Genomic DNA, 69,740 nt, shown 5'->3' with positions numbered 1-69,740 from the left:
TCAGAGCCGTAGTGGTAACTCCAACCAATAATTCACTGGTAGGCAGTAACTGTGCCTCCAGCCAGACCCACCCGTGGTGGGCACGGTGCTTCCCCTTGCCCTGCTGCGCCCCCCTTTCTCCCTGCCAGCATCACCCACCCTGGCAGCACAGATTTTGGATCCCACCAAGGCTGGGAAAGAGCCAAGGGCCAGGCCCAGAGCCCTGCAGGAGAAGGATGCTGCCCAGCCCCAACGATGAGAGAAGAAACAAATTTGTTACCTGGAGACATTCAAAACACTAGAAAGGCCTTGGTTCATCAATGATCGCAGCCCAAGTCTTCCTCTCAGCTCCTGCACCCTTTGAGAGAACCCAAACCGCCCGTGAGAAGCCCCAGCTCTCCCTGTGGGGCTTAAAAGCCCTGCTGAGAGACACCTGTATGACCCCCGCCCCAGCCCCGTCAGCACAGCTGAGCCCCCCGCCTCTGCCGGGGTACCGGGGGTTCACGGCTGACGTGCCCACCAGTACCCTCTTCCCCCACCCCAGCGAGCATCCCTCATCCCCACGACACCCTGCCCCTCCAGCCCACGACCCGCACACCCCTTGATGACCTCCTGCAGCATCATTTAGCTGCACAAATGCCTCGGTCACAGCCTCGCAACCTCGTATTTGCCCACTCATTTCCCCCTAATGCAGCGTGAATCAGTTCCCCCCCATTAACACCAGATCCAGCTTGGGAGGGCTGGCCCCCCCAGCTCACCCCTCTACCTTCTTGTGGGGCTTCACGAAGCGTGGAGCAAAGCTGGATTGGAGCACTTTGGACTCCCAAGCAGCCCCTGGCTCTGCCCACTCCTGCTGGGCCACACCGGCACCGCGGCACCCGCATCCCAAAACGGGACTCCCACAGCAATGGGGACAAGGGACAGTTGCAGAGAGAAAATCCCAAGGGAGAAAATCCCACTGCAGGGCACGCAGAAAAGCCAAGACCATGGCACCCAGCTACAGGGCTGGGGGGACGCAGGATACAGTTTTCGGCGTCGCTGAATGGGACAGCAAAGAGCAAGAGGTGTCGCTGAAGGCGGGAGAGACCCAGCGAGAAGTCCCATGTGGCTGCGTTGCTCACAGAAACCCGGCAGGAGGATGTACCTTGGGGCACCCCAAAGCACTGGAGGGCGCCCCATTGCCTTCAAAGAAAAGCCCGGCCTCCTCCCACATCCCGAGGGAGAAGCGTCTTCTCCGCAAACCTCCCTGGGGCAGCCCCCCTCCTCCCCAAAGCCCCCTGACCCAAATCAATGACACGGACAAGTCTTTCATTATTTTCTTTTTTAGCAAATGTTTATTTATATCAAAATACAAAACATTTCTGAAGCAGGGTAATGTTACATGAGGAGCAAGTTAATCGATTCCAAAACCCATCATTCTCCTACAGCATGGCTAGTTGTACGTAACATTGCAACACTGCCAGAATTTCTTATAGTGGGTACATGAAAATAAAAAAAAAAACCAAAAAGTCAATCTATGAACATGCAATGTTACTGGCGATAAATTGTTAAGTACTCAGCAGGCCTTAAAATCCCAACAGGTAGAGACCGAGGGACCAGCTACTCCCAGTAAGGCAGGGCTTCAAACTCTCATTTCTTCCAATTTTTGTTGGCTTATTAGCATTTAACTCACTAACTGACAACAGTCCAAGAGCCAAAGGGACCCAACTTTCTTGGCAGAGTGGGATTATTGCTTAGAGCTATCAAAGCAGACCCAGCTCCCAGCCCTCCCCAGGGAGGACGGGGAAGGGCAGGGACGGCGCTCACAGGGCGAGAGCCAGGAGAGATCTGCCTTGGCCAAGCGCTGCGTAGGTCGGGCTGAGCTGGAAGATGTAAAACCCCCTGGCTGAGGGGGCTCGGTGGGTTGTTATCCCCTTAGAGACAAGCTCTGAGTTCGCCCGGCCGCTGCCTGCAGTAGGGGGGCCGGGAGGAGCGGGCAGCGCTCCCGGCGAGGTCTCGGTTACCTGCCGAGGGCAGGCTAGCACCCAGTCGGAAGGAGAGTTTGGGGTGAGGGACCCCCACTTGTGCCCCTCATCGCACACCTGGGGAGAGATGCTGAAATTTGGCTTCCCCTCCCCGCAGGCCCGGACCAGCTCCGGGCAGGAGCCCAGCGGTTCCCGGGGATGCCGATGCCGAGCACGCTGCCGCCGGTCCCTCCTGCTGGCATTTTACCGGCCTTCGTGAGCACGGAGGCCAAGAGCAACAATACAGATACAGAGAGATTATAGAGAGCGCGGAATAAGTTTCGTATAAGGCTTTGGTACAGCACCATCATGTCAGATTTATTTGTAAATCGTTTACAGAAAAAAAAAGCTTACTGAAAAAATAGTGTTTTGTTTCTCTTTTTTTTATCTTTTTTTTTTTTTTTTTAATTTATTTTCTTCTTTTGAGGAACATACCTGAAGTTCAAAAATTAACCCTCTAGTTGCCGTCTGGGCTCCCATCAAATGCTATTTTTGCTGTGTGCAATTTAAAAAACGAAGCGACTCGAACCCAACTCCCACTAACCTGTTACACAGCCCGCCCGGCTTGCAGCAGCCGCCCTCGCCGCCCCGGCAGGCAGCGGCCGACGGTTCGCAGTGCACAAGTCAGTCAGATCAACACCACAGAGATTTGGCAGCTGATCGCTACTTACTTTTTAGTAGAAATTAAAAGAAAAAACCCAACCAAACAAGAAAAAAAAAACCAAACACCCCCAAAAAACACAATAGAGAAAAAAATGAAAGTCACGACGACAAACATTATGGAACCAGCGGCACTAAAGTTTCCTTTATTGTTATTGTTATTAAAAAAAGTCAGTTCCACTGGTTACCATTGAAACAGCACCAAAGAGCACCCTAACGTGTGTTATACATTGTAATACTCGACATTCAAGAAATGGAAACGAGGTTGGATGGTCTAGTCTTTATATCCATAGGCAAGAAATTCTTCTGGAAAAGAGGAAAAAGTTGTCCCACACAACCAGAGACCTGTTGGGTCCGGAAGAAAATCCTGCCTTAGGGGAAAACACTATGGAGTTAGGAGGGAATTAAAATCAAGAGCTACCTATGGAGGTCTACGAGGGTTCAGAGACTCTACGAACCTATCAAAGGGGATTAATAAGACTGGGCTCCCTAGGAGAGCCAGGGGGCCTCCCCTGGGAGAGCCGGAGATGCTCCCCAGGGGATCCAGGGATGCTCCCGCAGGAGCTGGCACGCAGATGCGGATCTCCGAATGCCCAAAGGATGGCTCGAAGAACTTAGGGCAACGTAGGTGTTTCGGGGAGGATTTCTGCAGGGCTTTCCCACGAGGGAAACGCCAAGGGACCGGAGCCCGCACAGCCGCACAGAAGGTTCTACATCCCCCCGGGGCCGCAGAAGCATCCCCCGCCTGCTCTCTGCCAGCCCCCCACAGAGGGGCAGGGGGGGAAAAAAAAAAAAAAAAAAAAAAAGATAAGTTTGGCCTTAAAGTGCATCTGGGAGGGCAGGGAGTGGGTGCCAGCATCCCCCACCGAGCCAAAACCTCCCCAAGCAGAGACGGGCACTTTCCCACACAGCTCTTCCCACCGCTCCCAACAGCCGAGCGGGAAAAGCCTGGGAGCGGGCAGGAAGCAAATACCACCCCCACCCCGAAAAGCAAGCTCCCGCCAGATGCGCATGGCGGATGGAGGAAGCAGGGTTGGCGTGTACAAAATAAAGTAAATATCAAATAAAACCAAGGGAAGCAGGACGATGCTGTCGGCGCGGCCGCCCCTTTGTCCCGTGGCATCAGGGGAGGGGCGGCTCTTGATGTGTCTGTTTGGCATCCAGAGGGTTAACGGTACTGTGGAAAGTGTGCTTTGTAAACATTTACATACTTCTTTTTTTTTTCCTGTTTTTTTTCTGTAAGTGATTCCAGGGGAGATGGGGAAAGGAGAAAGCTGCCCGCCCCCCAGCCCACCCCCAGCAATACCCCAAAGCCCCGCTGGCCAGGAGGCAACGCAGCCCCCCAGCCTGGACACCAACCAGCGAGAAATCTCATCCCTTCTCTTTCTCCTCACATCCTTTGTCCTTTTTTTTTTTTTTTCAACATACAAAATACTCACTTATGTATTTACCGCTAATAAATGCAAGTTAGTCCCATCAAACATGCTTTGCTTCGATATCAAGAATTGGTGCTGAACAAATCTTGGCTTGATATTAGAAACATCCCCACCCACCCCCCCCCCCCCCACCCTCCCCCACCCCGACGAAGAAGACAGAAAGATCATGGAAAATACAGGTGACACCTACGGAGGCCACGGTGCCGCTGCAAGGGGCCAGCTCCCAGGCATTACATTCCTGCCTCATCCCGTGACAACGGCAAGGGACCTCTGCCCGGCCCCAGAGGGATGAGAGCACCCAGGGTCTGCGCTGCCGTCCCCTACCTCGCTGCAAGGACATCTGAGCCCGAAAAACCCAGCATCTGGGTCTCCGCACTGGGCCAAGGACTGTGGGATCCAGCCCGAAGGGAGCAGAAGCTCCCCCTCGCTGCCTCAACCCCCAAATCCTGCCCCAAGGAAGGCAGAGGGGATGGCTGGCCGCTACCAGGCATCACTCAGCCCCGAAACTGGCACTTCTCCCCCCTCGCTGCCTGCATGGACGCAGGAAAGGGGACAGAGGGGCCCGGCGGGTCCATACTGCTTGGCAGGAGAAGCCCCGAGCGCCCCCAGCACCCTCCCCACCGTGCCTGCTGCCCACCGAGCCGGGGCTCGATGCCCTTTCACCCACCGGGACAGCGAGAGCCCTGCATCCCGCCCCGGCGCCCAGCCGGGTACCGGCAGCCTCCACCACACCAGTAAAAACCCTGATGGTGGGAGATCTTTTGTTGGTTGTAGAGGTATCGATATGCCTACGGAGAAGGTGCCCTGCTGACGCCGGGTGCGGGGACCTGGGGGGACCCCCACCCGCGGCCACCCCGGCGGCTCTGCGGGGCTCCGTAAGCCATAGGAGGGTTTCATAAACCCTAAGGATTTATGACGGTGGGAAGGACGGGCAGCCGACAGCACCCGGCGAGGTAGCGGCATGGGGACCTTGTCCCCGCAGTGTCCCCCCATCCTGTGCCACCCCCGCCGGCTTGCAACCGGCGTCAGCCTTCCTGCTGAAAATAGCACCCTTGGAGCTGAAATTTGCCTTATTTCTCTGGGGAAAAAAAAAAAACAAAACAACAAACCAAAACAACAAAACAACAAAAAACAACCAAGCAAGACACAGCCCTCGGTGGAATCACCACCACCTCGCCGTGGCACTGGTCAAGCCGGCAGCAAATGGGGTGCCTGGGCTCCCCCCGTCCCCAAGCTTTTTCCCTTTTCAATTTTTTTTTTCCCTGTTGAAACAGCAAAGCGACAGCAAACAGCGGCGACGCCGAGCCGGCAGCGGGACGGCAGTCAGAGCCAGCAGACCCCCCTCGGAGCCCCGTGAGCCCCCCAGCCTTGCCCAGCCCTCTTCTCTCCCTCGCCACTGTATTGCTCAAACAGCACTAGGCATGGATACAAAAATAAAACAGCTATGTGACTTAGATATATATAATTTTTATATATATATATTTGTATATATTTTTTTTTGTCTATTTATAGGTGGATGGAGAAGCAGCGAAGCTGAAGCGCAATATAATGTAAAAATACTCGCTCTGCTCCCGCTGTTGAGACTCTCCCCACCTCTGACAGCCTCTCTCATGCTGCACAGAAGTTTCTGACACCTATTACTAAGGAATTATTTTAAATATTTGTTCTCCCTCCCTTCTAAAATAGAAAGTAAATATATATTTGTTTAATTTTATATACAACGCAGTTTCAATACACCAATATCCTTCTTTAGCTAGAGATACTGGGGCTCATTTCTCAAGTTTGTTTGTTTTTGTTTTTTTTTTAATCTAAGTGCTGGGGGGGGAGTGGGTGGAAATGAGAGGAGCTTTCAGACCACAGGACTGCCTTCGCCCGGGAAGATGGGCACCCCCCCTTTGCAGCCCTCTTGGTCCCCTGTAACCTCAGGAGAACAAGAATAAAAGCCCCCCTGCCTGGGAGAGAAATTGTCATTTCGATAGTAAAGCAAAAATCTGGGCAAACTCTCCTCCTCAGGGAATGCCAGCCCCTCCATCCTGCGTGTCCCGCCCCACTGCAACCAGTGTAAAACCCCTTAGCTACTGCTACAGCGCATGCTTTCGACATCCGAACCCCCTTGGCCTGGACCAGCCCGTCTGCCCCCCATTTCTCTTGCCCACCCCCTCCCTAGGTACGGTCCTTCGTCCATCCAGGCACGTATCACAAGCCAGCCAGAGCCCTGGGGACGCTCGTCGGCACATGTCCCGAGGTCACCCAGCACCGCTGGGCAAGACACCCACCGCCACGCGAACGAGAAGGAACAGACAGCTTGGACGGCGCCAACCTGCCAGGCCAAAACGCGTACGAACGGGGGAAACGGGGCAACACGGCACCCGGGGAGGGGAACAGGCTCCCACCTCCAGCCCCTTCCCAGGAGCCAGCGGCTCTGCACTGCTCCTCACCACATGGGGATGTACAGACTGAGGGAAACAAAGTTCAACGCTACGTTTCTTCTTTGGCTGGCACAGGCGTTGCCAAATCAGAGGTGCCCCCGCCGCTTCCCCAGCCTCCGGTACTTGGCTCGTGGGCTTCCCCGGCAGATTGCGAACTGGAACAACTTGCGCTTCCCAGACTCTCCTCCCCAGCACGCGCAGGCAGAGAGGAGGAGAGATACTCAGCAAAAACAACCCCAACAAACCAAAGCTAAGCTGAAGGGGGGGGAATGGAGGTAAACATCCTGTTTTCTTTAAGGGTTACCCCGTGTCCAGACACCACGGGGATGGGCTCCCGGAAAACGGTGAGCACCCAGCCTCAATTCAGCCGCCCCTGTGCCCAGCACCAGTATGCTTTGCCAGTACCGGCTGCAGCACCATTAGTGAATGAATCCCCTCTGTGCTTCAGACCCTAAAAGTCCTGCTAATGAGGCTTAAAAAAAAAAGAAAAAGACGCTCCGAAGAACATCTTGTCCCACCGAGGAGCCACCGCTGGGACCGGCTGGCATGGCTGGCGCCGTGTTTCTCAGCCCAAGGGACAAATTTAGCCGTATCCCTCTCATCCCTTCTGACTCATGCTTCTCTGGGAAGAACAGATGCAAAGCAAAATGCTTTCACATGAGTAACCGGAGAGCAGCATCTAGAGGGATTTCAGAGAAGGGTTTCTGCGCAGCGGTGCTTTTTCTTTAAACGACTGCACCAGAGATGAGGCAACGTGACGTCTCCTTCCCATGTCATGCCCCACGTGCGTCGGACACGCAGAGGAGAGGACCCGTCACTCCTGCTTCTCAGTATCACGGCCCAGGGGTGAGTCACATCCGACGAACAAAGCAAAAAAACCAACGGGGGGAACAGTGAAAATAAAAGCGATGCGGTTGCGTGCAGCAGGGATGCAGCGCAGGTCACGCCGGCCACGGGGCAGCTGTGCCTGTCCATTCCCAAACCCCCGCCGGGCTCCGGCTGCTCCCAGCCCCTGCCCAGCTTTGCCCATCCCAATCCCCACCCCCCCCTCCACCACGGCTCTAAACACTCTCCCCTAGAGACAAACATACCCCCGACATGCAAATCTACTGGACTTCTGCATACCTATCTATCTTTGTCCTACGCTTCTCTATGTATTTATATCTCATATATACATTGCATTTTACTCTGGTTCCTTGGAAAGATATCCTTCCACAGAAAGCATCGATTCTGCCAGCTTGGGACACGTGGAAATCCCTGAAGGCAGCCGGTCCAGCCTCGCTGAAAAACACCCCCAGCCAAGAACTACAGCTGAAACCAACCCAAAACTCAGAGAACTCCCAAGTCTACATCACTGCCTGAAGCAGGAGGAGAAACCAAAATGCCAGGCAGATTTTGTCCTAATATGGACTGAAAGATATGAGCAGCAACGCATCTCAAATGCTTGTGTCATGCCCGGATGCCCTGAGACATGACTAAGCCCTGCCAGGACTGTGCCCGGGCTGCCGAGCACAAGCCCTGAGCCCTCAACACCCCTGGAGGTAGGTACAGCAAAGTGGATACTCCCTTTATATTCCCTCTACGTTTATACAGTCAAACACCGTCACCTCCAGCCTTTCCCCCAAAGCGGGTGGCACTGAACCAGCTGACAAGGAGACGAACATCAGACCACCAACCTGGAGCCCACCAGAGACCGAAACCAGCCTCCAAGTCACGAGTGACCGAGGCGCCGCAGCAGCAGCAGCGAGCATCCTACGCTGGGAAAACCATCGCCTGCTTGCCCAGATGCTCCCCACCACCCTGGCAGCCCACGGGGTCCACTCTGCTCGGGGGGCACCTACGCACGGACTCGGCGAGACTGCAAACCAGGCCAGTGCCTCCCGCCGAGGGCTCCAGCCCAGGTTCGTGCTACAGGTCTGTGGCAGCGCTGGGAAGAGACCCTGGGACCCTCCAGCTCCCCCCATCCTACAAACCCGTCGCTCCAAGTGCCCGTGGATGCAGTTAACGGCAGGCACAGAAACAGGGCCCCTCAGGCGAGCCCTAAACGCTCCCTCTTTCCCCACTTACACCAACCTGCATTTTTCTTTCACGTTAACATTGCAACACTGAAACATCAGTGGGTTTGCACAGCAAAGTCACCTCACAAATACGTGGTCGATCGGCTCAGCAGCTCCCGCTGGAAAAGCAGGGAAAGCTGCCCCACCGCCTGCCTGCAACGGCACAGCACAGGTTTGATGGAAAGGACGCAAGGGACGGCACTCCACGACCACCCCTCTTTCCCGAGGGATCTCAGCGACGCCCTCGTACCTACCTCTCCACGTTACCTCCCCTGGCTCGGGGCAGCTGAATCCTGCAACCCCCACGGCGGCACGAAAACGGCGCTGGAGCATCCCCACCGCAGCCACCTCGCAGGCGGAGCCACCAGGAAGGACCACCCGAACCTGGGCTGATGCCCACTACGCTCATGCCTCGGCGGAGGCCAGGGACAAATATTCTTGCGATTTAGAGGCATTTTTTCACTGTGGCCCAGGATTTTTCCAAGGGACCTAATGAAACACATCACGTTCGCAACGTGCAAGGAGGAATCGTACGCTTACTGATAAAGCAAGAGCCGTCTACCTCAGACAAGCTTACAAAATAAGAGAGTTTGGCCCAGGAAGATAAAAATCAAGATATATTTTGCAGCATGAAAGAAAAGAAAAAGAAAATGAAGCAGCAGCAACTGTGTTTGCAAACCACCAAAGCGAAACGGAGTTCAAACAGGGATGAAATGGGGAAGCGTTTGGCATCGTCTGACACAGCTTCGATGTCCCAGGTCCGCGGGAGGAGAGAGGAGCGACCCCCTGAAGGGCATGGAAACCAGAGGGCTGGGAGAAGCGAGGAGGTTGCCAAAGCAAGAGGCGAGCCCGTCTGCCAAAGCACGGCCCGAGTCTATCGGAAGGTAACTCGGTCTAGCGGGGAAAGGAGTTAAGGATGGTTTTAGGGAAGAGCCGCTTCCACGAGGCGCCCGGGCGGGATTTCCCACTCCAGCGGCGTGGCAGGTACACGGCTGAAAGAGAGAGGGCTGCAGCTCCAGCCTCTAAAGGTCGAAGACCATGAAAAGCAGGGGGCCCAGCGGCTCAAAACACCTGCAAAAGGAAAACAACTCTCAAAAGACTGACCCAGCAAGCCGGCGCGCTCCGTCAACCTTCCCTGCACTCCGAGTCCTCTAGAGCTCCTTAAGACAGGATGGGGGCACGGTCCCGAGGTAGCGACCTCAAGAGCCTGAAGACACCGCCTCGCCCGTGCAAACGGGCGCCGTAATAGTTTGGAAAGCACTCAAATGGAAAAACAACCTTCTGCTAGAGAGGTTGAGGCAACGAGAGCGAAAGGAAGAGCAAGTCAGCCGCGGCGCGGCCAGCACAAAGCCTCCACGCCTCCCCCCCAGCGGGGGCATCCCCCAGCCCCGATTGTCACCTGTCCGTCGGGAGCAGCCCGGCTCGCCGCACCGCGCCGGCTCGCCGCGCTGCTGAAGTTACCGGCGAGCTGAAGGTAGCCAGGCAGAGATTTCCCCCCGCTGCCGAGCGGGCAAATGGCATTAAATCAATTCAGATCCGAGTGGATTCTAGGGAAATCCCTAAAACACACTCAAATAAAAGAAATCCGCAGTCATACTGTTAGCGAAGTTGAATTCTCGCTCTGATAGTTGAGGGTGTTACATCAGGTCACTCGTCACGTACTCAATAAAAAGCCCTGGTGCAGGCTGGAAAGAGAGGAGCATTTCTACAAGACCCTCCCTCCTTCCCAAGACAAACCTGCTCACGGTTTGAAGACCACCTACACGAGTTGTTAAAGCTTGGAAGTATCTCGTTATCGATTCAGAGGATTCATTGTCAAAGTGGTTCAAACCTAAGTCAGGGCTTTAAGATTGGAAAAGACGCGGTGCTCTGCTTTTTGTGGTTGCAGGTTTCCGAGCATCCTAGTGGAAGAGGAAGCACAACCTCTAAAACTAGGTATTTCTAGGCAGAGCGATAAACAAGCTCCGACCTAAAAGCTCCTGGGGAGCGTGGCGTGGTCAGAGTGCTGTGTGCCGACCGCCCGGCTGAGAGCTCACATCTTTCTCCAAACATCTAAGCCCTTCGAGGTTCAACCAGCAGCAAGAGCAATAACCAAGGCAAAGCAGAATTAAAGGCGAGATTGCAGAGAATCTCTTGGCAATTCTACCTGGGAATAAACAAAAGTTTCATATGCAAATGGAGAGCCTGGGGCAAAAAACATGCCTACAGGCTCTTCGATTCTCCTGACGTTTCTTCTACAGCTTGAATCCACTCAAAGCAAGAATATCCACGTGAAACACTCGGTATTTTATTCCCAGGCAGGCTGGAGGGTTTAGCACTTTACCGCAGAGGAAGAAGTGTGCAAACCTGGATGCAGCGGTTGATTTTACCACTTCAAAAACAAAAGACCTCTAAATATTTTAAAGGTAGGGATCACTTGGTATTAGCACTCAGCATTTACGTGGCACTTGCAGTCTGTAGGCGACCAAGTGCTTGTCCAAAGTGCTCAAATATGACTTATCCCCATTTTACAGATGGGAGAACTGAGGCACAGAGAGGTTGAGTGACTTGCCCAAGGCCACGCAGTCAGAGAGTGGAGGCAGAGCAAGAAAGCGAGCCCAGCTGTTCCCGGAGTGGGCTACACCTTTCCTGCTTTAAAAAATAAAATAAAATAAAATAACAAAAGGCCTATGCAATCCAGAAAACCACCGGCCGCCAAACCTACCCTAAGTATTTTGAAGAGGAAATACATTCTGGTGAAGAGTTAGAACAGCATTACCAAGAGGGGAACAGCGGGTCTCCTTGGATGGGGCAAAGGGAGGGACACAACCCCGGAGGGCGTCACAGCCTACACTGCCGGGCTGGAGCAGGAGAAAGAAAGGGAAAACAGTGAAACCAGCAGCAACGCGTTTTGAGCCGACGCGAAACGCTGGGCCTTAGCTTTGCGCAGTCGCTCCGAGGAGCCCTCCGTCCGCATCCCGCAGAGCTGGGGATTTTCCAGCCGCTCTCGCCTGGGCTCAGCATCTGCCGACGGAGGCTTTTGGGACCACGCCGCCAAACCCCCTCCGCTCGCACGCCTGCGGCGGCCTCTCCCCGTTTTGCAGCGATGAACGAAGATTACAAACGTTACCGCAGTGAGAAATCACATTACCACACAGCGCTGAAGAACATTTGCCAGCGATATACGGAGTGTCGGGAGGAATTAATCAAAACCACCCTCATCAATGCTGACACACACCGTACTTGGGGGGGGGGGGAAACACCCTTGGATGAAAACAGTCCCATACCTGCGTGCTCGCACAGCGTTGAGTACGCGTTAACAAGGTTCAAATGCATTTGCACAGACAAGTGGTGATTTCTCACGTCTCAGACCGATCGAAGGCTCAGGGTCTTTCTGGTTTTCCCTTTCAGAAATAGGTAAGGAAAGATGTCACGGATGGTTTTGTTGCTGTTATCTTCACGTAAAAAGGAGGCTGGGAAGGGGGAGGCAGGGAGATTTTCACAATTACAGCTTTCCTGGGATTATTGGGTTGTGTTTTTATCATAATCAGATTCATGGGATTACCAGTTCCTGTCTGGGTTGTTAGTTTCTTGTCAATTAATTACACCCTGTGTCATTTAATTTCTTCCGGCGATTGAGGGCCTGCTGCTCAATTCCACACTTCCTCCCTAAACGCGCGCTGCAGAAGCAGATGTCAAAAGCTCCATCTATGCCTTTTAAGCCTAGAGATCTTTTCCAAAACCGAGGTGCAACGCCCCCCCCTTCCCACCCCACCGCAGCCATCCGGGGTGGGGGGAGAAGCGGATCCGAGGAGCGCCCAGCTCCAGGCATCCTCCTCGTCCCCCCAGCCTGCCCCAGGGTTCCCCCCAGCTCGTCCCCACCACGAGCCGCCAAACCTCCCCGCGCAGAGGTGGCAACGTAGGGGTGTGTGTCCCCCCCTTCTCCCATCACCTCCAGCCCCCCGGCAGCGCGGTATCGGCTCCCTCCACCCCCCTCCTGTTTAACCTTCTCGGGCCGGCGCTAGGCTAAAGCAACGTGGCGTGCCCGCCGGTGTCGTCGTGGTCCACGCTGTTGAGAATGGCCGTCTGGTCTTCGGGGAGCTGCCGGTGGCAGAGGTCGTCCTTCAGCGCCGAGAGGCGGGCGAAGGGGTCCTGACGAGGGTGTCTCTTCTTCTTGCGGAGGCAGACAGCTTCGTCAGGCCACAGTACCTGAGAGCTGGGAAGGTGCTGAACCTGGGAGGCAGAGCCGTCTGGGGAGGGGGGAGAGAAGGCAGATGGAACCAGAGCCGGCAACTATCGGCAGCGCTGGCAGCAGGCAGAGCGCTTTGCGTGCCACGAAAGGGAGGTTACGGCAAGCCTGGCTCCAAACCCGGCAAGAAGGAAGCGTGATGGGCAGCAGGGAAAATTCAATAAACACTCAAAAGCAAAATCCAAAACAAATCACTGGAGATGGGAGATGCATGGAAGGGGAACTCGGTTTTGGGGGCAGGGCAGGAGCAGAGGAGGGACAGCCTGCAGGTGAGCAGCCTGGGGAGCCATCCCTTCAGGGGCAGGGGGTGAGGGCAGCATCCAGGCAGGGGCTCGGAGACCCTCACAGCGCTGGAGCTGGCAGGGACCTGCCTGAGCTCTGCCTACGGTGGGACAGAGGGGTTGCTGTTGGGGACCGTGGGGTCCTCGCACTCACTGGATTGTTTTCTGGATTTTGAGGAGCCCTTGGATGACTTTTTGGGCTTCTTTATCCGCTGGTATTTCAGAGCTTCGAGCCTCTCAGGTGCAGCAGCGTCCCCGGACGGAGATGGACGTTTTCTAGGAAGGAAAAGCAGACAAGCGCCGTCAGCGGCTCTTGGCCACTCTCGGGCCTCCGGACGTCCCCGGCGGGGGATCGGTCGACCCCAGCCAGCTCTGCCATGGAAAAGGAAAAGGTGAGAAACCCGTGGCTGAGGGAGCGGGGCCAGCCAGGTATGCTGCAGCGCGGGGCAGGAGGAAACAAGGCGCCAGCACGCGCTGCTCCGCGGGGTCCCCGCCGTCCCCCTGCGTCTCCTGCACACTGCCCAGTGGCGCCGCGAGCCTGGCCGGTCCCGTGGGCGACATCCAGCGCCGGCCCCGCAAGATAACTGCCGGCACCCCAAGCTCACCTGCCTGCCATGCCAGCACCGCTAAACAAAAAAGGACGGGGCAGATCCTATGTCCGATAAGGCATTTCTGGGAAGTGGTGGGAAACCCCTTGGGATGGAGAGAGAGGAAGAGACAGGCAGAAGCGGCACGGCAGCATCGAGACGGGCACCACGAGCCACCCGGAGCGGACAACACCGGCGCCACAAACAGCGGGGACGCAGGATCCTGCCTGGCCCCGCTCCCACGGCCAAAAAAAACAGAGGCCACACGACAGACAGGGACACGAAGGGCACACGCCGACACAGCCGGGAGCGGCACCTCGTTCCCAGGTCCCTGCTAGAAGCGACAACAGGAACTCGACAGCACAGGAGCATCTACTCCTTACGACACCGAGAGGCTGGGAGCTGGGTTTTCTTGCCCTGTGGGACAGGACATGGAAAACAAAACACTGACAAGGTTTTATTGCGAGGGACGAGGAGGGGATTTGCAAAGGGGTGCTTCCTGCAGGAGAGCCAGCAGTTTTAAGTGATACTTTTCCAGCCTTAGCCCCTGAGTAACTTCTACAGGAACCAGCTCAACATTAAGCGATCTCCCCTTTGCAAAGGGTTTTTTTTTGCTCTTTCTTCACCATACCTGTTTTTCCATCCAAGGATCGGACAGTATGACTGCTGTGGAGAGCAGGGAAGTAGAGGAAAACCTTCTCCTTAGGAGAGCGGTCAGTCCAGCTCTCATCTAGAACTCATCACAGCATCCCCCCCTCTTGCTGCTTTCCCATTTCCTTCCCCCTCTACATTTTACTTTCACGTCCCTCCAAGTTGCACCAACACCTAATGCCACAGGAGGAGAAGTGTGAGTCAAGACAGCAGAGGCCACAGGTAACGACCTGGGATCAACCTGAGTCACCACAGAGCAACCTGCAGACAAGGCGCCCAGAGATGACAGGGGGAGCATCCACAAAGTACCTTTCATCGCAGTAAAGCCCACACTCGAAGCCAGGCTCCACAGAAAAAAGCCTGGAGATTTAAAGCATCGTGCCTCTTAACAAGCCTGTCCTATCCTTCAAAGCAGGCGATGACACTCTTCTGCCCTCACAACTCAGTCACCGGAGGTCAGCGACCAAACCCTTTCAGAACAGCCACGCAGAGGACAGCGCTGACGGCAGCTCCTGCCTCTTCAGGTGTCTTGTGACAGGGGCAGGGATCAGCAAACCCCGCAAGGCACAGGCTCTTCACAAGGCAGCAGGGTGGGCAGGCAGAAGAGCCACCTCGACTGACTGCAAGGAGGCAGCATCGGTGCATTCCGACTCCTGCTTTGTCTCCAAAAAGTCACGGCCAAGTTCATCCACGTCATTCCTGGCCTGCCAGTAAGGTGTGATCCCTCTGGTGTTGCAAAAACGCTGCTGCTGTCGGCGGGAGACGCAGGGAACGGGCGAGCACACTGGCTCAGGTGTGCAGCCCCAGCACAACCAGGCTTCGGTACAAGAGCACGCCCACCTACAGTGAGTTTGGAACCTCTCGTGTCATTTGGGTTTCGGGTGGAGCCTCTCCAGCCCTTAAGACACCCCGCAGGCTTCCCTCTGAGAGTCCCTGTGCATGCCACCGCTGCGGAGAGCACGGCGTGATAGCAACGCTTTATGTCTGAGATCCCGAATGACTGCTGGAGCGGTGATACTTCAGCTGGAGCGGCACAGGCAAAGAGCTCCCAAGGGATTTTTCCCCGTGGGGAGCAGACGGGGTTGTTTTTGAAGATGCGTGGGATTGCAAAGCTTCTCAGTTCTGCTGTCGGCATTGGAGAGCACCAAGAAAAGCGTAGCATAAGCTGATAAAGCAGCTGGGACACAGCAGATGCAACAGAAACCCAAAGACTGGGGTATAGGAAAAGCCCCTTTTCATGTTTCCCATTGCAACAGAGACATCGAGGCGTGGATGCTCCTGGAGAGCCTCTGTTCCAGCTCCCAGCAGAGCACACATCAGCTGAAGATGAAGCAACTCATTAGACAAGCTGGTAGTCCTGCTGGCTGGATCTAAGCGAGAGCTTCTCCTTGCAGGAAAGACAACCTTTTCAAGCCTGTCCAGTTGCAGTGCTTAAATGCCTCCTTCCCAAATGCAAGCAGCCTCTCGTGAGACACGCTGCTAGCGGCGTCTCTGAGCTCTGTTGGGGCGCTGTGTGCTGAGCTGCACCAACAGCCGCCGGGCTGCACCCCAAGCACGACCACAATGACCCAAAGGGCCAACAGCAACGGCATTTCTCTGCAGTAACTCCTGCTTGAATGGTCAATAGCAGGCTTTTCCCATTTACATCCACCAGTCGGGGATTCTATGATTTGCCCAATAGCTAGATTCACGCAGGTACTTGGCTAACGGTGACCTCAACTGCTCCAGCCCCAGTCCATCTCCCATGGACCTCACGTGTGCCAAGCCCTGGACGCCAGCAAGCTCGGTGATCTGCCTTCCGCCGCCTATTCCCACCACCCAGACAACTTAGCTATATTATTAAAGCTCAACTTGTAAAAGGCTCTTGCTCTTTCCATTCTTTTTTCCTTCTAAGAAGATGCTACTGTGGCATGTTGACAAAATTAGACAGATTTACGCAAGGGATTACGAGGAAATTGCCTGAAGCTCATTTCCACTAGTTCTCCGTAATTGGACTTGTATTTATACACACAAATATAAACAGCGAGCGCACTCAACCCATGTGTCACTATAAATACTGCCTGACCTCTGGCAAGGAAGAGATACAGAGGAGGACAAAATACAGCTACTCACCAGCCAAATTTTATCTGCTCTACCCACCCTTTATTTCTTCAAAGGACTCCGATTCTTTCAAATTAATTTTCATTTTAAGCTCAGCCAAAAGCCTCTTCCTGCCCCCAGACTTTGCATTTTGGGCAGCTGCCCGTGCACAAGAGAGATCTTGAACGCCAACAGACGAGAGGTTCAGAAAGGCAGGCAAACTTCTTCTAGAGACATCGGTGCAGAGCCAAGCAAAGGAGCTTCAAGAAGCACACGCGAATTCCTGACGCCAGCCACGAACATCTGGGGCAGCAGTTTTTCTCAAGTCTTCAAAGGACAACCCTTCTGAACAAGCCAGGGTCTGAACTGCACGGACAGAGAGGTACTGGAGGGGCTGCAAAGGTACGGAGGGACCTCAGAGAGCCCCAGGACAGGCAGAGGTAGCTAGGGAAGAAGAGTTGTCCAACCAACACAAATCTCAGCTGCTCTTCTTCAAATATCTTTCCACATACGAAGCAAAGACGTAAGGGAGAAGGCCCACGAAATCGTCACTAACCTTTCTGCACCCAAAAGGGGGAAACCATATAAAGGAAGGGTCCAGGAGATTCAAGGGCACCATACATGTATTTCACCTCGTGGAGCTCTTGACGCACACTCCCTGCCTCCTTGTCTCCTTGAGTCAAGACACTGGCATCCAGGAATAGTTTGGATATGTTAGAGCATCCACTTGGACCAGTCAGAGCGTCCACTTGGACCAGATCCCACCATGTCCCAGCCACCGTGCCCTTCAACCCTTCATCCTCCTCAGCCGAAGAGCTCAATTCGCCTACACAAGGCTCCGTCTCAAGCTCACGTCCTCTGCAATCCCACGAGACGTCCTGCAAGTCGGAATTCCCCCTCTGCACTGAGGCAGCGCTGGCTGCTGCCTCCATCCCGGCATGCCATCACGCATCACTTGAGAGCCTTCAGCGCGAGAGGTGACAGAGAAACACAGCGGTGACGGCCCCTTGCCCCAGAGCTGCTGCTGCCAAGGCACCGCCATGAGGGAAGGGGGGGCAGGGGCTGGGCACAGCAGGGAGCACACCGGAGAAGGGCGTCCCTTCTACAGGTCTGCAGACATCACAACTCACCTACACCACGGACTGCACCATGCTGACGGGAGAGGAGCGGGGAGGAGAGAGGGCGAGGGAAAAGGGGCCGGACTGCAGAGTAAGAGGGGGATACAGTCACGGGGGAGGAAGGGAAGAGAGGAAGATAAATGAAAAACAGGAGTGAGAAAATATATAAGTAAATTAAAGAGACTGAAAAGAAAAAAAAAAAAAATAAATAATTAAGAAAGAAAAGATAAACGCACTCAGACAAGCAGACTCACAACTTCTCCAAGCGGGAGGAGGCATGAAACACATGCAGAGGATCAGCACATGGACAGTCTTTAAAGGGGAACCTGTTTTCTTTCAAGCGGGGAGGCGAGGGGTGCTCCTCCTCCCGCACGCCTGGCGCCGACGTCCCTTCGTCACTCAACGCTACGCTGCGGCCAAGCCCCCCAACTCCCGGCGGCGGCAGCGCTGCCCCAGCAAGGGGGGGGGAGGGCCGGGAGGGCCACCCAGGGCAGGCTGTGGTGCCGAGGGGCATGGGAGCTTGGTGCCTTGTCTGTGGTTTTTGGGTTTCCCTCTGCAGGGAGACGACAGCCCCCTCTTCCCCGTTAGGAGATGCATCTCACCGCGCGCTGCATCCAAAGAGAAGATGGGAAAACCGCTCGTGCCGACTCAGTAACGGCATTATTTACCCCTACCCGTTGGTACAAACTACCTGACCCTCACCCAGCAAAAGCCACCGTGCTGCAGCCGCCACCGACTCCGCAAACTGCCTCTTGCTCTCCTCCTCTCTGCTTTTATTACTGCAGTACGCAAGCCTGGCTGGGCTGGTATGAAATCCCTGTGCTCCGCATGCACTGACAATTTTATGACCCCAAATCATCAAGAAATTACTTGGCTGGGCTCTTTACGGGATTCCTCGCTTATTAAAGTGAGATTTATTCTCCTGGCTTCCCCTTTTTGGGGATAACGACTCTGGAGTCGCTTCTGCGACTCCAACCCCCAGCAGCATGTCGGAGTAGGACACACGGCTGCTCCTCAGCAAGTGTCCTGGCTGGGGAACGTGACCCTGCTTCTGAAACCCCCTCAGCCCACAGCACCCAGCACTGGAGACAGGAGCCAGCCAGGATCTGTGCAAGAGCGACACCGAACTCGGACATGAGCCTGGACTCACCTCTGCTGTGCTAAAGCCATGTTCACTCGTGTCCCTAACACTTCCGGAGCAGGGAAGCACCACAGAAAAAGAAAAAAGAAAAGAAACCAGCTACATCCTTGCCAAGGGCTTCCCCATTTCTCAGAAAGTCTGGCGCAGCCCAGATGTCACCAAGGCTTCACGCTACCTTTGCTCTTCGTGGGACACCTTGCTCTGGGATCAGCAGGGGAAAACAGAAGGAGGAGGCGGCCAAGTGCTCAAGAGCTTTGGAAGTTGCAAGGCTCAAACTGGAGGGGTTTTGCCACGCCAAGAGGATGGCGCTTCCACACTGCACACATCCTGTATCTGCTCCCATCACCGTGACCCAACACTCCTTCCCTCACCTCTCCTGCTCTCCCCACCCCAGGGCAACCCTCCATGTCAGCTGGAGGAATCCCCCTCTCCTGGTAGCCTCTACCTGATTTCTCCAGGCATCCTGTCTCTCTCTCTTACAAGGCTCTTTTCTAGTCCAACAAGGCTCCTCAGGCTGTTACGGGAGCATCAGCCAGGACCTTGACTCTTCCCATCCAAGGCAGCAAAGCCTAAGTTTTTCTAAGATCTGTCCTAAGGAAGCTTGGGCACGGCCAGGCCCTAGGAACAGTCCCATCTGCAATCCCACCTCTCCTTTCATAACCAGCCTGGCTGACAGCCAAACAGGTCAGCATTCCCAATCCTTGGGGTCAGGAATGACTGTTACCCTACCCGGCTTTAGCAGTTTTGGTGACATTCTCTGCTTCCAAGGTCGGAAAATCACCTCCCAATTACTCCATCCCAGTTTAAGGGATGCCCACGGCCATGTAGGAAACCAGTCCCACGAAAGCAGCCCGAGACACATTTTCTTCTGAGTCTTTCAAGATCTGCTTAGGGCTGTTTAATTACAGCTGGGTCAGAAGAAGTCTTAAAGATTTCTCCAAGGAGTATTTCAGAGAGGGAGGGCTTGTACTACGACTACACTTGTGACAGGAACGATGAAACAGCTCACCAGCAGCCTCAAACTGTAGTTACACTGCTGCCAACCATACAGTCCATCCTGAAAGACTTCTCCCCTTTTCCATGATTGAAGAGACTTGGGAGAAAGAAAACAGATCCAGGTATTGATGGGAACAAAACTCTCCATGTCCTGGACTGCAACTGGAGACTGATTTCTGGAGCCCTGCTTCAAGAGCGCTGTCTGCAGCTGGTTGCTCCAGATGTGGCTGTTTTACTTGGCTCCAGGGGGTGACCATGAGCTCCTCGTTTGGATCGTGTGGGACAACCTCACCTCAACACACACCTCCCTACCACCGTACAAGCCCTGCTGGGGCTGGGGGTGCCACGTGTCACCGTCCCCCAAGAAAGGAAGGGCGGCCATGGGGAGACAGCAGCTTGGCTCACCCCAAACCTCGACACGGAGACACGGCTGCCACCACCGGGCTCTCCAGCCCTGCCACCTCCCCGAAGGCAGCGGAGCAGCGGCGTGCTGCTGGGAGGGGAAACCCAAAAGCCACAGAGACTGCGCGTCCAGAGGTGTTTCCTAGTGTTTTCGGATTCCTTATTCCCCTTTAAAGGAAGAGATGGTATTGGAAAAGCCCCTTCCGTGTCCCCTCTCATGCCCCGCTCCCAGCCACCCTCCACAGCACCCACACCATCCTTTCGGACATGGATCACCCTTACCTATTGAGCTGAGGAGAAGCTTGTCTCGACAACACTGCCCAGATAGCTGAGATTAATCAAAAACAAAGCAGTTATCAACACCCGCAAGGAGCCGAGCTCCGCAACACATCAGCACGTCAACAACTCCAAAGGAAAAGGAGGGAAAGAAACCAAATCGAAACACAAACGAAACGAGGCTGGAGAAGAAAGGGGGAAAGAAACAGAAGAGAAAGGAAAAGAAGAAACGAAAACAATAATCAAAGCGAATGGATACACTGCATAAAAGCACGGACAACAGTGCTGCTCTAACACGGATCTGTCCTGAAGCTGGGTCTCCTTGAGGTGCCCTGGCTACGAGACATGGACCTACATCTACATGCTTAATTGCATCGCTCCATAGCTGTGTTTTCCAGAGGCACACAGAAGTCATGTCAAGCTCGTTCAGCTCCTCTCCCTCCCCATCCTCTCCCCTGAGCCCTCCTTCCTTCCCCCTGCGCACCCCAGCCGGGCCGTGCCGGAGGGGGTTTTCTAAGGCCATAACGCTTCCAGGTACCAGAGGGCGGGAGTGAAATGCGGAGGGCGCTGCGGGGTGAAACGCTGCCTCCCCCCTCCCCGAAACACACGCCTCTTCTCCGTACGCCTCCGACCGCGCCGGCTCCGTGGGGCTGGGTGCCCGGGCCCCCCGACTCCTCTCTGCCGCAAGCCAGAGGGGGGGTGGTTCGACCCCGCCAGACAACAAGCCGAAATGAAGCAAGACGAAAGGATGGGACGAAAGCACGGCTACGGGGTCTAAGGTGCTGTGAAAGACGGAGGGAAAGAGGAGAAATACAGAGAGAGAAAGAGAGAGAGAGAGAGAGAGAGAGAGACGCTTTTTGCCTGGAGCAACCCTGGTACCTGGAAAACCAGCCGCTACTGTCTAGTGCAGCCACATCCCTCTTTAGGGCAGGATCTGAGCGTGCCGGCAGCCTCCCGATCTCCGCTGGGGTTAGTTTATTTTTATTTTTTCCTCCTCTCCTGACATGCTGCTGGTGTGGCTAAGTCCTTGATCTCTCCCTGCCCGCGTCCTGGGGCTGCAGCATCCCTTTTGCAGGTGGGGCGGTGACCGTGATAGCTGTTTCTGTCATGCATTAAAGCTCTCTAGACTCCGCGGGAAGGAAGAGGAAGACAGAGCCGCGCGGCGGCCCTAATGTTCGAAGAAAGCCAAGAGCCAGCAGCTAGAAGAGGAAACAACCGCCAGTGACACCAGGACACTTACCTAGGCGAGCCGGGAGCCAGGTCTTTGCGCACCTGGTAGACGGCCCGTAGCCCAAGTCACCGTGCTCCCGGGTTCCCAAGGGAGCGGCCGGGGAGGAGGCAAGCGCGCTGCCGGCACCGGGAGGGTCGCCTGCCTAAAACCCAGCTCTCTCGGGCAGCGGCCATGCAACCCGTGCCCGCGGCACCAGCCTCTTTCTAGCAAAGCCCGCGGGACACCGTCTCCAAAAGGGATGCTGCAGCGCGCCCAGAGAGACCCTACGAGTTGGGATGGCGATGGCGGGGAGGGAGTCAGAGGGAGCGGGTGAGGCAGGGTGGGGGAAGCTGGGAGGGGGGCCGGGGAGGGCACCACGGGGCTCACGCACTTACCCCGTGGCGGCTACCGTGGTGGATGTGGGCTCCGGTTGGAGAATCTCCTCGCCAGCCCTCCTCGGAGAGGGGATGTCTCCAAAAACATCCATGGTGTCCGCGGGCAGGGAGGAGCCCTGGGAGCCGGAGAAGCCGGTGGCCAGGGAGGTGAAGGCGGTGGTGGGTCGGTAGCTGGGGCTGCCTCCCCGGCTGCTCGGCGCGGGGGATCCCGTCGATGGCGTGGACTTGCGGGAGAAGCTGACCGCCGTGGGGGGCTGCAGGGTGATCTCCGACACCTCCGTCTGCTGGATGAGGCCCGGCCGGGGCCGGGCACGGGCGGTCAGCTCCGGGGAGCTGTTGCGGGAGCTGAGGGGGCTTTGGGTCAGAGGAGAAAGCCTTGAAGGTTGTAGCACCACCTGATGTAAACTGGGCTCAGCCCTCCTGACCTGCCGAGGGCTGGGCCGAGGTCGGGGTTGGGGCTCGTACCACCTGGTGTCCAGGCTGAATGTGCTTGTGCCGCTGGGGCCGACGGGCTCGGACGGTTCGTGGTAAGGCAACACGGGTATGCCCATACCTTGGCTGGTATGTCTTAGCTGCCCTTGACATCCCATGGGTTGCATAGGTTTGTCCTGCCACTTGGTGGTGGTGGGCACAGAGGCTTGGCCCCTGCCGGGTGACTTGCCGGTCCAGCTCTTTGGTGCCTCCAGGGGCAGGATGCCCGGGTAGGACGCGGGGACCACCTGGAGGGAGGAGGGGGGTGGCCCCCGAGGAAGGCAGCCGGTGGGCTGGGAGCCCTCGGCCGCCTCACAGGGCTGGAGCTGGTGGGGGAACGGCGCGGGGGCCGGCTCCAGGCCGCCGAAGGGGAACTCGGCCCTGCCCCAGGGCTCGGGGGACCGGCCCCCCGTGGGGGTCTGGGCCAGGGGCAGCGTGCTGTTGGAGACGTTCTCCCCGTTCTCCTCGGGGATGGTTGGGTGTCCGAAGGGTCCCTCGGGGGGCAGCGGTGGGGAGGACATGACCGAGCTCAGCGGGCTGACTTCTGGCATGTAGAAGGGCGGCGGGTCCACCTCCCCGGGGCTGCTGCTGCTGAGGTAACCGTAAAACTGGTGGTGGAAAGCCCGGGGGGCCGGCGGACGCGCCTGGCCGGTGGCCTGCAGGGCGCCGGGACCCTCCAGCGCCCGGTGGAACCGGGGGCTGTATGCTGGTGGCTGAAGGTAGGACTCCTGGCTGGAGGAGAGAGGGGTGAGCTGGGCTTTCAGGGCGGTGACAGAGGCGGGGACGACGGGGTCGTCATTCTCCTCGTCCGACTGCCTGAACTCAGGGTACATGTCAGTCTCCTCCACGAAGGGGAAGCCCTCGATCCGCCGCGTCTTCAGGGAGGGCTCCATCTCCGCCGGGTCCATGACGAAGCGGCCATCCGGCCCGCGGCTGATGAGCTCGATGGGGGTGGTGGCCTCAGCTTCGGCCTCCGCCTTGGAGACGCTGTACTTCTTGCTGCTGATGGCTCGCTTGGTCTTCTTGTAAAGGGAGAGCTCCTTCTCCTTGGTGGGGCTCAGCATCCGCTTGGCCTGCGGGCCCTGGTCATCGGAGGACTCCGAGGGGGGGCGGAGCGTGCGGATGCTCTCGGGACTCACCTTGCCGGAAGACAACCTGGACCACAGGGGAGAAAAACCGAGAGAGGGGACGGTCACCCGGAGGGGGAAGGAGGTCTTCTCGCCCAGAAGAGCCGCCAGCCAGATCTGGAAAACGAAGCGCTACCAGCTCTCAAAAGAGGAACCGGTGGGAGAAATTTGCAGGGGCTAACCAGGACAGCAGAGTCTTGCCCGGCCACGGCACAGGCCAGAGGACCAGCAGCAGCACACATCATCGCTGCTCCTCGGCAGCGGAGCTCAGCACACTCGGCATGCTCCCCAGGGCAGGCAGCTCACAGCGATGCCTTGCCAACAAGCTCCACCAACACCTTGCAAGAAGCTCCACAGCCCCATCGGGGCAAAAGACGGATCCAGAGCTCACTTCCAATTCCTTCAAAGGTTTCCTACATTCGCCTGAGCTATCCATGCCTGGGAAAGCCCCCGAGAGGAGGGACATCAGGCAAACGTCCCCTCCCGCAGAATTCAGCATCTCCGAGAGAGATGCTGATGGATCATTTCAGACCAACTTTTTCCCTTCATTCTCACCACTCAAGCTTAAGGCCGAGAGCCTCAAAAGGCAGAGAACTTCAGAATAGTTCACTCATCCCTATCCAGAAAGCCTCGGACAAACAGGATTTAAAGGCAAAAGGTAGCAGATCCAACAGAGACAGAGCAGGCATGGTTATTTCAGTGCAGTGGACAAACCAAAAAAAAAAAAAAAAGGGCAAGATTACAATCCACCAGCACCGGGATAATTTTGCAATGGTCCAGGAGCCAAAGCACGAGGCGCCCACATCTCAGACTCCCACGCTCCCATCGGGAAGATGCTCCCACTGATTAGCAGCTGCACATGCTTTTGAGGTGCTCTGCAAGGAGCTGTGGCTACTGCAGCACCACGATCCACCACCTTTGGGCACTTGTGGAAAGAAGCTTCGGCGGAGCACTCTTCTTGGGAAAAGAAAATATACAGGTGTAAGATTCTCGGCATTTCCCAAGAAAAAACAGAGAATGACTCAAAAACTACACCGAGCTTGCACGAAGGACTCCATACACAGCAGGCTAGCCCTCCTCCTAATAAGCCCCTTCAAGCTGGGTGTGTAATGGAGTTCCACCAGTCAACTCCAGCTTTGGTCAATGTCCACAGATCCAACGGGGTCATTTCTTAACTTAAAGTTTGCTGTGTTTGTCCCTGCTGCTTTCTGCTCCAAAGCCTGTTTGTCTCATGAACCATTGTGTTCCCACGAGTTCAGGGAACACCCAAAACAACTCGTCAGAAGCAACCAAAGTCAGACATTTCCATCTGAGCCTTGCAACAACTATAGGAAGGAGGCACCTTGAAGTGCCACAGCCGGGTGCCACATCTAAGAAAGATACTTACGGGGACTCCAAACTCTTCCTGCAGTGGGTTATCGAGAGAGGAGGGTCTGGAAGAGAATAAAAAGGGGAAAGAAGAGAGAACGCTAAGGAGGCGCACCACGACAGAGACAAGACAAACTCAACATCAAGACAACAAAAGACACGCAACGAGAGGCCAAGGTTTCATTGCTCCAGTGCTTTAATGGTTGCTGACAACAAACAGCTCCCGTCACGGGGTCCTGCCCATCCTGCTGCCGCAGTTTCGCAGGCTAGAGAAGGAGCCGTTTCCCCTGCCCTCTCCGGCTCCCCAGCGGCCCTTTTCCCTACCAGCCACTCCTGCGTGGCGGCTGCAGCCCCAGCTTTTGGGAAGCAGAGTGGCAGGGTCTCCTTTGCAGGGGGGCTCTTCTCTAGCCTAGTGCGGCCATCGGGCGCTGCCTGCTCCAGGTTGGGCAGAGCCGGGCAGGAAGCAGCTGGAGAGCCCAGCTCCGGGGGGACCTTGAGGAGGTGAGTGGTCCGCCCCCCACCTCTGGCCCAAAGTCACCCCAGCCCTAAACCCCCGGATCTAGGAGTTATCACCACGCGAGAGCGCTCCCTCGGAAATCCCAGGCTAGTTTCTCTGTCGCCTCTTCACCCACCCTGCCTCTCCCGCTCCCGACCACGGGCGCTTTCAGGCACAGACGAGGGATGAAGTCAGGGCTTCACCTGAGGACGCGCACGGACGGAAGAAGAGACAGACAGGGAAGAAGGTTACCACCACAACACAAACAGGGAGGAGAAACGAGAAGGAGGAGGCGGGAGGGAGGAAGGAAGAAAGCACACGGGGGACGGGCTCACCTTTCTTGCGCTTGAGCTTGCGTTTGCGTTGCTTGTTGACGAAGCAGGCGGCGAGTGTGCTGAAGAGGATGGCGGCAGCCAGGAAGCAGATGGTGGCAACGATGCCGGCCAGCACCGGGCGGGCTAGACCCTCGTCCGTCAGGTCAGGCTGAGGGAATACGTCTGGGGGAAAAAAACACGACAATTAGATGTTATGCACACACCCCTGCCTGCTGCCTCCCCCAGGGACCTACCACAGCGTGAAGGCAACTGGTACCAGGAATAATAATCTCTAAGTCAAGACCTTGCTTCCAACCCAGCCCACCCGGGGAGAGCAGTCAGCGCTGCTGCGGGCCGTGGCCGAGGGATTTCGTGACCTCGCCCTGGACAAACCCTTTTGTCTTAGCTGATGGACACCCAGGGAAGAAGCCCCCACGCCACACAAACGCACCTTTATGTACAAGCACACGCAACTGCGCCAAAGCTGCAGCTGCCTCCCAGCCCAATAACCCGCTGCAGCTCAGGCTGTAGCAGCGTAAGGTATTTTCCCCCGTGCATCCGTGCCACGGACTTCAGCTCTTCAACGAAAACTGGACTCCGAACCCTCATCACACCCCTTTCGCTAACGCCAAACGCATCCGAACCACCAGCAGACCTCAGCTGTGGCCGCTTGCGGACGCAAGCCCTGCACACACCAGCGCTCCGGCCACGCACCCGCATGCAGGGGCAGCGTGCCTTCACCGGCCGGGAGCACCAGCTTTCAGCCCGGGAGGGCAGCTGCCTGGGGCCGGGGTGCACGCCCACCCTAAGAGCGCTGCCAAAACCCCCATCAGAAAAATTGCGGGAGGAGGAAGGGCAGGCAAGCAGGCAGGCTGCAGCAGACCGGCTCTCCGCACCGCGCCGGCACCACTTGGGGGCAGAGAGAGACCGCTGCATTCCTGCGCACAGCAGAGCTGGGTGGCTCCTCGCCTCTTCCACCAGAGCCATAAAAGCAGGGTTCGCCGCATCCCCATCTCCTCCTGCCGCCCTTGCCTTCCCCACCGCAACCACGTACCCTCACCTGCCCCTTACTCGAGGGGCAGCCTCCGAGCTGGACCGGGGCGCAGGGTACGTGCACGAGCTGCAGCGTGCTGCAGCCTCCTGTTGCGTAGCCTTTTTCCCCTCGGACTCTGCACTGCAGTGCTACGTTTCCCCCTCTCCACCTTTCATTCCCATTTCCAGGATGCGCAATGCCCAGTCGGAGCTTTGTTCTCCCGGCACCCGGCAGAGCCGAGATGCGCTGTCACGCTGCACCAGCAGACACCTGACGACACCTCTCTCCGCGGGAAGGACTAAATGGGCTGGTTTGTCCTTGCCTGCTCCCAGTGCCACTGGTCTCTTTGCATCGGGAGGCAGCAGCGGGCCGGCAGCACTCCCAGGACACTGATCGTAACCGTGCGCCCATCACCCAGCTCAAAGCACAAGCATCTCGGGCCAAAGCACAAAGCCGGTCATTGCTTTGTAAGCAAGTACTGTTGATGCATGACCCCCCCACAGCTGGGGAGAGAAGAAGGAGCCACTCCTTACCTGTACTGGAGACACCAGCAACGTTGCTGGGTTCGCTGATGAGATCCTGCATGACCGCGAGGACCCGGAACTCGTACCAAGTGTCCTGAAACACCAAGGACATCCGTCAGGTCCCCCACCGCAGCCTCCAACCTTCCCCAGCTCCTCGAAGGTGCCAGCACGGGGACCGAGCCACCCCACAAGCTTCCCCACAGCTACAGCAGACGGTGCAACACCAGAGGTATGGTGTGGGCAGCCCCCGCTTACCTGGGACAAGTCCTTGGCAAAAAACTCGTTCTCGGTCCCCGGGATGCCATCGTCCAAGATCTCCCACTTCTCCGCAACACGGAACTCCATGATGTAGCGGTCGATGGGGAAGCTGTGGTTAGCGGGAGGAAGCCACGACAAGAGGACGCCTTGCTGTGTCCGGTTGGCTGTTAGGCACCTCGGTGGGGTAACCAACACCAGAGGCTCTGGAGTTGTTACAGGGAATGCTGGAGACAGAGCAGATGGGACAGGGACACCTTTGAGACGGGGCGAGGGAAAGCGCAGAGCATAATCTCCCACGTGTGCCCCAGCAGCAGCAGACAGACCACCCTGGTGGCAGCAGTTCCCACCTCCCAGGAGTTTAGAGCACATCTCAGACACGGGCTGTCTTACCACAGAGATACAAAAGTGGCTTTCCAAGAAGCAGGGGGCTAACGATTCAGTGACTCCGAGAAAAGGAGCACAGCGTTAGAAAACCTCCTGCTTCCTCCCACCTCCACCCGATACAGCCCCAAGGCAGGTACCAGCACGAGGCCCTTTATGTTAGCTCCCGCTCTGAGCTGCACGCAAGTGATTTTGTGCTCTATTAATATCTCCTGGCCCCAACTGAACTTAAAGAAGATCTGAAAGGTCATTGGTACAGTACAGCTTTCCTACGCTGCCTCTTAGGACAAGCTTTCAGGAGCCTCATGCACCCAGCAAAGTCTACAAGCTTCATCCATGACCCTCCACAAACTATCTTCTATGTGGCTGGAAATGACTGCTGCTGATCACCATCTTTGGCTCCAGCAGACAGGATGCATGGACCAAGGCCAAGGGCCACTTCTCCCCAAGGACCTCCTGAATCCCTTCCCCCTCCTCCACTTGTGCCCACGGAGGACCCACCTAGAGTGTTCACAGTGACCACCTCACTGAAGGAGCTGGTGCCCAGCTTGTTTTGAGCCAAGACACTGAACTGGTACGCAGTCTCCGGTTCCAAGGTATCCACCAGAAGCCAATTGGAACCAGCTGGCACAGGCAGAGACAGCCAGTCGTGGGGGCCAAACTGGGCTCTCTTCATCCTGCCGAGAGAGAAGGGAGCATCCTCAGGCAAGGTGCCTTTGACAGGGAGGACAAAGAGGCAGCATTAACTTCTCGAGCGAAAATGGAGCTTTCCCGAGCGATGGTTTGGTTTGACAGCAGCGATGCGTATGGACGGGGGGCAGCCGCTCGCCACCCAAGAGCTGGCTCGGGGACAGTGCACACGAGGACTGCCAGGCACCGTGCACCGTCCCGTTGTGCCGTGCCAGCATCCCCTGGCTCACACGGACGTGGCTACCAGCCCTCCCCTCCGCTGTGCGCCACCTGCACCCTCAGAGCCCGGTCAGGGACAAAAGCAGTGCCCACAGCCCCGCCCTGAGGCTATCTCCACCAGACACCACCGGTTAAAGTGGAAGCTGGCGCATTTTTTACTCCCGTGAGTGCTGCAAAGAGGATAGCTGGAGCAGGAGATGGGCCCTGTTCCCATTTATACTTCAACAGCTCCCGAGCTAGAGCCAAGTTTTCCCTCAGCTGTAGCCCTGTACATGCAATCCCACAAGAGACATTTAACTAAATCACCATTTTTGCCCTATTTGCACAAGTCGGGGGCTGCCAGCACAGCCCAGGGCATAACTCAGGGTTTGGCAGAGCAGCAGAGGCACTTCCAAGGAGGGCAGGACACAGCCTTTCTGCTGGGGTCTAACCCACAAACCCAGGGTAAAAAAAAAGCCCCCAGAGCCGTCCCAGCGCAACCCCAGCGTACAGGAGCGTGCAGCCACCTCCGCAAGCCACAACCTCGCCGGGAAGCAGCACGGTGCAAGAGCCCCATGTCCTGAAGCAGCATCACCACGCTGCAACGATACTGCAAGTGCTCGTGTTAGAGAGATGCTCTAGGGAGCCCCAGCCCTCGGCTGCAGGTTTCGATGGTGTCCGCAGAGGACTTGGGAAGGATTACTGCAGATGGCCTGCTCTGCATAGGGAAGCAGGCATATCTGTAGCCGCCGGCATACAGCCAGTCGGAGGTAAAACACAAATAATGCCGCTGTAAAGGGAGCAAAAGTAAGGCAGGAGAAGCAGCAGCAAGCTATGGGAACAAGCAAGTCGGTGGAGAGCTATGCATGTGCAGCGTGCCTCCACCAAACCAAGTGGCTGTGGGCAGAAAAGCCTCTGTACGGCCACGGCTCCAGCTGGGACTACAGCTCCCAGGAAGCCCCGCCACCGCAGCGGAGGCAGGGAGGGCAGCGGAGCAGCCCGTCGTCGGCATTGGACCACACCGCCTTCGCATCCCTTCTCCCCGGCGCTGGGAGAGCGTGCATGCAGGCAGGATGCTGTGGTGGTCCTGGCCATCCCTGGGGAGGGGGGTTTGCATTTCCAGCATCCGCAACTGCAGGAGCGGGAGGAGAGCATGAACGTCACAGCAGGCGAAGCCATGTTTCGCTTGAGCATCCCATAGCCACAGCAGGGAGGAAAACACACAGCTCTCCAGACAGCACTAGATGACCCAGCACCATCCCAGATCCCTGATCCCGGGGAGGAGCACAGCTCCCAGGGCTCACATCCTGCAGTCAGGGCAAGATGCGTCTCTGCCTCCCTCTGTATCCCAGCTTCCCCGCCCGCCCCCCAGCAGCCTGTAAATTCCCTAAGGCAAGCTTGGTGCAATCGCCCTTCCCTGCCACTGGCTGCTCTCCCCGGTGTGTGGGGTCTGGAAGTGCCTGGAGAAGGCAGGAACCAGCAGGCTGCAGAGCAAAAGCAGCAGCAGCTGCCACCTCCCTCCAAGGTGAGCCAGGTCTCCAGAGCAGAGAGGTTTAACCACTCCTTCCCAAGGACGTTTTCATCAGAGCAAGGTCTGCACTCGCTCATTTTTCCCGTCTGCTCGCTCCATTCCTTCTTTCTGTCTCCCGACAGACTGTCCAGCCCCACCCCACCGTGTCCAGCCTCAGGCTGGAGCAAAGCAAAAATCATTACAGGAAGCGTCTACCCCATCTCCACTCTATCAGCAGTCTCCATCAGGGCAAATTAAGGCAAGGAAGGAAAGAGAGCGCAAGAAGTGCTGCAGAACGCTGGCCCGCGCCTGGGAAGGGACGGCATCATCCCCTCCGAGTTTCCAACAACGGCTCTCCAGAAGAGGAAGGCTGGTGCAAGCGCAGAGCCCAAAGGAAACCCCGACCTCGCCGCAGCTATGTTCTGCCTTCCCCTGCCCCGGGGGAAAGCCAGCAGGGCTTAGCCAGGCCCCGCTGTGGGAAGGCAGGATGCACCCACTGGCTTTAGGTACCGGGTAGCGCAGGCTGGCGCAGGGGCAGCGGGGGCAAAGCCCCACGACGCTCAGACCCAGCCAGCATCTCACCGCGGCTGGTTGTGAACTCAGACAGGATTTAACCACCTCCAGGGAGCCACAGAGCAAGGAGAGATCGTTTCTGCTTAGTCACAGCTCTTCCAGGACGCACTTTATAAAGGTTGCATTTTCCATCCTCTCCCTGGCTGTTAAGCTTCATAAACAGTTTATCTTGAAATTATATGCCAGAGGCAAAGTTACATGAATGCAAAGCGTCTCCCTCGTACCGTAAGCAGAACAAAACCTGCTGGGGCAGACAGAGGTACTGGCTAGGCACAGAAGGGAGAGGAAACACGGGAACTACGTGATCCCACCACCACCCATCTCTCCAAGGCACCGAACAGGATCTCAGCCCCGTAACGCCCACGGGCACGCCGCCCTCACCCCCCCTCCTCCCCCCAGCTGCTCGAAGCTCGGGTCGGCTAGGAAGGAAAAGAAGCAGAGAGCAAAGCATGCCGGGATGACTCACAGAGGGCCGTACCAAACTGAGAAAGTCTGCTCGTATCCACCGTCGTAGCCGGGCTCCCAGGAGACGTTGGCCGAGGTCATGGCGACCACAACGTGCACGCTGGTCGGGGCGTGAGGGCTTGTGCCTGCGGAAAGGGATGGGTTAAAAGGAAGCAAGACCACCCTCTGGGGAGCAAAGGCAAGGAGGCTGGAAGGGGTCTGCTCCCAGCCATAATGCGAGGGGACTCCCCTCGCACCAAGCAGAGGCCACCTGGGATTTCTGCTAGAAATAGCAGCAGGACAGCTGTGTCCGCAGGTGGCCGAAATAACAGAGCAGGATAACAGAAAAAGGCAGTTTCACCAGCAAATAACATTTAAAGGAGACCTTGCTCTTCACGGGAAGCATCCCCCCCTCCTGCCTGGCCAACACACTGCCCGGGGGACGCTAGCCAGGGACCCGTCCCCCCGCCCTGCCCGTACCTACGACAGTGAGGTGGGTGCTGGCAGTAATGCTCGCGACGATGTTGGTGGCAACGCACTCCCACTCGCCGTGGTCGTCCTTGCCGAGGGAGCGGATCTGCAGGGTGCCGCCGGGCAGCGTGTTGTGCTTGCTCCTGCTGGGCTTCCCTACCTTGGGCAAGGAGCGGAGGGGAGCCGGGCAAAGAGAGAAAAAAAAAAACCACGACTCAGAAGCAGGTTGCGGGGTCGGGCGAGGCGGCAGCGGGGTCACTAAGCTACCTGCGCGGGCCAGGGGACACCGCCGGCCACCGGCAAGGGATCTGGTCTCTCCAGTCGTGGCAAGGCAGCCGGTTCCCCCGTTTTCGAGAGGACCTGGCGGGGCAACGCGAGAGGCATGCGTCAGGGAGGCTGATGCCGAGCACTCACACAAGAGGAAAACCCCACGGGCACTCACACGGACACCAAGCCCTGCGCCGGAGCTCAACCTCCGGCATCCAAAGCTGAAAACCACGGCGGAGAAAGGCGCACCGGCCGCCCCCAGCAAACACCCTCCCAGGCCAGGGAAGACACCGCCTGCCCCAGGAGATGCCCAAACTGCCCCTCAGCCAGCGGCAGAGGAGAGGCAGGACCCTGCATGTCAGAGGTTTGGGCAGCAAGGGCCCCATGGGGACACGGGAGGATGGCGTGCATGGAGGTGCCCAGGAGCTCGCTCTCAAGCTGACCAGAAAGATGGATCTTCTAACAACTCGTGTCTACACCCATCAGTCAAAGTTGTGCAAATCCCACGTTGTCCTGAGTTCTCTTCAGCTGTTCGTCATGCAGGGGTCTCTGCTGATTGACAGCAGGACCCACGGTTCGATGCCATGCAGGATGAGCAGAGGAGCAGACGGGCACGTGGGTTTACCAGCGCCAAGCCCAAATCTTCAGGAGTCCTTCAAGAGACTGGTCAGCACTGGTGGGCTGATGGGGAGTGAGGGAGCTTGCTGCTGGCACTGGGAAACCAAGCCCAGGTCAAGCCAGCCCCAACTGGAGTCGGGGAAGATAAGCCCAGAGTCACGACATGAGGACCACCAGTGGAAGGGCACAAGAGGGGTTGAAAAGAAAGGTAAGAACGGTGAGGGTGGGGTGGGGATGGGGAGAAAAGTAAGACAGACAAAAAGACTAAACAGCCAACAAGTTTCCAGTAGGTCACTTGCAATCTGTGTGAGTCATGGTCCTTCTCAGGCTGGTAAAAGGAACTCAAAGAGATAACAGCATCTCACACCGCAAGGACTGAGGACGGTGCCCACTGGGTGCTGCAGGGACCCTGGTCACTCCCAGGGGCCCTAAGAAGGGGACAGGAGGCCTGGAGAGAAGATCCCGACAGCAGGACAAAGAGCCCAGGAGGTGCCCTGCACGGTGGCTTTCCTACAGGAGCAGTGAAGGTGGGAAGCGAAGGGAAGGCTGGAGGAGGACTGGAAAGCCCTGGTTGCTCCCAGGCTGCGCCACCACACCAGATCCCACGCCGCGCTACAGAAAAGGACATCCTGAAATCATTATGTCCAGTCCAGCATCATTAAAACAGCTTCTTCCCAGGGTCTTCAAAGTCACGGGGCAGCAAAGCAGCCGCCGACTGGTCCAGCCCCTTGCCAAAACACAGCCAAGAGACCCCCAGACATGCTCCAGCGGCACATCCCCTCCCACCACGAGAACAGCATCGCCGGGGCTGCCGTGTCCTGCCAGTGACCACCTCGCCGGCAGGCAAGGAGAAGGGTGTCCTGCGGGCAGCGCTGGCAAGGACGAGGGGGACTGGGGCAGGGGCAGCACTCAGCTTTGAAGCTGCTGCCACGATGGTTTCACGGGACTCAAGTACTCGGTGGCCACAAGCCGGGCTTCCCCCACCCACCTGCGGGACAGGACGGCAGTGGCTCAGCCCAAAGCGAAGCAGCTGTACCTGCAGTTTGTTCTTACCGGGACAGAGTGTGGCTTCTCTGTCTGCAATATTCACCAAAAGCCAAAGGCACTGCAGATTTGTCTGGCAGGCCGGGTACCTTTCTCCAGGCGATGATGGGAAAGGGGTCTCCAGCAGCAGCGCAAGGAATCAACAGCTCCCTCCCTGCCTCCTGTCTGTACTCCCAGCCTGGTAGCACCGTGAAATAGGGGGGGTCCTGCAGCCAAGGGAAAAGGCAAGGAGCGTCAACCCGTGCCAACTCCCACTGCACACGAGCAGCTTCCCCAGCACCAAAACCAGCCCTTTTCCAAAACAACCGAATCGGTCATTTGGGTAAGGTTGAGGCATTGCAAGGAAAGCCACAGTGGAGAGCGCGCACCAAGGAGGCTCTGTGGTACACCAAATTATACACCCAGAGGAGAGTTTTCTCTGAAGAGCTGCTGCACTAGGGCACCTTGTTTAAGTTTTTAAGGAGGTAAACAGGAAAAAAACCACCCACATCACATCAGACCGATCCGATTTCATTGACTCCACAGCCGCCTTAGTGGATGTGTGTGTCTACAGTACACAAAGCGTTATCACGTGAACCTCAGCGAGACACCATGAATCACTGCTGCTCGCAAGCACGGGACTTTTTGTTCAGGGAAGGAAGAGGCAGCAGCTCCCACCCCAGCCGCCCAGGGAACTGCACTGGAAGCCCAGTACGCCTCGGGCTCCGCACGCAGCAAGAGCACGTGGTGCATCTCTAGAGCTCAAATCATCCATTTATTAAAATCCTCCGTGAACCCAGGCCCAGGTCAGCAGAGCTAAGCATTTTGTTGGCAAAAAAGGCCATCCCAGGCACATGTTTCCTCCAACTACCCTGGTCCAGCGCTACCAAAGCCTTACGCTCGTCATACACCAGCCGTGACTCAGGCCGCACCAAAACCCGTGCCGCTGCCTGGTCTGGGACTCCAGCACCCCGCACAACCCCGAGGGCTCTTTTTGGCATAGGAGGACACAACTCAACAGCAGACATGCTGGCTGCAGAGCAAGGATTTTAGCAGGCAAGTTACCTTCAGTACCAGTCGGGCAGGGGGAGACTGGCCCATCGTACCCAGGGCGTTATAAGGCACACAGGTGTAAGTGCCGAGAGCATCTTCGGTTGCCTCCTCTATCCGGATTGACCCATCTTCCAGCAGGTTCCAGCCAGTATACTGCAGCAATGAGAAAGAGGGAGCTGACTTATCCTACACCCACCGCAGCTTATTATTTTCCCTTCAGGCAAGCCCCCCACCCACACCCCGGGTGGCTGTCACGTCGTCAGGAGATGCCCAATTCAACTGCCAGCATCCAAGCCAGCTCCTCCACTGCAGGGAGAGGAAACGTGGGCAATATCAGGCCCATCCCAAGCCCTCCCAGGAAGGGCTGCCGTGCTCTGTAGGCACCCAACGACACGCAGGTTTACCTTGCGGCTGCTCTCCTCCCTATCACACACAGGCTTCCTCAAGCACCCCAAAAGATGCAATATCAGAATCTATCACACCTTAAGTAGAACTCGTCCTGGTGGTACCAAGGAGACAACTCCACCCATGGGGCAGAGGGCACCAAGGACCAGCAACACTTTTAAATGGAATTAAAGCTTTGGATCGTTAATATTTAAGCAAAAACTTTAAAATACTGAGTGTCTTCTTTAAATATTTAATGGCTAATATCCTTGCTGAGACTCTCAAACCTCGATTATAGGAAGACAGAGTTGTTAAAAGAGTCTTTGAACCATCAGTTGTCATCAGAAAAAAACCCAGGGCCATCAGGAGGTGACTTTAGAGGGAAGCAGGCATCAGGTCTGGGAGATGCAGACAGCGTGTCTCCAAGCACCCTGGGCTCCACACAAGAACCCAAATTAACTCTGCCCACAGCTGATAAGGATAAGCAGTGTCATCCCACCCACGGGACTGCTTCTCTTCTGGCAGGCGGGCTGGACCCACAGGGCGCCCGGTGACACTCACTGGCATTTGCAGAGGACACAAGGGTCCGAACCCCTCCGTGTCCCCATGTGTACCTCCCCGGGGGCTTCCTTACCTTCTCGATTCGCAGGGGACGTCCGTCTTTGTTCCACTTGACCAGCGTGACCGGGGGCTCTGCCTCGACCGGGCAGCGGATGTATCCGTGTATCCCGATGGGAACGTAGATGACAGGGGGCATGTTCACCACGCGGGCAGGATCTGGGAGAGCAGCAGCACCGTGTTAGTGTGGGGAAAGAGCCCATTTCTTCCCCACCACTTGGCTTTGCAGGATCTACATCACTTGTATAATGAATTCCAAACCCAAACACCACCTTGGCTCCTGCAGGCTGTTATCTCCAGGCTAGCTACACACGAATCTGCTGTAATACCTGGCATTTCTGGGAGGCTTTACTCGTGCCCAGGATGTTCCTACCTGGAGCTCATTAAAACTTCCATTTAAGAAGAAACATCAAGTACGCCTGCTCCCACATCCACAGCGACTTGGGCCCTGCTGAAGCCCAAGCTGCTCCATCACACCCAGCCCGCGGGACGCACGCAAGGGGCGGTGCACACCCGGCAAGCCACTCGCCTGCCCTGCAGCCTGGTTTTGCACACCAGCCATGAGAACTATTTCGACTCCCGAGCCTTAAAACACACCAACTGCAGCAACCGGGATGGCAGAAGGGATCCGTGTCCCGGCTGCCGCGAGCCCTTTACCTCCTATCTGTTTGTACTCGCGGCGCGAGCCTCGTCGAGGCTGGGTCGTGTTGAGCATCAGCCACCTCCGCCCTTTCCAACAGGATGCAAAAAGCTTAAAATACATACCTAACCCCCCCCCCCCCCGTGCTGCACCACCCACGCAGCGAGGCGTCTCGCAATCCTCCAGTCTAGAATGTGTCATTAACAGTGCTTCTAAGAGCTTTTTAATTAAGTGCGAGTGGGTTGGAGAGAATCTAGACTTTCTTTAATAAGAAGCTTTTTTTTTTTAAAAAAAAAGTTACTTTTAATAAGAAGAGCGAGTATTTCTACAATCTCGTCTAGACACCGGCAGCGTGAGGTTATGGGAAAATCCTGACGGGGCTTACGCTGCATTAAGGGATGAATGCATTTTTTTGGGGCGCAGCATCCCTGCGCCGCTGATGCAAGAACACAAAGCCGGGGGTGAAGGTAAGCTGTTTAGGAGTAAGGGAGGGAGGATGCAGGGGTGCCCTTCTCCTTATGGCTTTCTCGCGGCAAAAGCTACCAAGTTTGGGAGCTCTGCTCCCTCCCCGCCAAAACACATAACCCCGACCGCTCCCTGGAACTGCGCGCCCCCGGCAATGGCACCGTAACCCAGATTGCCACGCGCCGCATATGGAGTGGGCCTTACCCCCCTCCGCTTAACTCCGCCTCTTAGGAAATGTAATCAAGGGCTCCAGCGTGGGTAATGGGATCGAGCCTTTCACTACTAGGTCACTGGCTGGTGGCCAGCCCGGCTCACTAATGACCCAGAGCCCTGTCCCCGTCCGACGGCTGCTTCGGTGCGCGGGGACGCCTCCCTCGTGAGGCATCAGTCCTGGGACAGACGAGGTCTGCTCCGGAGGAAAGGGGTTTGCAGCACAAAAAGCCAAGCACTCCTCCTCGCGCCTAAGCCTTGAGCGGCAGATTGTCCAAACGCTGTTTTTTCCTGCCATTAGAGCTATTTTTAACAGCTATCAGCCTTGACGAGTGGTCCTGGATTAGCGACAGGGCAGATTTAATGGCCTGAGGCTGCACGCTTTCCCAAGAGCTGCCCAATCCGAGCCCCGAACCACGCCTCTGCCGGGGCACGGCCGCAGTCACATCGTCCCCTTGCCCCTTCATCCATCCCCCCAGGGAAACGATCCGACCTACCAGCCCTTCTCACAGCGGCTCCCTGCCGGCGTGGGCCTTCCCACTAACCAGCCCTGAGTCTACAAGCAGCGGCTCTAAGGCAGCCTTCAAAAGTCGCGAGCCCGCTTCGCTCCAGCCTGTCTTTCATTACAAAATAAAACCGCTGCAGCCTTTTACAGCAGAGCAACGTTGCAATTGCGAGTGGCAGCAATTGAGGCCATTACTGTCGAATGCCACAGGACGCCGGTGGCACACTACCCATTACCGCCCGGGGAGCCGGCGAGAACAAGCGTGGGAAGCAACGCTCCTGCTACAGCCCCTTCTCCTCTGCTTGTTTAGATCAGTTACAGCCTGAAAAACATGACACACAAAGCTACCAAGCTCACAGAAAAACCACACCGTGGGAACCAGCCCCCATAATAAACACCAAAAAATACAAGCAGGTAGTCGAGACAGAGAGCCCTGATCTGGTGTTTCCCTGCCCAACGCGACGCGGCTGACGAAGAGCAGCAGTGGGAAGGTGCTCACCTAGTCAAAAACCCCTTATATCAAAGGTGGACACTGGTACCGGCCGAGAGGTGCTACCCAGGATGCTCAGGCTCTTCGCTTTCTTGTTGTCCCCACCCTACGAGCACACGGGGGACGCTCTCAGCCTTTTGCTGAGGATGACTGCGTGCTCATCCAAAGGCTGCTGTCACATCAACCCGAGCCTCCTAGTATCATACCGGGATGACAGAGCCTCTGGGGCTGCCTCAACACCAGGTATTATCAATCCCAGCCCCACCCCTCAGGATCAGGCCCCACTGCCCGCACTCACACTGCACCGTCAGGTAGGCAGAGGCCGATGGCGAGCGGCCCAGGCTGTTGCTGGGGATACAGGTGTATTTTCCAGCATCCTCTGGCTTGACACGGAAAATGATCAGCGTCCCATCAATCAGGATCCGCACCCTCAACTTCAGGTCGCTGCCAGAGAAGAAGGGATGAGGATGGCAGGGAGACCCAAGGGCAAAGCCCACCCCATTCGTGGCCCCAACATGATCTGGGAGCAGAAGGAGGAGGACACAGTGCCTTGCCAGCTGCAAACTCACTTCTTGAAGTAGACGTTCTCCTCCTCCCAGTACCACAGGTAGGTGAGGTTCCCGGGGTACGCCTCGGCCTGGCAGGTGAACAGCGCATCCTGGGAGATGTTGACCGTAATGTTCTCCGGAGGGGAAACTATGAATGGAGGTCCTGGAGGGGGAAAGAGAGAAGTGTCACCCCCACCAGCACAGATATCCCCACCAAGGTTGCTCAGGCTCAGCTCCATCACAAAGTCGTTGGCTGGGAGCTGCTGCTGGAGGGCTCCGGGGCAGAGGTGGCCCGAATCCCTTGGGATCATGGGGTGCAGGGGCTGACCTCGAGCAGCACGGTGGCCCTGTTATTCCCAAACCCTTTCCCCTAATCTCTGCAGCACCCTTGGCGCATGGCTCTGCTTCTCCCAGGGCACACGAGCTCACGCCTCCCTTCAACTCGAGCGCATTTCCAGGATCGCATCACCCGTGGGAAAAACAGCAAACTGCCTGGAGCTGGCAGCGAGCATCCACAGCTCGCCAGCATGGCGAAAGCAGAGCAGAGGACACCCCACGCTCCTCTCTCTGCCGGTAGCTGTTGACCTAATTAAAGATTTATTTAATAAAAGAAGGAGTGAGGAGCGGGAGGCCTGCCATGCATCACCGCTATCTGACAAGGCGCTTTGTGACAGCCTCAATCTTTTCCCCGCTCCCTGAACAAAACCGAGCTGCCATCGGGGCCCAGCTGCTCATCGGCACGGCCGCTGCAGCGCCCCAATTAAGTGGATTCTTCCATCCTACAAACGGGATGTGAAGCCGCGAGGCCGCAGGCACAACGTCGAGCCCACAAGGCTTGCGGGTCGCTTCGGGGTGGCACTGCAGCCCTGTGGTCCACGGAGTTCCCCCCATGAAGCCTCCTCCCAGCGCCCCCCAGGGATACCAAGGGCTGAGGAGGGCCTCGGGTGGAAGATCTCACCTTGAACGAGCAGGCGCGTGGTGTGCACAGCCTCCCCCTGGATGCTGTACGCCCGGCAGGTGTAGGCACCCCTGTCCTCCCGGCTGACGGAGAGCACCGTCAGGCTCCCGTCGCTCACCTGGGGACAACAAGGGAAGACCCTGGAGCGCAGGCAGGGACCGCCAGGGGCGGGGGGATGCACCCAAGCCCCAGTTCAGCACCCTCCCTCCCTCCCTCCCCGCTTCCCATGGCAGGGAGCTGCCGGTGCTTTTAGGGGCGGATGAGAAATGGGCTTCCCCGCTCTGCAAGACTTCAGATATTAATAAACCAACACACGCTCGACGCCAAGGGGAAGAGGAAAAAAAAAAAACACAACACAACCAAAACCAAACGAAAAAACCCTCGCAACATATTCATCTCCTGCAGAAATGACTGGCAGGCGGCAGACTCCAAACCGCTCCTGCCGAGTGCCCCAGCACCATCAGCGTTTCACAAGGAGGAGGATGCCTTGCCGGAACATCCCCTGCTCCCAAGGGACCCGCTCCACCCCTGGGGTGGGGGTACGAGGGGGAGACCCCAGCTCAGCCACCAACCTCCCTGCGGGGCCCCCTCACAGCCGCAAGAGGAGCGGCTCAACTCCTCCCCAGGGACACGGCCAAAGAAAGGCGGGCAGGCGACCATCACCCCCAGGGTAGCAGCCCCCCCAAGCAGAAGGAGTCCTGCTCCCAGCCAGGCTTCCCCCCACCTCATTCTGCCTCATCCTTCTATTTCAATTAGCAACAAATGATTCCTAATTACTCTCATTAGTGCCTGCGCTGATTCCAATGCCTGATTTACCAATTACAGCTCAGGGGGAATCTCTGCCCGGGAGCCTCTGGGATTCAAAGAGGGTCCTGGGCAAAGGGGAAAAATCCTCCCTGCCCAAACCTCCCCCTGCCCCAGCCCCGCAGCACCCATCCCTGCCTGGGGACACCCCCATCTCCAGGACCTGGCACGGCAACCAGCCGCCCGGGACAAGAGTCCCCAAGGAGCAGCAGGGAATGGGGCTGTCCTAAAAATGCCCGGCGGGGGGCTCTAAGCCTGCACCCAGGGGCAGGCAGCGTGAGATGCTGATGCTCAGCAGAGACTGGGGGGAAAAGGGCATCTCGGCAAGGAGAAGTGCTGAGAAAGCACGCCCAGCTCCAAGCACGGCAGAGCTGCCGCCACCATGGCCCCATCGATACCGTCCCCATGCCCACGGGGCACCCGGGAGCCCCCTCAGCAGCCCCTGCAAGCCCCCGTCACCCACCTACCTGGTACTTGCCATTGGCACCCAAAAGGTCTCCCTCTTTCAGCCAGGTGACGATGGGCTTGGGGTTCCCGAACGCCATGCAGGTCAAGGTGACGCTGCTGCCTTCCTTCGCCTCTACGTACTGCGGCGGCGTCTCCGTGAAGGTGGGGGGAGCTGCGGGGCAGGGGGAGAGCGCCGTGACCCCCCAGCTTCACCCGTGGACGCTGTGGGTCTGCCAGTGGGGCACGGGGACAGAGGGGAGGCTGCTGCCTGCAAACGGGGGACACGCCGCCCGTCCCCGTGGCAGGGCTGGGACCACCCGACAGGGACAACAGCGGTTGTCACAGGGGCTGTCCCCGAGGGCATCCCCTCCATGACACACTGCGCCCTAGCCCTGTCCCCTCTCCTCCCCACCAGCTCCAGGGCACGGCACCACGTGTCCCCCCACATTGCACATTAACTTGCTATTGTCAAAACATGGGAAAACACCGCAGTGCAGATCGAAAGGCTCCTTCCTGATTAAAGAGGCTGGCAGGATTACAGCCCGCCCCTAATTACCAGCAGTTGTTAAAGCCCACTTTCAAGGAAGACAGGTTGGCAATTTAATCTGCTCGAGGAGAAAAAGAATTATATCTTGTTTCTCCCCAAATGATTTTTATTTCCCCCTAAGAAAATTAAGCATTGTAATGCGCTGGGGGAAAGCCACAGCCTTCCCCCTGAAAGCAATTCCTTGGGCCAGGAGGATTACAGTTATTATTCTGTTATTAAGGCCCTGCGTGCCCCACCCTGCATAAAACCCCAAAAGCACTCTATTTTGCAAAGCAGGTCAAGCCCAGGGCAGGACAGCGCAGCCAGGGCACTGACAACCACTTCCAGCCTCTCAGGCTGGTGGTTTGCAGGATCTGTGCAGGCGGTGGAGGTGAAGCAGGCACCATCCTCCTCCTCCTCCTCCTCCTCTCACTTCCCTCTCGCCCTCCTTCCCAAGCCTCTGAGCTCATTAGCAGGCAGAGGGAAAGGAGGCAGGGGCAAGGCAGGGCGGCAAGCAGGGACGGGGCTGGTGTGCCGCACGGCCCGGCTTGCAAAGCTCCTGCTCGCTAATTGGGCTCAATTAGGTGGCTCTGCTGCGTGCCGCAGCCCAGCCATCCCCCCGAAAGGTTAAATTAATTGCTCAAGGTCAGGCGAGACCAGCGAGGAACTGCCGGTGCCCACATCTCCTCTCCAGCCACCCCACTGCAGCAGGAGAGGCACAGCCCTGCTGCTGGGCTAAAAATAAAGACTTCTCCTGATGTGGAGAATGACAATTTGCTAATTAGTTTAATATGCAGCCTTAATAAAATGAAAAAGTAATTTGAGTAAATCTGCATTTCAAGAAAGCAAAGATTTGATTTTCTGATCTGTTTGTTATGAGGAGAGTTGTTCCCAGCCCCATTTCTTGATGTCTCTCCTTTAAACAAGCTCCGCATAATTGAACTGCAGGATTCCTAATGAAAGTTTGTCCCTTTTTAAGTCACGCCCTGGCTGGAGCAGTCAGCCTGGATGGCTTTGGGCTCGCTTGTCTGCAAGGGGCAGACACCATCGAGGTCCAGCGTCCATCAGAAACCCAAGGGAAACCCGTCTCCTCACCGCACGCAGCTCCGCGGCGACGCCACAGCCCCCCCCCGCCCGCCCTGCCGGTGCTGCCCCCCGTCGTGCCCAGCTCACCGTTGACCGTGAGGTGGACCCAGCTGCCGTTGTGGAAGGTGTCGTACTGCTGGTCCAGCATGAGCACTTTGCACTCGTACCAGCCCTGGTCCTCGGAGCGGACCTGCTCAATGCGCAGGGAGGCTTTGTCGTGCAGGCTGGCCCGGCCTGCGGGGAGAGCACAGCCGTCGGCTCCGTGGCCCCCAGCCCCGTGCCATGGCACCCCAGCACCAGACCAGCCCCCCCCCCAGCATCGCTGCAGGGGACACCCCAGCCTGGTGCAGGCACCGAGCAGCTGCAGCAGCTCTGGGGCCAGGCAGAGCCCCACCATCCCCAGTTTTGGGGCTGGTCGAGCCTCACGGCATGGCGCTGCAGGTTGCAGCTGGCCAGCAACACGCTCACCCATCTAGACAAGGGCAGGGCAACCTGCTGCGGCCGGGCAAGGTGCCTCGAGCGGCATCTGCCCGCAGCGATGCCGACCTTCTGCTCCCAGCCAGGGGCTGGTGGTGGTACGGCCGGCAAGCAGGCGCGCCCCAAAGCCTTTCCCCAGCCTGAGAGCCTCCCAAAAAGCATCACAGCCCTGGGCTGACCCTGCGTGCAGGGAAACGGGACCGACAGCAAAGCAGCCCGAACCTCCACCTTGGCCCAGCGGCCACTGGGCTCTGGCTCTGCTCAAGCATGAGCTGAATTTGGCAGGGCTCAGCCCAGGTTCAGGTGCCAGCACCCTCCTTGCTGCAGGATTTCCCAGGGGACCAACTTGGGGAAAGCCCCACAGAGCCTAGAAACAAGGTAAGACCCAGGGAGGGTCCTCAGGACAGCGGTCCCCAGGGAATGTCATCTGGAAACAGGTCCGTTCGACCGTGCCACCACACTTAGGGTTGGTCCCCAGCCCAGACGCTCCACCAGAAGCCGCTAGCCACGTGAGGCAGGTGGCACCTTGGCGAGCAGCCACATGGGCTCTGCAGCTCCAACCTGCCACCTCTACCTGGCACGTGGCCCTGGCTCCATCCCCACCGTCCCTCTCCTAGCATCCCTCCCCAGCCTCACAGCTGCTCTGGGGCGCAGCAGCAGCAGCCGCTGCCGCCGCCACCACGCGTCACCCCGGGTTTCTCTGCCTCGCTTGCTCCCGTCCCACGCAGCCCAGCTGGCTTCCTAGCACTGCTGCTTAATTAAAACCAACTGGGTGGAAAGCGAGCAACAAGCAGCAGAGCCCGCGCGGCTTCCGATGGAGGAGCGGATGGAGCTGAGCCGTGCAGCCCAGGCTGTGCTGCGGCGTGGAACCCGGCACAGCCCCCTCGTACCCCCACACTCACCGGCATACTCCGGGTCGACATGGGGAGGGTAAAACCCAAACTTGATGAAGATGGGGATGGGGACGCCGAACTTGAACCACTCCACGACATAGGGAGGGGGCTGCCCCGTGAGCGGGTGGATCACGTCGCATCCCAGGATCACGCTCTCGCCAGCGCGAGCGGTCACGAATTCGGGCTCCTCCCTTGAGCCGAGGGCACCTGTGAGGGAGCAGAAGGAGAAACTGCGGCTGATCCCACTGCCGGACGCTGGCATTGGTGTTAGCTGGAGGACCGCGACCCCCAGGAGAGCCACAGCGGCGGCAATGCCCGTCCCCAGCCACCTAGTTCTACTGAGGGCAGCCGCCAGGTCTCCCCTGCCCCAAAACCAAGAGGGGTTCCCCAAGCCCCTCCACCCAGCTCCAGGGCTACCCCGAGCTACCACAGGTCTCAGGACGGTGGCCATCAGCATCCACTGCTCCAGGATGGCATCCTAACCCCTGTGCCAGGGCCAGGGTGGTGCCCAGTGACACCACAGGGGTTTTGGAGACACCCCGTTCTCAGCAGAGGGGGCGCACGGAGCACACCCAGCGCTGCTCCCCACTCAGCAGCACCGCCAGTGCTGCCTGGCATCCCTGCAGCAGGGAAAAGGCTTTTGCAGACCTGCTTATGCCCTTGCATCATCTGGTGAGCGGGACCGAGCGTGCAGGGACCACCGACCCCCAGCTCCGGTGTGCCATCCCAGGGCGGGCTAAGCCCCCGCAGCAGCGATGCTCCAGCCAAGCCTGCCTGTCCTCGGGCATCCCCCAAGAGCCCCAGGCCTGAAACCCAGCTACAACCTGCACATCGAGTCTGGCACCCTGCTCCTCCCTCCCGGCCCCTGGCTGGGGTAATTAAACTGGGCTTTGGGCTCAGCCTCAACCCAAGGCACTGCTCCACCCCGGCCATGCCTCCCCGCTCAGCTGCAGCCTGGCGTCATCCCGCTCTCGCCATCAGCAGCAAAGCTGCATCCTCAGCACAGCGTTCAGCAAGGAAGAGGGAAACCCAGGGCTGGGGGGGGGGGGCGGGGGGGGAGGGAGGTGAGCGAAACCAAGGAGGAGGGTCCCCAAAACTGCAGGCCCACGTCTCCCTTCCCATCAAGAAAGGGCCCCCCCTTTTCCCAGCGCACGGGGCCACCACCTGCTCCGGGGGGGATGCTTGGGGAGGGATGCTCAGGGAGGGATGCTCGGGGAAGCACGTTCCCACTCCTCCGCGCTGCTCCTCTGGGCCGCCGGTGATTGGCGGCGAGTGACATCACCGCTTCCCCGCCGCGGAGCCGAGCATCACCGGCTATTTTTGGCTCCGGCACAAGCGCGTACCGGCAAGAGGCCCGTGTCGTGCCACCCCACGGGCTCACCGACCGAGTCCCCCTGTGGGAAAGGGAACGGGCTCTGCCGGCAGCCCTGGACACGGCCAAAACCCCCTCCCCGCTGCAGGCTGCACCACCGCAGAGGAGCGACGGCCAGCCAGGCGTCCTCGGTGCCCAAGCGCCGGCGCTGGATGGCTGCTGCTTAACTGGGAGGGCTGGCGGGTGGCAGCGGGGATGGCGATGCCGGGGTGCGAAGCTGCGAACCATCCGCAAGGAGCAGGCGCTGCGTTGCACGCCTGCTGCAGGCACCCGGCCCCACTACGGGGTCCTGCACCGCCACGTACCGGCCTGGAGCCCATCTGGGCGGGGGGATTGCTGTGCACCCACGTGCGATATGCATGCATGCACACACGCACCCTGCTCCTGCCCCCCCCCCCCCCCCCGCTTCGCACCGCCCTGACAGCACTCTTGCACCTCTCCATCCCCCCTTATCGCTGCATCGCCAACGAGCTCAGGCATTCGCACCCTGTCACCGGGGACGGTGTCAGCCCTCCCCTGCCGCCCCGGCAAAGAGCTGCGAGCGCCCATCCGGACCCTGCTGCACCCATCCGGGGAGCCGTGCTGCGGGGCTGGGAAGCCCACTCCCTGCCCACGGCCCCCCTGCGCCGATCGGGGACAGGAGCCGTCACGTGCCGCTCAAGAGCATCCAAGGACGCGCGCTTCCCCGGCCGCCTCGCCAAGCGAGCGGGTCCCCAGCAGCTCACCGCCTTCAAAGGGACAGTCTTGCTTTCCACCAGCACCAGAGGATGGAGCAGACAGCACCCCAACCCCTTCCCGAGCCCCCTGCCTGCCCCAGCCCACCAGCTCCTTGGGTACCAAGGTGGGATCTTGGTTTTCAGCTCCTCAACGCCAAACGGAGCCTGGGATGCTGATGCTTGCCCAGCTGGAGAATCACGCCGCCCAAGAGGCTGCCCAGATGCCCCGGGGACGGGCACCAGGGAATCACGCTCGCAGCCCTACGCTGGGATCCCCTGACTGGCTCCCCAGCAAACTGGTGGGTGACGTCCCTGGGGAGGGGACGAGCCAGCCGCTCTGCTGGACCCACGCCTGGCCAGGGCCGCCCGGGTGAAGGAAAATAGGTCAGCCCCGGCAGCTCTCAGCGCCGGTGTCTGATCGCAAGGCCGGTGGGGAATTGCACGCACGGCTGAGCATCACCTCCCCACACGCACGGCCAACTGGCAGCCACAGCGGCTACCCGGCCCCCAGCTCTCCCCAGCTGCCACCCACCCGCCCCGCCACCGGCCCCCCGTGCCCTCCCATCCCCGCTTCCAGAGACAGCAGGAAAGCAGCGGGGACATGTTTTACAGACCTCCTCCTTGGGTCTCCCCAACTTCCCAACCACTAACCCCGTGCTCTCAGCCCTGACCAGGTTTTCATTCCAAGTCCCGGCCGCTGAAGGCACGCAAGCGACGGAGACTGCAGCTCTCAATTCAAAGAAGTGTTTCTCACCCCCACATTTGTGGGGAAACGCTTGAAAACAATCCGCAGACGCCAGAAGACACAGAGCGCAAACAGACAAGGTATTTTTAAACCCACTTGATTTTCCCAGCCAAGTTCAGGGGGGTTTCAAGGATTAACCTGCGGTTTGGAAATAGGGTCCGCATCGGGGAGCCACAGCGGGGACGCAAACCCCAAATCCCTCCTCTGTGCGGGAGCTCACGCGAAGCTGGGGGACGCCTCGTAAAGAAAAACAAGTAATCAACAGGCTTCGTCATCCAGGCAGATCCAGGAAAAATAAAAGCACGCCGCGTGCCAGGAGGCAAGAATACAAGATGCGGAGGTGGAGTTGAACAGCATCCCAAAGGGAGAGGAGGGAAGGCTGCTGCTGCGTAGAGACGGTGCCACCGTGGGGCTCCCCAAGATGGTGATGCTGAGGCTGGGAAGACCCTCGCCCAGGTTTGGGCATCCAGTTCCTCCCGTCCCAAGAGCAGACACAGAAGGTGACACGGGAGGCGGTGAAACGGGTGGCATCCAGCATCTCAGGTACACTCGCTGAAGCGGGACCCTTCCTGCAGATGCTTTGTGAGAAGGACGTGGCGGTGGCCGGGGTCAGAGAGGGGATCCCATCCCGACCCACCATCATCTTGCAGCCTGCTAACGGGCACAGAGGCGCCACTATCCGCTTGCAATGCTCCCTGCGCGCCCCCCCCCCGCCAAGCACTCATCCCCATCCCCGTCCTCCCATGGGGACGGCCGAGGAAGCAGGCGCGAGGCCCCGAGCCCATGGACCTCTCCTCCCTGCCGAGCGGAGACGAGATCTGCTCTGACACATCCCGCTCACATCGGCGGAGGCGGGACACGGCGGGGATCTCTGAGGACAAGGCCACCAGCGTGGCATATGGAGAGCAGGCAGCCAGCACCACGAAACAAGGCGGGCAGCGACCGCAGCCCTGGGTGCGGGTCGGGCACCACCCGCTGCAGGGACCCGAGCTGCTGAAGCAGCGCATGGGGTGGGCAGGAGATCTGCTTGCCCCCCACCTCCCTACCAGACCCCCCCCAACAGCTTGGTGGGGGCTGCATACCCCACCGCAAGGCTCGGTGCCCCCCTGCCCAGCTGGGGGGTACACACAGCCCCCTGAAAGCAACCGCCTGTCCCCTGGCAGGAGGTGGCCCTGGGGCTGGGAGCGCAGCCCTTGCCCCCTCCCCCAGCTGGAAAGCAGCATCTGGGCTTTCAGCGCGATTCCTGCGTTTTAAACCCGATTTTCCAGATGGATGGAGGGCGACGCGCAGGTCAAGTGACATGCCTCAAGGTCATGCGGGGCCAGCGGAGGAGCAGGATTAGCTGCGAGGGGTGGCTTGGCGCCCCAGTCACAGCAAGATGGTGACTTCGAACCCCATCCCCAGGGATAAGGGGTGTCCTGGGGGAACCACCTACACCATCCCCACGCAGGCAGGCAGCTGCTCTGGCACCCCCAGGGGAGCAGGCATGCCTGGGGTGCTGCCCCACGGCAGCCCCCCACCCGCCACGGTGGGTCCCCACTCCCCGGGATGACACTGGTGGGACCATGCCCAGGTGGGTGGCAGCTCGGCGAGCACATGGGCTAGCACAGGTCAGCGCTCAGGGAGGCACAGAGATGGAGGGTGCAGGGAAACTACTTCCTCGTAGTCACCCCGGTGTCCCCTCCCTCTAAACGCCACCAGCCCAGCACAGAGCATCCCCACACGCCGCACAGCAGCCGCCTCCTGGGAGCCATCATCTCCCAGCAACAACCAGGAGCTACCTGCGTGCTCCCCGCGCCACGGGGCCGAGCGAGCGGCTGCAGCAGCATGCTGCAGCTGAAGCTGCTCCCAGGGGAGACCTCCTGCACCCAGAGCGTGCTGCTGGGGCGCTGTGCCCCCCAGCCCAACTCAGCACATCCAGACCCACATTGCACCGGTATCCACGGACAAGGTTGTCTGCATGGCCCTTCCCCACGGAGCAGCGCGTACCACCCCGATGCCTTCACAGCCCTCCGACTGGTAACTGGGATGCAGGCAGCGCTCCGAGCTGCCCGCCAGCAGCTCCTGAATCACGCTGTTCCTGGCTCAGGCAGCCCTCCCACCAACGCCAGCCTCTCCAACGAGAAGCGGGAGGGAGGGAGTTGTTTTTTCCGAGGCCAGCTGGTCGCTCCGAGCCCCCAGCTCGGGAGATGCCTACCGCAGGGGAAGGGAGAAGGAAGGACTCCTCCATTGGCACAGCACGAGGCCGGACCCGCTGCTCACCCATCTGCAGGGCTTCTCTTCCAGCCTGAAGCCACGACCTCCAAGAAGGAGGCTTGGAGGTGAATGGGAGCTAACCCATCCTGCTGCAGAGGAACTTGCAGGGTCCACCCATCACCAGCAAAGCTGCATCTTCCAAGTCAAAAGGCAATTGAGCTGGGAAAGCACCACCGCAAAAACCCTCCGGCAAGCCAAGTCAATGACCGAGACGCGCACGTCCCTCCCTGCCCCGCGTACTCCCATCCAACAGGTCCAGAAGAACAGAAATCCTCTGGGGAAAGATGGAAACGGGAGCTGGGCCAACCCCCTTGGCCACTCCCAGTGCCAAACCATCCCCTTGCCAGAGGAGAGCGGGGCCAAAGCAGCAAGTGCCAAAGGCGGCGGATCCCTGTCCAAACTCCTCCACGGCCGAAGAGGCACCAGCCCTCACGTGCGACGGCTCTGCGCCGGGAGCGAGCAGGGGATGCAGCACCGGCTCCGCCATGGCGAGCCGCTCCGACCAGCCAAGGTCAGCGCCATGAGCATCACCTGCTGCGGCGTCCGGGGGGGAACCTCTTCGATGGGAGCCCTCGCCCGGGGCTCACGAAGCCGAATCCTCCCTCCGCAAACCGTGCCGGCCGGATCCGCGAGCATCCCCGTGCGGCACCGCGTCACGCTCGTGGGAGAGGGAGGAAAAGCCCCTCGGCGTCACAGCACCACCAGGAATGCCAGGAGGCCGGATCCCTCCTCCAACACCCACTCCCAGCACGGTCACATCCCGGCTCTCCTCCCCCACGCCGTAAGAGGGGATAACGCACCCTCCTTCCCTCTCTGAGCCGATTAGCGCCTGGAAAGCCCTCAGAGAGCCAGGCCAGGCAAGAGGGCTGCCCAGGGCCACCGCCGCTGCTCGGCGAGGAGGTGGCAGCAGCGTGGCGAGGAAGGCCACGGCCAGCAGAAAAGCCCCAGCGAGAGCATCGGTTCGTGGTGAGCCCCAGCCCTGCTCCGAAGCCTTGTCCCCAAGCGATGCGGGGTGACAGCCCCCCAGGAGCAGGGGACGGCGCCGGGGCCAAGGGGCTGCAGCAGCCAAGGCGAGTCCCCGTCCCCACGCAGCCCTCCCGCGGGGGCCGTGGCGGCCCGCAGCGCCCCCTCGCCCGCTACGCCCGCCGCCCACCCACGCATTACTCACGGCGCGCTCATTCATCACGTACGCGCCGCTCCGTACGCGCAGCACCCCCGCACCGGGGGTCCCCGGCACCCACCCACCCACCCTGGTACTAGTTCGGGAGCCCCATCCGAGTGGCTCCAGGGTATTTCCAAGTTCCCAGGCGCTCAACTCGCTGCTTTGCTCCTCTCCGAGGCAGAGGATCCCTCTACAAACCGCTGCTGCAAACCACCGCCTCGCCGCGCCGCAGGATGCATTTCAGGCAGGCAGCAGCCGGCTGCTGCTCGACAGCAAGAGGGGCCCCGTCCCCCCCAGAAGGGCAGCCCCATCCTGACACTCACACACACCCCCCTGGCCCCCGAGGAGCTGGCTGCCAGGCAGGGATGCCAAGGGACCGTGGCAGGGTACAGAGGTGACCCCACGCGCTCGTGGAGCGCCGTGATGCAGGGTGGGCTGCAGCATCCCGGCGTGTGCGGAGGTGCCCCCTCCCAGCCCACCCGCACCCACCGAGGCAGCGTTCCCCCACGCCGCGGGGAGCGGCGGTGGCTGCCATCCAGGCATCACTTGCTGCCGGCAGCCACCGCATCCCCAGGGACAGGGCTCAGTGACACTCATGGCACAGCTCCCGGGTCGGGACCACCGGGGTGCAGGGACCACCCTGTACCCAGCGAGGTACCGGCGGCAGGGATGGGAGACAGTGCTGCACCAGGGGCGGGCAGCTCCCCTTCTACCTGCAGGGATGGCTGGCGGGGAAGGAGGGGGCTGACAGCCGAAGGAAAAGAAGCCAGAGCAGGAAAATCAGGGTTATTCCCCGCCACTGTCTCCCTCCTGACCTTGGACAACCCTGTGCCTCAGTTTACCCCAGCGCAGCAGACAGCCTGCAGTGTAGAGGGGAAGGAGGACAGCCTCCCCCGGGCGAGCGGGGAGCAAAGTCACCCCCAAACCCGCAGTCAGGAGCACACGGGCACGGCGGCCGGGGCGCTGCAGGGGGAGGCACCGAAACCCTTTTTGCATTTCTCCTTGCTGAGCCGGGCTACCCTTGCAGGGAAGGGCAAACGCTGCCTGCGCCCCTCGGAGCTGCTCCCGGCTGGGAGAAGAAACGGGGGTGCAAGAAACGTTTCGCCCATCCCCTGTCTGCGCTCTGGCCCCAGCCGGGGGCCACACTGCCCACCGCTCCCCCCGCACCCAGGCGTGCCCCCAGCAAGGACTCGCCCCTCGGTTGCCTTCTCCTAAAGGGAATTTCCAAGCCCCCGAGGGGAGACCCTGGCAGAGAGGCAGGACCTGCCGCACACCGGGAGCCCGGCTGCCAGCTCCTGCCTCCTCAACTTCCCGACTTACAGCCGCTGCCCTCCCGGGAGGTCACTGCAATAATTAAAAAAAAAAAAAAGAAAGAAAGAAAAAAAAAGAAAAAAAAAACCAAACCGCTGAGCGCCTGGCGAAGATGCGCCGGGCGCTCCCGGCCCCCCCCCACCGGCAGCGGGGAATAAAGAAATCGCCAGCGCCTCGCTGCAGCACCGGCGCCCGGGGACACGGGCAGCGCTCAGCCCCCCTGCACCGGCGGGGACGCCAACCCCCTCCGGAGCCGCAGCGCGCCGCACCCCCGGGGCGTGCTCGCCCCCCTCCCAACCCCAGCCCAAGCTCCGGGACGTGCTGCCCCCCCCGGTGCAAGCTCCCCGGTGCATGCACACACACACCCCCCCCCCCCGCGCCCGCTGCCGGTACACCGGGGGATGGGGGGGGGGCATGCAGACGCGGCCCCGCCGCCGCCCCGGAGAGCCCGGCAGACCCCCCCCCCGGGGCATCCCGGAGGAGAACGGCCCGCGGCCCCACTCACCTTGGACGGGCAGCCCGCGGGCGCCGAGCACACTTGCTACCAAAGCGGCCACATACCAAATCATAGTACTACCGGCCCCCGGTGCGCAGCATCTTCCGCCCGCCGGGCGGCCCGGCCGGGGCGGGGCAGGGCTGGCCGGGCCGGGGCAGGGCTCCCCGGGCCGCCGCGGGGCTGGCCGGGCCGGAGGGGCGGCTCAGGGCCGGCCGCCGGCCGCCGCCGCTGCGCCCATGCCCGCGCCCATGCCGCCGCCTCGCTGCACCTGCCCTCCGCCGCACGGCGCGGGGCGCAGCCTAGCCTGCGCCCTTTAGCGGCTCGGTGCCGCCCCCGCCCGCCGCCCATTGGCCGCGCCCCGGCGGAGTGGGCGGTGATTGGCCGGCGGCGCGGCCCGGGCCCGTTTCAAGGTGGGTTGGCGCGCGCGGGGCCCCTGCGCCGCAGTATCATGCGCACTGCCGGGAGCGGCGGGCGGTGCGCCGGGAGCGGCGCGGCACGGCCCGGCACGGCACGGCCCGGGGTCACCTCCGCCGGACGGTCACCTCCCGGCCGGCTCCGCCATCCGCCCCGGAGCAGCGTCTGTCCCCGGGCCCCGAATGTGCCCGTTTGTACCGGCTCAGCGCCACCTCCCTGTCCCCAGATGTGCCCTCTGCGCCGGCACAGCATCACCTCCCGGTCCCCAGACGTGTCCCCTGCACCGGCTCAGTGTCACCTTCCTGGTCCCCAGACGTGTCCCCTGCACCGGCTCAGTGTCACCTCCCCATCCCCAGGTGTATCCCCTGCACCGGCTCAGCGTCACCTTCTTGTCCCCAGATATGCCCCCTGAATCAGCTCAGCGCCACCTCCCTGTCCCCAGATGTGTTCCCTGCGCCGACTGTCACCTTCCTGTCCCCAGATGTGCCCCCTGCACCACCTCAGCGCCACCTCCCTGTCCCCAGATGTGTTCCCTGCGGCAGCTCAGCGCCACCTCCCTGTCCCCAGATGTGTTCCCTGCGCCGGCAGAGCATCACCTTCCTGCCCCCAGATGTGCCCCCTGCACCAGCTCAGCGCTACCTCCCTGCTTCCAGATGTGTCCCCTTCCCCAGCACAGCGTCACCTCCCTGTCTCCAGATATGTCCCCTGCACCAGCTCAGCATCACCTCTATGTCCCCAGATGCGCCCCCTACACCGGCACAGCACCAACTCCCTGTCCCCTGATGTGCCCCCTACACCAACACAGCATCATTTCCTGGTCCCCAGATGTGCCCCCTGCACCAGCGCAGCACCACTTCCCTGTCCCCAGATGTGTCCCCTGCCCCAGCACAACATCACCTCCCTGTCCCCAGATGTGCCCCCTACACGGGCACAGCATCTCCTCCCTGTGCCCAGCTATGCCCCCTACACTAGCTCAGCGTCACCTCCGTGTCCCAAGCTCTACCACCTGCCCCCTGCTGCCATACACCGCCTCTCTGAAACCCCAGTGCCACTTTGCACCCACGCAGGGTCACCTCCCCGCCAGAGGATCAGCCACCTGCCCACACCAGCACCACATCACCCCGACCAACATCAGCTGTGCCATCTGTCCCTGCCACCCTGCACCACCTCGGGGTCACGTCCCTGCCACCTGCCTGGTGCCACTGCAACCTCGTACCCCACATGGGCTCAGGGTAACCTACCTGCCACCATCTGTACCCCCAGCAGAGATTCGGTGTCATCCCCCACCTCCCTGCGTCAGCCATGCCACCTGCCCCCTGCTCGGCTTGCTGTCACCTCTGCCAGGACCCCGCGGCGCTCAGCCACCGCCTTGCCACCTGCCACAGCTTGGGGTCACATTCATCTGCCACCCCACACCCAGCACTGGCTTGGTGCCTCTTGCGCCGGCTGTACCACCTTCTTCTGCCACCCTGCACCACCTGTGTCACCTCCCCCTGCTCTACACCACTTGCCCCCACCCCTAACCCCCCGAGACAGCTCAGTGTCACCCTGTCCCCCCTTTGTGCCCTGCTGAGCGCACCCCTCCATTTGAAAAGAGCGAACTGGGGTCCACTCCAATGGAAAACAGGTAGAAAATAGAAAGTCCCACTGTGCTCTCCCATCTCAGCCCACCTCTTTTCCCTGCAAAGACCTCTGGTGATGCCAGATGGGCAAACAGTCGGCCTCGCTCCCCAGGGAGCGTGCCAGCAAGAGAAACGGGCCACTGAACTTCCCCTGAGATGACAGGCAGACCGGGAGAGGACAGGCTTGCACAGAGAGGGGGGCGCACTGTTTTGTCCCCAGCACTCACCACCTTCTCCATGCTCACGCCGTTGGGAGGGTATCTGGGGAGAGGTTTGAGCAGCTGCTGATCTTCCCACCTCTTCTTCCCATGCGTGTCCTGCAAAGAGGCAAAAAACCCAACCCTTGTAGAGGATGCAGGGTTTTGAGGAGCACGAGGAGCACCCCACACCCTCTGCCTGCGATTACGCTTGTGGAGGGTTGGGCATTGCCGTGGCCCTGGGCAGGAGGTGAGACCCTGGGGACAAAAGAGACCTGGCAGGGAGCATCCCCCAGCCCAGCTCACACAACCTCCCATGCGGTTTGCTTCCCTAGCAAAATCCAAGACCTCATAAAAGCCTGACTCAGCTCCTAGTCCTGAGGTCTGAAATGAAAGCTTGCAAATCTGCAAGGTGGGTTGGCAGAGCTAAGGATGACCCTCGCGCTGGGGCAGTTTTGCTCTTCAAGCTGCTCTCTGGATCGCACGCCGAGCCACACCGTTGCAGCCGGTTTCCTGAAAGTCAGGTTTGCAGCAGCCCGGGAGGGCAGAGCCCCTTGGCCAGCGCCCTCCCCGCTCCGGTCCTGCCAGCTTCCAAGCACCCCAGAAACCCCAGCAATCACCCACTGCCTGCGAGGGAGTGAACCCAAGGCCGGCAGAGCCCCATCCACCCTCACCCAGCCGGACTGAGTCGATAGATTCTGGTCCAGCTGGAGTCCATGTTGCCAGCCAGATCGTCTTCAAGTCTTTAGCTGGGTTTTGCCACAATTTCCAAGAGGAAAGTAGCAGCAAAAGGCACTGATGACACCTACGCTAACACCGCCCAACCCGGGAGGCAACAAGAGCCCACGATAGATGGGGAGGACCCAGCCCCGCTCCCGGTTCGTACCTCCCCAAGCCAAGCACAGCACAGCACAGGGGCCCCAGCAGCATCCCTCAAGGAACTGAAATACAGGCTTGGGTTGGAGCACGGCTGCCAGTTCACACCCTTGTTTCTCCAGACTAATTTGCTGGTTTTATGAAATCCATTCCCCACTGTTTTCACACTTCTCTCCCTCTCTATTTATAGCCGGGTTTATTTACATGAACAGGGCACTCCGTGTACTTTCACGTCAGTCTGCGGTGGCAGAGCCGGCAGCGGGCGAAGGCAGCAAGGCAAGGAGCACCCAGGTCCTCGGCCACGGCCACCTCCTGCCCGCCACGTGGGGGGCAAGCAGGCAGCCCTCCCTGCCGAGACAGGAGCTGCTGGGGAATGAGCCGGAGCCAAATAAGCCATGCACGCCCCCGACCCACACACACCCCGGACCCGTCCCTGCAGCGCACAGCAAGGCAGCTCCCATGGGATCCAGGGGGCCCTGGAGCCAGCGCCTTCCCACCCCGCAGGGGAACCCCTTCTCTTTCCAAGAAGGAGCAGCTCTGGCATCAGCGTGTCGCTGGCCAGAGCCATGTCTGCGATTTGTGCTGCTGGCCTGAGGATCCCCATGGCCTCCCCAGCCCGAAAGGCGATGGAAAGGGGGAAAAAGTCATCGCAAACCAGGACTCAGTAAGACCGTCCTTGCCCCCCGCCCCACCGCGCAGCCATGGGGAGCACAGCCTACCACGCACAGCTGAGTCACTCGACAACTGCCCAGCGATAAATTTACCACTTTGCCTAACAAGAGGGATAAAAATGTCGTTGCTTTTTGGGTTTTTTTTTTTTCTTTTTGGAAAACTCTGACAGATGAGGCAGGAGTCCTCAGATTAGCACAAGAGCAAAAGACTTGGGGGATGTGCAGCTTCCCCCGTCGTGCGTAAGATCATCGGTGAGAGGTGCAGTCCTGGTCAAGCCCTGCTGCCACCTCCTTGGGACTGGGCTCTGAGGATCAGGGACAGAGGTTAGGTTTGGGTATTGGAACAAGAAAAACAGGAACGAGCTCCAAGTCCAGGCTGGAAATTCAGAGATTTCCAGCCCTCGAAGCAGCGAGGCTCTGGTTCAACCTTCACACAGGGCAGCAAAAAGACTTGCTGCTGGAGAGCGGCTGACCTGAAGACGGGGCTTCCTGGGGTGCAGGTCACCACTGCTCCCCTCCTAGCCCCTCGCTGCCAGCAATCCGGGCGGGAGAGCAGGAGATCCAGACTCAGCTGCCTCCTGCCTGGCCGCGGGATGCTCCAGCCCACGCAGGGCTGAGTCTCCCTGCACAAGTACATGATTATTCAGCCTCCAGCATTTGCATGGTGGAGTCACGAGTCTCACAACACCTGATCTCCCGGGAGAGCTGCCTCCTGCACTTCGGGAGGCAACGGCCCACATTCGGAAAGTGGGACTCGGTGTCTCACGGCATCCCACATCACCCAGCTGTCACCTCCTCCCTGCTCCGCACGGGGACCGGGAGAACGGAGCCTGGCCCATCCTGCCACTGCTGCAAGGAGGGCGGCTTCAGGGCAGGGACCCTGAAAACGAGGGGGCTGAGCATGGGAATGCTGAGCCAGCTTGCAGTGTCGCTGCACGCACAGCGAGCCTGCCACGGGAGAGACCAAAAAAGCCCCTCGACGGCGTCGCTGAAGGACTAGCAGGCAGATGGGCTTGGCTCACGCCAAGCTGGGGTTAGGCTCGTTCCCTCCCTGTCCCCTCTCGCATCGCCGGTGGCTCATCACCGGCACGTGACTCCAGCTGGCAAGCAAGGAGAAGTATCCCACCATGCCTTCCCGGCTCCACATCCAAGTCGTGGAATCATCCACCTGTGGTATTTCAGAAAAGACACACTAACTTCTGCGAAGAGGGGTCAGTTGAGTCACGTTAACAACTTTTTCCTCCCTTTAGCAGGTCTCCAACGTAGCTGATTACTCATCAGCCCACTAATAGACTCACTCACACAGCACTCCCTGGATCAAGCAGCAGCAATTGTCTGTCTTGTCTTACTAACCTCAAAGAAGGATCCGACTCCGGTAATGCGATACCCCATCCTTATCTTGTCACCTACTTCTCCAGCCAAAATACATCTCTCCCTGGTGCAGGGCATCCCTGTCCCAGCCCCAAGGAGGGGGGAGGACAACATCATCGGGCTCAGCCTCGTGGTGCTGCTCAGCGGGACTGTGGCTGGGGCAGGTACAGCCCAGGCAGGGGGGAGGGAGACCCTGGACCCACAGCAGCCGCTTCCAGGCACCACAGACCAGGGTTTGCCCCCCTAAGCAAGGGGCAGCAAGGCACCACCGACCTCTGGGGACGCGTCTCACCCTTAGCACAAGGCAGGCTGTCCCCACACTGGTGCCGTAGCCCCTCCATCCTACTGCCCCACGGTGAGGCACGTCCCCCCCAGCACTCCTCGGGGGGCTGGTGGCAGCGTGTGTGTCCCTCAAGCCTAAAAGGGTGCCAGAGCGTGTTCTGCTCAGTGCCACCAACTGCAGCCCCCTCCTGCCCGGCTGCACCGTGCTGCCGCTGCCACCCCCACCCATGGCACCCTGGCACCACCACCCACCCCATTACTCACTGGGGCTCTCTGGCACTGGGAACACACCTCCCCACGCGGGGAGCATGGGCACAGCACGTGCTCCTGGGGGCTGGGGGACTTGTCATCGGCGCTGTCATCGCCGTGAGTAACGACACTTTGTCTTGGCTTCCCCTAGCACGTCCCCAACGAGCAGGGAGCGTGCATCTCTCCTTGCGGGGAAGCACAGCCCCACGGCAGCTGCTCCACTACCGCCTCCCCTGCACCGTGGGGAAACTGAGGCACGGGGCTCCGGCGGCAGCCTGCCCTGCCAGAGAGCTGAGCTACCCAAGGGAGAGGGAGAGGCTGGGCCACTTCAAACATGCCACGGCAGGCTGGGGACAAGAGGTGACTCAGTGAAGGTCGGGCGGCAAGGCTGGCTCAGCGCTGCGAGGCAGACGCTGCTGTCCCGGTGCTCCAACCTCTCGCCCTGGCATCCTTTCCAGCCCCTGCACATGCAGCGTGTCATCAGCTGTGACACACTCTGCTGACGTCCCCGAATCATGTGGCATCAACCTCGCCGGTAATTACCGGCGGCAGGAGCTCTTTCTCCTTCCCCATTCCCTGCTGCAGCCAGGCGTGCTGGGGTCCCTGGTCCCCACAGCCAGAGCCCACCCCAGCCTTGCACGGCCGCTGCTGGGGCAGCAGACACCCCTAACTGGGGGGGGGGTATCTACCACACCGAGCCAAGCCCCCCCATGCACACAGCGCTCCCCCAAAAGACCCTTGCCAGCACCAGGAGGGGAGCACCGGGCTGCAGGACCCTCTGCCATGCAAGCCTTGCCCCCGCCCCCCGCAAATCCCAGCAACAAGGGCACACGCTGGCCCAGCCACAGGAGGGGATGAGCCTGTCGGGGTCCCCTCCGCAGCTGGACCCCGCAGCACCCCAAGAAGGGGATGGGCAGGCAGGTGCCAGGCTGGGCTCCAGCCACCCGGGCAGGGCTGGCGGAGAGCAGTGAAGGGGTTTGCAGCCCGCCTGGGTTGGGGGGGGGTGGGGGTGTCAGGCTTGGAAAGGGCTTTTGCTGCTGGAGAAAAGGGCTCTCTTGTAATGTGCCAAGAGGCAGGGGAGGCTCAGAGCTGCCTTTGTTTGGAGGGGAGCAGACGGCGGCTGCCGGGGGGCTGGAGCCATGCACCTCCCTGCCCAAGCTTCACCAGCCACTGCGCTTCTCCTTCCTCAAACCAAGCATCCCTGGCGGGGGCTCAGGGCAGCTCCTGGGGACAGAATACCTGAAGACCATCCCCGGTGGGATCGCTTCCTCCACGGCCGAGCCAAGTAGCCCACAGGAAACGAGCTGCGGGGAGCAAAGCAGGGGGCTGCATGGAGGGGGGAACCAGCTGTGCCCCCCACCCAACGCTGCTCGCTGCTCCGCAGTGGGTGGGCAAATCCTCACAGCCCACAAACAACGGGCTGACGAGCAGCGAGCTACCTGTAACGAGATTACTGGAGGCCACAGCCCTCCAAGCTGTCTGCTCCTGCACGTGCACTTCAGCCCAGCCAGAACGAAAAGAGGTCATGGCCTTTCCGTGGGTCCCCTCCAGCCGTCGCCCCGACGCCGCAATGAAGGGCTCAAGGAAATGCCGTGTGCCCGTTTCCCATGCTGGCTTGCCACACACAGCCCGGGACTCGGGGCTCAGCCCCCCTGGAGGCTCCTGGCTCAGCACCCTGTGCCCTCAAGCTCAGGGCATCACAGCAACAGCTCAAAACCTGCCCTGGGTCAGGAGGGACCCAGGGAACACTGCAGTGATGGGGAGGAAATCCCCAGCCAGAAATCACGAAGGCAGCGATACCTGCCTGCAGGCCCAGGAAACCCCCACGTCACCCCTTTACAGCCTTGCCATAGCACTGCCAGGGGACATAAAGCAGTCGGTCATCACAGGGGGAGGTGACAGCCCCCCCCAGACTCAGCTGGGGATGCGGGGGTCCTGCATCACCAGGACACGCAGCTCCCAAGGTCGTCCCTTCGACCGAGACTGGCACAAACTAGAGACACGAGTTGGCTAGTCCTCAGCTCGCCACGAAACCATGCCAGGGAGCCAGCCGGGCCGGGGAACAGCACGGCGGCTGCCGGCATCGCTTCCCAGCAGCTGGGCTTGGCCCCGAGTCAGATTCCCCCCCACCAGCACTCCCTCCCCGCCAGGCAGCAATCAGCCCTGCATTCAGAGGGCTGCCGGGGAAGATGATTAGGCGACGAGTCAGACCACTTTGGGGACAAATGTGCAATCAGCCCCAGGGGATGCCCTGACGCAGGGCATGAGCGTGGGCAGCACAGCACCCTGCTTTGCTGACTCTCTCCCCATCCCCAAAAGCAAACACCCCCAACTCCCGGGATTGTCACCCAAGTCCCACATCATCCTCCTTACCCATGAGCTCCCAGCTCGGGCAGGAGAGCCATGAAAAGCCTCCCCTCTCATTTACCCATCTTCACTGTTGAAAGGGCTGAGGATGGTCGCGGGAGCAGCTGGAAATGCTCAGCTCCAGCCTCTTTTCCCCAGGACAGCTTTCAGGGCCCCAAGAGCCTGGGCATCTTGTGAGCGACACATGCCCCAATCCCGCTCGGCTGCAATAGCATCCCCAATAACAACCCAGGCAGCACGATAGCCACACGTTGACCCTCAAAATTCAGGGATAGGCCCCTTTGCTGTTGCCCTGGCCCTGATTCCAGTGGATTTGGTCTCCCAGATAACAACCGTTTCCCTCCCCGTCTTGGGCACTGGTGTGTCGCTGCTGCCGCACACTGACATTTCTTTTCCCGGATGCCACTTATTTATAGCATGTCTGACCTTTTCCCCAAGTTTACATCCTCCTTTTTCCTCCCTTCCACCCACCCTGTGCTGAAAACCACCCCCGGCTTTATCCCAAGCCCGACTGCACGCAGACATCCCCCGAGGCCCAGCCAGGATGCGGTTCTCCAGCATCCCTTCGGACAGCACGGGAGGACTAAGCTGGGGGTGTCTGTCGGGCACCAGCCCCCTCCTTGCTTCTTCAAGGAACAGCTTCAAATTAAACCGGCTGCCTGGCTGCTCTTTGAAATCCAGATGGCCCTGTAATTCTTGCTGTGGAAGAGCAGAAAGGCCATTTCACCGCAGCCCCCTGCGAAGGCAGAGCTGGGGAAAGCAGCAGGCTTGCTCTGTGTGGGTGGGATCTGCCAGGGAGTTGCAGGCAGGCTGGAAGGGCAAGGGAGAGCCGGGAAAAGCTTTGGCACACCAGCTTTGCAGCCCAGCTTTTTGGTGCCTGTTTCCTCGGGCTGCAGGTAAATTTTTTCCATCTTCCCCCCGCCTGCAGCAAGACCCGACCCCCACCAGGATGCCCCATCACTCACTTTTCGGGAAGTGCAGGGGGTCCCTGCGGTCCCCCCCTTGCAGGCACTTCCCAGTGTCATGCCCAATTTGGGGAAAAATCGCTTCCTGGCGCTGGAGATGCTACACCCATGGTGAGAGGGAGGGAAAGCACACGAGGAAAATGCCTAGCTTCAGGAGCCAGCCCTTAGCAGTGTAAACCCCTTGTTTCTGCCAGCCTGGGGGGCTTTGGTTGCCAAAGGGCATCCTGGCTGCCAGGGAAGCAGGAGCTGGCCCCTGGCCCTCCCCGGTGCCCATCCATCCCTCCCTCCCTCCGTCCGCAGGCAATGGGCTCCAGCAGCCGCCCCAGCACCCCGACCTCGCAGCAGCCGGCCGTGCACTACCTTTGCTGCTCTAATTACTCCTCTCGCACCCAGCGCCGGGCCCTCTGACCAAATTATGATCGATTCTCCCCTGCAGCCCAATCGATGCCATTGACTGAGGCATCAGAAAGACAAATCTGGGCTCCCCACCCCGGGAAGGCGGCGGCAGCCTCAGGGAGGGGGGGGGATGCCACCGCGCATGGTGAGACGTGGGAGGCACAGGGCTGCCTTCACTTGATGCTCTCCGTTTCTAGAGACATATGGATAAGGCAAACGCCTTCACGGACCTGAAAGCACCAGCTCACTTGGTTCTCCAGCTCCTGGATATAAGACAACAGGCAGCAGGCATCAAGCTTCTGGACCGCACAGCGCCGACCAGCCAAAAAACCCCGGCACCAAAGGACTTCCCTCGCAAAACCTCCTCCCCCTCTGCCCAGCTCCCAGAGACATCCCCCAAGGACCAAGATTTTCTCTCAACCTGCTGAATCAGCAAACTCAGCCCGTAACCAGGAGCTGCATCCCAGCCACCTGAATTAAGCAACAACGATATTTAATAGTGCGGGCAGCTGATGAACCAGCTAACTGGGGAAGGGGGAGAGCTCACCTGGGCAGCAGTCAGCCCCGCACGGGACGGGGAGGCTGTGGTCCCCCCGGCCTCGGCACGGGGGTGAGCTCTCCTCCTCCATCACCCCACGCAAGGAACCAAAACCCAGCGCGGGGCCGCGCTCCCCAGCAGCCGCAGGCAAGGCTGCAGCGGGGAATAATTGAATCAGAGCCCCAGAAAGGGATCGCTGGCTAAACCTCTCCCTGGCCCGGGGTTACACAGATGGGAAATAGAGGGGGCTGCCCCTGAACCCCCTCCTCCCAGGAGCAGATAATAGACCCCGCATGAGGAAATTACAAGGAATTTGCAGCCCTCCTATCTAATCCACAGGGGAGACATCTGAATCCTACAAGGAGCATTTGGCTTATGGGAACAGAAGAGCTTAGAGACATGCAGAGGCATTAAAAACACGCATGGGGATTAAGCTGGGAACTGGGAAGGGAGAGCACAGCTGGAGACCATGGGTGGCTGCGGGAGACGACGCTTGGGGCCACCCAAGGGCTGTGAGTAAAGAGGCTTTAGGTGACATCTAAGCATCCCAGTGCCCTGATCCAGCCTCGGAACCCGAGGCGGCAGGGACGGAGGTGGGAACCCACGGGATGCTGCAGGACGGGTGGGATTTGACCATGGTGTGCACAAGTGAGGTGCCAAGGGGTTTCGAGCTCCAACACCCAAGCAGGCACCAAGCGCTGCAGCGTGTGCCCAAATCCACAGCCAGGTACGAGCATCCTGACCTGAGGGCAGGGAAAGCCCCAAGTATCCCCCACAGCCAGGTCCCTGCCAGTGGGGTCTTCCAAGGATAGACTTCGGCAACGTCCCTCATCATTTGGGATTTATTCTGATCATCTCTAATCCTCCGCCTTGATTGCTGAGACTCCCAATCTCATTAGATAGGCTACGCTGGGTCATTACTTATGTTGGAGGGGGTGTTTAAAATTGATATTAATCCCATCTCGATAATCTGGCATTTATTGATTTTTATTTTTAACCTCGCCTTTTGTTAAGATGAGCCAAGGCAGCTCCCTTCTCGTGGGGGGCAGCGCCTGCTCTGCACCCCCAGCAAACCCTCAGAGGTGCAACATGCAATACCCTGACGACACCAAACGCTCCCAAAAAGCTGGTTGACTCCAACCCACGGCGGAGATTCTACCTCTGGCCTTTGCAGGCTGCGAGCATCATCAGGGCACGCGAGCTGCTGACATACCCAGCGGCACTGACCCCCGGTTGCTCTCCTTTAAACCCATTATTACCATTTTTCTTAATTATCACAGAAAGAAGCAGCTTCCACTCGGCACGACTGGGGACATCCGCGTTCGCAGTTGCCTGATGAGGAAGGAGCCATTAGCGCACCGTCAAAACAGCTTCTCAAAAACGAGCTTTGACAAAATTGTCACAGAAGAGGCAGGGGGAGCGAGGGAGCCCGGCGCAATTGTACATCATTTTGACAGCTCGCATTAAGGCAACTTCAGGCACCTCTGGGAAATTACCTCCCCATTAAACAGAGCTCAACAGCAAGCACAGCACCTGGGGGGGGGGTAGGGGGGTGAGCTCAGCAGCCTGGCTCCCCAGGCAAAGCTGCCACCAGGCAGGATTCGGCCTTCCTGGGGCAAGCCAGGGCAAGAGGGTGCTCCTCGGGGCACCCAATGCACACGTTTGTCTGTGGAAACCGAGGCCCCGTGCCTCAGTTTCCCTGAGCATAAAATCCTCTTGGCTCCGAGGGCAAACGCAGGAGTAACAGCTGCTGGTGTTGCTGCAACCTGGATGCTCAGAGGGGGATTTTCTCCAGCCCCAAGCTCCCCTCTTCTACCTCACAGGAACAAGCCACCTCTTTGCTGCAGCTCAGAGTTAATGGCTGTTTACCCGCCTCCTCTCTAGACCTCCAACAGAAAGCAAAACGCCAACAATTTCAGGAACAGATCGTGTTTGGCTTGGCAGGGCAGCTATTGTTCCTATATTGCAAATGCATGTATCACACAGAAATGTTTTGAGCGAAAGCAAACCGTTCCCCCCAGTCCCGCTACAGCAACGTCAAACATCGCCTTACAGCTGGAGGCATGTCAAGAAGGGCTTTTCAGGGTGAAGCTGACTCCAAAGCTTCCTCAAATTATGAGGTGGGAGAAAACCAGCTGCAACATTCCAGCCCAGCCCCACAGTAACTCCATCCTTCCATCCCAATCAAGCTGCTTTGGGCACATTTGAGCCCAAAGCCAGCAAGTTTTTTACATGGAGTAGGAGAAAGCCTGGTGGAGCAAAGCCAGGGATTAACGCTCCGGGATTGCACTGGCTCAATTAAGTGCCTTGAGAAGCTCATGGGCAGAAAACCAACACAGAGGTGATGGTCCAAGGGAGAGGTGTGGGGATGGGGAGGGCAGCTCAGTGGCCTTGCTGTATTTTTTAGCTGCTGGTTTTATTTAAGAGACAACAGTTTAATAAGGAGGTTGTTTTAATTGGAACTCCAGTCACTAAGAAAGACACAAGGGGAGTAAATATATAAAAATAGTCATGTTTCTAAAGGTTCTGTGTACTTGCCTAATTAAATGGAGTGTTTTAATTAGAAATCAAAGTTAGTGCCATTTAAAAAAAAAATAACCCGCAGGTATTTGCCTTGATTTGAAGAGCAACTGACACTGACTTGGAAAAACAAGTTTGGACTCATTTGTTTGCTGTGGCACCAAAGCAGATTCAGAGAGATCACGGGAAGCGCCACAAGCACAGCAGGAACTGGGAGAGACAGGCACACATTGGTGTGGAGAGGTGACACAGAAAAGCAGCTCTGTACAGAAAATGAAGAGCTGAAGAGCAGAAGCGATGCCAACCTCCCCTCTTAGCCCCTGGTACTGAGGAACCCAGGAGGAGACGCACCACTTGGAAAACAGACGGATGTTTTATGGCAGTGCCTGGTTAGCCTGGTAGGAGGGCTTTCCATCAGGCAGCAAGACTGCCTGTGCCAGTGTTGAAATAGGGCAGGTGGAATATGGTAACTCCTAAAATATTGGGTGAAAAGCCACTGCTTTCACTCATCAGCCCCTCTCATGGGTGGATGTTTAGAGGTGCTGACAGGGACCGGGAGATTTGGGGTCAAAACCCACCTGCAGCTCCCAGGGGTCCCTCACATGTTCCTACCAGGCAAACCCATCACTGGAGGTCCTGATTGTCATCTGGGCTCAAAGCAGGAGTGTTTTATCCCCGAGTCCAGGGGCAAAGGAAGTTGGTGATACCCATACGATGTTCCTCAGAGCCCAGGCACTCGTAGCCCAGGATCTGGTGAAAAGCTAAGCAGCACTCAGTGAAATACTAGAGAACTATAGACACCAAGACATGAGCGGCAAGATGAAAACCATCTGGGCACACATGATGAGCAAAAAAGCCACTTTCCTGTGTTGTTCCAGGCACGTCAGTTCCTGCACTGCCCGCAGGAACCAGGTCCCCGGGGCTGGATCCTTCTTGGGGCTAGAGACACCCAAGAGCTTCTCATTCTCCCTCCCCTCATACCTGGGTGATGCACAGCCATCACTGGCGGCTGTGTGACTGACAGCTCCCTGCCTAGCACTTCAAAACGTCTCCCCGGCAATTACCTCCACAAAAAGTTATTAAGAAACGTCTTTGTCTGGAAGGGATTAGAATGGCACTCATTAAAAAAAAAATTGGCATCAAGAACTATGTATATTGCAAAACAAAATGTGTTGCTTTTTAATATGTTTTTATAACCCAAACAAATTTGTTTCTCACACTCCCAGGCTGGAAAAAGGAGCCGTCCGACAGTTTAGGATTGCAGTTTGCAGTCAGCTCCGCCAAAGAATCTGTTGCAAAGCTGTCGCAGAAAATAAATGCCGTTTCCCTGCTGTGCTGCAGCTCCGCCAGCGCTCTGGTCACCACACCGCGGCTTGCACGGCAGCCACAGCTCCCAGCACTGCTGCAGGGCCGCGGGGAAGGCGAGCCGGAGCTCCGAGCCGCGGGGAAAACAGCCGGGGAGCAGCGGCAGCCACGCTCACCTGCATCACCCCCAGCTGACAAGGACACGGTGGCCTTGCACAAGGCTCTGCGCAGACAGCACAGCCTCTGCAGGGACATCGCTCCATCGCCTCGTCCTGCCCGCTCTTGCTCCACGGACGGCGCCGAGCTCCGCACGCCGAGGCCTCGCCAGGGCAGCCTGGCACGGGCCGTGCCGTGGTTCGGAGGACAGGAACCCTTGGCTGATCTCCCCATCCCTTTGTGCTCAGTCCTCCGCCAGCATTTGTATTTCCCTCTCGCCACCTGGGCCTGACTCTTCCTCAGCAAAAAAGGAGGAAAAAGAATCACAGCAGAGAATTTCTTTCTCTTTTTTTTTTTTTTTAAATGGAAACAAAGCTACAGCCCCAGCAACTTGAACCCTTGCAGAGATGCAGTTGAATATGAACGTCTCCTCGTGGGTGCTGTGAAGCCAGAGGCGGACAGGGGGGACACGGCACCAGGCACAGCCAGAGCAGCCCCGCAACATAAAGCCAAGGCAGGCTGGGCTGCAGGAAAACACCCACAGGGACCCACCAGCACCTTTCTGATCCCCGAGGCAGCTCCCACCAGAGAACAAGCTATGGCAGGGAAATGACCCCCACATCCTTGGTATGAGCACCCTGTGGGAGCAGGGGAAGGCAGAGCGCCCCCTCCCCTGTAGCAGCACTGCCCCCCCTGCCTTTCCTCCCCCATAAGGTCCATGCCCGTTACCTGCATTTTGTCATCTGAGCAGCAAGACAGGGCATGAGACGCTGCTCCCAAATTACCTACGCAGGCGCTGCAACTGGAGGGCCCCCGGAGACTCCCAGCTGGTTGCCTGAGGGGGTCCAGAGAAATTAGCCCCCCGCAGCAGGAAAGCTCTGCAGCAGGCTGGGAGCCATCCCAGACAACTCCAGGGGGACACACACAGACACACCGGGAGCTTGCTCAGCTTTGTGCTCGGAGAATGGCTGATTCATCACGCTTTTTCCAGGCATCCCCTGCACAATCTTGGATGAGGACAAAACTCGAAGCTTAGCACGTGTCTTCCACAGTGCGCCACGCTGGGCTTCCCTTCGGGAGGGATGCTGTGAGCCAAAACCATGTATTTTTTTGTAAAAACACAAGAGAAGGCCTTACAACTTAATTAAGGAGGACCGAGCACCCCTGCGCTAAGTCAGCCCAGCCCTAGACACCTGCTGCTCCCCCCAGTTACAGCTCCAGCCCCCAGAGCACGCTTATTTTTAGGCAGCACCGAAAAAGTCAAGTCTATTTTAACAACATCTTTTTGCACTTAATTTTAAGTCCTTAAACCATGCAAAGTGCCAGATCAAGAGTGGTGCAGACTCCGAAAAGGAGCAGAAATCCCTCAGTACAAGCTGGGTTAGATGCCAGGGGAGACAGGGAAAGCAGAATCAAGGCAGGAAAAAAAACCAACGTCCTGAAGAGGGGAAAAAGTCAGGACAGTTTTCAGACCTCTTTCTGCCTTAAGATGCTGGGTGAGGAGCAGGCAGAGCAGCTGGCCACCTACAAGCCATCCTTGGGGACTGCATAGTCACATAGAGGACACCAAAATGAGCGGGGGGACCCAGACAGGAGGGGATGCCCCCAACCAACTGACATGGCAGGGCAGGACAGACCAAACCAGTGCAACCAGCGCCCCATCCTACCTCCAACCACAGCCACGTCTGGGCAAACCACTTCCCCCCCATGCTGCCTGTCCTCCGGGCAGGACCAGGGAGACACGGACCTCAGCTGGCATCACACCCTGTCGGGAAATGCCTCGGGGCTGGGGCGCCGAGCCATTTTTATATTGAATAGCAGTTATTAGCTCTTAATGTGTGCCTGCACCTTGCTTCGTAAGCATGCGGGGCCTCGCTCTCGGCACAGCCACCCCTGGAAAGAGCAGCTGGAGCCTCGGCACAGGACACGGCACAGAGCTCCAGGGCTCCTTCCTGGGCGACGGCAATCACACCTCGAGGCTGCTGGGTGGGAGCAAGGACCCGAGGCAGAGCCTGATGCATGATTTCAACCTCATTTGCCAGAGCTCGAAGGAGGAAATAATTCAAGCCCTCCAAAGCTCGCTGCAAGCTGAGCAGCCGAGTGCAGAAAGGGCAAGGGGGCTGCAGCCCGCTGCGGGGCTCAGCTGTGACCTGCCCGAAACTGCTGGGGAAAGCCTCCCTGCACCCTGCAGGCATCCCGTGCACACAGAGCGGCTCCGGGGACAGCCCGCGCTCTTTGCTCCACAACCCACATTTCACCTTGGGGTGGCACAGCCCCTTCCCCATCGCCCCTGCAACCCTTCCCATCGCTCAGGCCCCCTCAAATATTGCTGGGCTGCACCTGAAGCCGCGCACACACATGGCAGAGCTAAACAATAGCGTCAGCGCCTTATTAATTTGCAAGGATGGAAGCGATTAACAGCACCTCGCTTCGAAAAATCCTAATTGGTTTTCTGCTGAATCTCCTACGGACACAGGTCTCTGCTCGGGTAACTGTTCACACGAGCAGCACTGCGAGGGGATTAGAGCAGTGGGACACACAGATGCCAGCAGATATTTATGACTGCTGCGAGATAAATAGCAAGGTGACGTGGGTGACGCTTATCCCCCAGCAGCGCTCCATCACCACAGCCTCGCTGTGCTGAACACATGATAATGGCTCCGAAACGTTTGGTGTGATGGATGCTGCACAAGAGTGACAGTTGCTGGGGCAACCAGCTGCAGAGGTACCCAGCCCTCCCCTCAGACGGGCTCCAAAACAGGTGGAGTCCCCTCACCCGGGCCAGACGGGGATGAGCTCCTCAGCAAGAGCGCAGCATTGCACAACACACTCAATTTTTATGGGCAGCTGCAGTTTTAGTTGCTTCTTAGGTGCTCGTGGGTGCACAAACAGGAGCAGTATTAGGGATGGACCAAGGCAGCGAGTAAGAACCCTCCACCGGTGCTGCAGCAGGGCGCTGGGACTCGAGTCACCCAAAATCATCACTTAGTTCTCCTTAACAGCATCTCCCCAGGGCACCACAGCCAGGTGTCCTGAGCCAGTGCCTGGCTCTGCCATGGGGCATCTGTGAACACACCACCGTGTCTCTCTGGATAACGAGGTTTTCCTCCCCAGGAGCAAGGAGCACAACACAGGTACGTTCATTAGCACCTGCAACACCACATGGAGAGGGACGGCTGCGAGGGCACAGCACGGACCCTGCGGAGAGGAGCCAACAGGAGCTGCAATACCGAAGCAGCCAGAGATGCTCCGGGCCAGCCCAAAATTACCCTTTACATCCGGTAACTGAGTAAGAAACGATTTCTCTGCATATCGAGAAACAAGGGCACGTTTTCCCACCCACAACCGAAGCCATGAACAAACAGGACTCCCCTAAGAGACCCAAGCAGCCACAGAGCCCCCCAAGCCGCATCCCCTGGAGCTCAAGGCAGATTCCCCACCCAACCCCCTTCTTCTCAGACACTGCAGAAAGCCGGCGGCTGCTGGGGGAAGGACCTGCTCTGCCAACTCTCCCTACACCAAAGCCTGTTTCCCAGGGGAGGGGACACCCTCTTGCAACCAGCACCCCACAAACACATCAAGCACACCCCCCAACGCGCCGCCTGCCCATGCTGCCAGTACCTGGCCAGGAGAGCCGCAGGGTCAGAGAGCCACACGGGAGCCACTGCAGAGCAGATGAAAAGCAAGGAGGGGGCCCACTCCCCTATTTAAAGCCTCATGCTCCACACCTGTAGCCCCTACAGGTTTTTGGGAGGCTCCAGGTGCTCCCCGTCAGGGCTGTTGTGGCTCCTGTACCCTTGCCTACCTTTCCCCGCTCCTGCTGGCAAGTGTCCCCTCAGGAATGCTGTCCCCCTCATCTGTGTGAGCACCCCTGCTCCCAACCTGCAGCAGCAATATGCTCCCCCACTTAAAATCCCCTTCCCTACGCGAACCCACATTGATTATTTTCCTCCAT

General features: G+C 58.8%; 1 protein-coding gene across 3 annotated transcripts; it reads right to left on the bottom strand.

The window, feature by feature from the left end:
* Nucleotides 1–12,569: 12,569 nt before the first annotated feature.
* IGSF9B (immunoglobulin superfamily member 9B) lies at nt 12,570–51,929 on the bottom strand. Of its 3 annotated transcripts, none has more exons than XM_086476922.1 (21): nt 51,866–51,929; nt 43,808–44,005; nt 42,516–42,662; nt 40,837–40,988; nt 39,566–39,683; nt 38,629–38,770; nt 38,352–38,503; nt 35,766–35,908; nt 34,760–34,900; nt 33,805–33,921; nt 32,054–32,146; nt 31,796–31,946; nt 31,338–31,461; nt 28,402–28,577; nt 27,517–27,743; nt 27,271–27,355; nt 25,726–25,887; nt 24,914–24,959; nt 21,929–23,554; nt 13,228–13,349; nt 12,570–12,793 (listed from the first exon to the last, which is right to left on the bottom strand). In XM_086476922.1, exons 1-21 carry the CDS (start codon nt 51,927–51,929, stop codon nt 12,570–12,572), a joined length of 4,410 nt encoding a protein of 1,469 aa, XP_086333048.1. The 3 variants fall into 3 exon arrangements, with proteins under 3 accessions (XP_086333048.1, XP_086333049.1, XP_086333050.1); XM_086476923.1 differs by having other exon boundaries at nt 38,358–38,503; XM_086476924.1 differs by lacking the exon at nt 32,054–32,146 and having other exon boundaries at nt 31,350–31,461; nt 38,358–38,503.
* Between the last annotated feature and the right edge of the window lie 17,811 nt (nt 51,930–69,740).

This window comes from Leptosomus discolor, chromosome 22 (genome assembly GCF_034619465.1).
Source record: "Leptosomus discolor isolate bLepDis1 chromosome 22, bLepDis1.hap2, whole genome shotgun sequence".
Lineage (NCBI taxonomy): Eukaryota > Metazoa > Chordata > Aves > Leptosomiformes > Leptosomidae > Leptosomus > Leptosomus discolor.
The sequence above is the reverse complement of the archived record's forward strand: the minus strand, read 5'-3'. Positions and strand labels throughout refer to the sequence as shown.

Excerpts from the sequence above, each read along its gene's own strand:
- IGSF9B (XM_086476922.1), bottom strand. The coding sequence starts at position 51,929 with ATGATTTGGTATGTGGCCGCTTTGGTAGCAAGTGTGCTCGGCGCCCGC. Across the intron at positions 27,356-27,516 it reads TTGCCAAGGACTTGTCCCAG|GACACTTGGTACGAGTTCCG; the intron begins GTAAGCGGGGGC and ends TTGGTGTTTCAG. Across the intron at positions 24,960-25,725 it reads CAAGCTCAAGCGCAAGAAAG|ACCCTCCTCTCTCGATAACC; the intron begins GTGAGCCCGTCC and ends ATTCTCTTCCAG.